Here is a 71,799-nt window from a genome sequence, read left to right as displayed (position 1 = left end):
GATGCTCTGGGCACCCAGCCCTGCCCCTGTTTCAGGGGAATGTTTCCATTTGCCAAATCCTAGTCCCATGATCTGTCCCCAAAGGGGAACAAAGGGACTTCTGACAGCTCAGATTAGCCCCAGTTCCTACACACCTCCAGGGAAAAGGGCGTCTGGTCTCACTGGTACTGTGAAAATGCCCGGCCAGGGCCTGGGTGTGGGAACATCAGAAGATCAGGAGCTGGATGTTCACCTGCAGGTGCCAAAGAGAACAGGCCCGCTGGGACAAGGGGCTGCCCGACTCTGATCTGAGGGTCGGGATCCCGGGATTCCGCCACTGCCCCAGCGCTCTCTTGCTGGTTGCCGGCAAGGGGGCATGGAGCCTCTCTACCCCTTCTGTTGCCAAATAGCAAAGGGCCGGGCATAGAGGAAGATGACCCTGATCCAAGCCTGCCCGCCCGGGCCTCTGGCGTGTGTGTCTGTGTACCCGTGTGTGCATGGCGGTCTGCGCGTGCGTGTCTGTGTCCTGGGGCTGTGTGTCCTTGCGCTCCTGCTCCTCAGCTCTCCACCCTGGGTTGCCTCTTTCCTGTGGGCCTCTGTCTTCTGGGAGTTAGGCAGGCTTTCTGATCCCAAGGGATGTAGAGGGGTCCCCAGGTTGCACAGGCACAGGATGGGGTTTGGTAGCCAGAGAGGGGTGGCCCTGGGGAGAGGAGTCCTTTTTGTGCCAAATCCCTAAGTGCCATTTGGGGGCCACGTGTGCAGCACGACCATCTCCCAGCCTGGGGCAGGGATCCAGGCATCTGCTTGAGCCCCAGTGCACCTTGCACTTGAACTATCTGGGGTTTGGTGGGCAGAGGCTCAAGAGTTTCCTGAGTTCCCTAGCTGGTGTCCTGCGACATGGTCTGCCTCAGGGCGGGGGTAGCATGGGGTCCCTCTGAGGACCCAGATTCTGGTACTAGGGGGTGGGGAGGGGAACCTGGACCTCGGCCTTCCCCAGCCTTCGGCCTGAGCCCGGCATGCTCCAGGCTCCCCGGTCCCCATGAAGCCTGCAGGGGCTGCAGGAGGGTTAGGAGGGCTGGACCCTAGACTCCCTTCCTATCCCTGCCTGCCTTTTCCCCTCTTCCTTGCAAGCTCCTTGCCTCTGGTCTGAATTAGTTGGTGCCTTGGTTTCTTCTCTGTACCTGTTTAAGCCAGGGGCATTAGCTAGAATTTTGCTTGAAGATCACTTTGTTGTGAGGTGTTAGGCAGAGGAGAAGAGGGTCTCAGAGCTGCTGGGTTTGGGGAGCAGAAGGGCCAGGTGGCTCTCCTGCCCTTCCTTATGCCCTTTTGGACTCTAGCTCTTTGCAGAGGCCTGGTTTCTGGCTTGTACTGACTGCTCTGGGGGATCTTCAAACATCAACCAAATGGGCCATCGGTCACTTCATTAGCTAAGGCAGGAGAAGGGGGAAAGACCAGTTGGTCCAGATGGAAAGTCAGCTCCCCTCCCTTCAGCCGTATCCCTAGACAGGAAGGGATGCATGGGCTCCTGGCGTGGTGGTGGTGGGGAGATGAGGCTGTAAGGAGACCAGAGTGGGAGGACAGCAGTCTTAGGTGACTTGGGTGACTTGTCTCTGCTTCTTGCCAGGTGGGAGGGGCCTGTCCACACCTGCTCCCCGTACCGCAGTGCCAGCCATGCGCTCCCCCTGGGCTGCCGTTGCCCCCTCCCTCGCCATCCGGTGAGGGAGTCAGTGGATGGGAGGCCCATGGACTTTGGTTTTATAATGTAACCACTGTGGGAGGGGGGGAGGGGGGTGTACCATGTATTTCAGTGAAATATTTAATATATTTAAGTATCAATAAAAATCAAAGTCTTTGTAAAATCCTCTGTTCTCTGCAGCTATTCTGGGCCCTGGGTTGGGTCAGAGGCGGCAGAGCCTGGTGTAGGAGGCAGGCCCCTGCCGGGGGCTCTGCGGAGCCCGCTCACCTGCGGTCAGAGGGCTTCCTTGGGTTTTCTCCCTGCCAAGGTGAAGCCGCAGCATCTTCAGAGAGCACGACTGCTCTAAGGCCCTTCCGCATCACGAGGACCAGTGTGCCTTCCGAGATGTGTTACTCTGACCCCTGCCGCCGTGCATGAGGTCAGGACCCCCCCACCCCACCCCCCCGGCCCCCCGTGGTGGTCTTTCCAGTACCTTGGCCCCTCCCAAACCAAACACCAAGTTCTGGCTCCTTCGGGAATCTCGGTCCAGCTCTCACAGTAATGTGGGTATCGGAATAATTTCCCTCCCCGTCACTTCCAGCGCACACAAATGACATCTCGTCCAGTCTGTTTGTTCTGTTTTCTCTATTCCCCTCCTCCTTTTAGTCCGCCGCCGCCGGAACCAGGACACCTCCCTCTCTCCCCTTCCGTGCCCTGCGCCCACAGTCTGTCTGGTCCTTCGGCGAATGCATCCTGCTCAGTACAGACTGAAGTTTCTGTCATTGAGAACAGAGTGATCCATAAACCTGGAAAAGAGAGAGAGGGTCTCAGATGCAGCCAGGTTAGGCTGGACTGGGGTGTGGAGGGCTTAAACCTAGTTCCCGAGACTGCCTCAGGGCTGAAGAGCAGGGGTGCTGATGCAGGGGGGCTACTGCCAAGGTGCGGTGGTTAGAAGGGTTGGGGACGGCAGTGAAGGGAGCAGAGACAGCCCGGCCTCCCACGGGAATGCTGCAGATACCTGTGTCTGTTCAGAAGTCATACCCATAAGGCAAAACACAAAGACTCAGACAAGGAGTTCTCTTGTGGTGCTGTGGGTTAAGGACCTGGTGGTGTCACTGCAGTGGCTTGGGCCACGGCTGTGGCACGATTTGATCCCTGGCCTGGGAACTCCCACAGGCCGAAGGTGCAGCAGAACAAAACAAAACGAAACAAACAAAAAAACAGGAGTTCCTGTTGTGGCGCAGCAGAAACGAAACCAACTAGGAACTGTGAGGTTGCGGGTTTGATCCCTGGCCTTGCTCGGTGGGTTAAGGATCCAGTGTTGTCGTGAGCTGTGATGTAGGCTGGCAGCTGTAGCTCTGATTTGTCTCCTAGCCTGGGAACCTCCATATGCTGTGGGTGTGGCCCTCAAAACCAAAAAAAAAAAAACAAGGAGGAAAGAAAAACAAACCAAAAGAACCCCAAACCAGACAAATCTTTAGCTCCGTTGAATGCTATCAGTGCCCAGATGCCAGGGCCAGTTTCCCCGGCAGTACTAAAACCTCCTGTTCCATCCTCTGACTCTGACGAGGAAGGCAAGGGTCTCCAAGGATTTCAGCGAGGGGAGGGGAAGGAGTCGTACTTTCCTTGACCTCCCACTCCACCCGTCCAGCCTAACCTGGTCATTGGACTTTTAATGAGGCAGTGGCGGGGGCTCCGGATCCACGGCGTGGTTTCCTCTGGGCGTGCTCCCGGACTGTGGGACCGCCAGAAGCTGAAGTTCTGAGCATCAGTCAGGGGGACTCTGAAGACCTGATTGGGGACTGAGTGGTTGGAGGAAGGGCAGGTTATCGAATTACTTAGAGGTCTCTGCTCCTTTTTGTGCCTCAGGGCATCACAAGCCCAGCCTAGCAACTGGGCCTGACCAGGTGCTGAGAAGTCCTGGACCTGTGGTCACCACACCCAGTTCCTCTTCCGGATTCCAGCATCTCACAGCCTTCATGGTCAGTGGAATCAGTCTCGGTTCTTTCTGCTTCTACTCTAAGCCCGTCTCCAAGAGTTTTCTCAGGGGCCAAGGTGGTAGAAAAACAAGTGCCCCCCCCCACTTGCAAAATGTGCGAAGATGGGTCTGCTGGTTCTTATTTTCCCCCTTTTGCTCATTCCAAGTAATTCTCTGAAATTTAGCAATGATGCTACTTCATGTTTAGATATTGCTAATAGATATCATTTATTAAGCACCTGTTATGCTCTAAACGTTGTATTAAGTATTTTTAAAATTTTGAAATAAGGGAGTTCTTGTCGTGGCTCAGTGGTTAATGAATCTGAGTAGGAACCATGAGGCTGCAGGTTCGATCCCTGGCTTTGCTCAGTGGGTTAAGGATCCGGCGTTGCTGTGAGCTGTGGTGTAGGCCGCAGACGCAGCTCAGATCCCTCGTTGCTCTGGCTCTGGTGTAGGCCGGTGGCTACAGCTCCGATTCGACCCCTAGTCTGGGAACCTCCATATGCCATGGGAGCGGCCCTAGAAAAGGCAAAAAGACAAAATAAAATAAAATAAAATTTTGAAGTAATATCAGCCTTACCTAGATTTTTCTTTGTTTAGAGTTTCACCCTTTATTTGGACTAATCTAATTATACCAACATAGAAAATTTGTAATTTTCTTTTTTTTGTCTTTTTAGGGTGCACCCTTATGGGGGCTTATGGAGGTTCCCAGGCTAGGGGTTGAATTGGAACCATAGCTACTGGCCTACGCCACACAGCCACAGCAATACCAGATCCAAGCTGCATCCACCACAGCTTGGGGCAACGTCAGATCCTTTAACCCACTAAGGGATCAAACCCACATCCTCCTGGATACTAGCTGGGTTCCTAACCCACTGAGCCACCACAGGAACTCCTAAAATCTGTATCTTTCTTTCTTTTCTTTCTTTTTTTTTTTTTTTTTTTTTTTTTTTTGCTTTTTAGGACTGTACCTATGCCATATGGAAGTTCTCAGGCTAGGGGTCGAATTGGAGCCGTATCCGCTGGGCCTACACCACAGCCACAGCAATGCCAGATGCAAGCTGCGTCTGCAACCTACACCACAGCTCATGGCAACACTGGATCCCTGACCCGGAGCGAGGCCAGGGATCAATCCCACATCATCATGGATACTAGTCGGATTTGTTTCTGCTGCGCCACAACAGGAACTCTCTTGTATGTATTTTAAACTTAGAATTAAAGCCTAATCTTCTGGCTATCTTTATAATAGTTATTTTTAAAAATCCCTGATATATTGAGTAGACGATATATTTTTGACTTAGTTGTTTTCCTGTTGATTGATAATAAGCTTTTTAAAAGTTTTGCTATTAGAGGAGTTACTTTGTGGTGCAGTGGGTTAAGGATCTGGCATTGTCACTGCAGCGGCTCAGGTCTCTGCTGTGGTTCGGGTTTGATCCCTGGCCTGGGAACTTCCACATGCCACAGGCGTGACCCCCCAAAAGTTTTTCTATCAGAAATAACAGATACTCATTTGTATCTTTTAAAATTTCTGAAAGGATTTTAGTTTTTTAAACTTTAATTTTGAGATGGTTGTAGATTCACATACCGTTGTAAGAAATGATACAGAGATCCTGTGTACCCTTTATGTACCCTTTACCCATGTCCCCCGAGCCTACACCAAGGTAACATCTTGCAAAATGACAACTCTGGGGAGTTGTCTTTTTATACCTACATCCTCCTCTCTCCACCCCTTAGTAATCAATAAATATTATTCATTTCTATAATTTTGCCGTTTTAAAAAGTGTTATGTAAATGGCATCATACAACATGTGACCTTTTGGGGACTGGCATTTTTTCTTTTTTTTTGCCATTTCTAGGGCCGCTCCCGCGGTATATGGGGGTTCCCAGGCTAGGGGTCAAATTGGAGCCGTAGCCACCAGCCTACGCCAGAGCCACAGCAACGCGGGATCCAAGCCGCGTCTGCAGCCTACATCACAGCCCATGGCAACGCCGGATCCTTAACCCACTGAGCAAGGCCAGGGATCCAGCCTGCAGCCTCATGGTTCCACGACGGGAACTCCGGGACTGGCTTTCTTTACATAGCATAACTCCCTGGAGATTCCTATACCTATTTGCATGTATCAGTAGGTTGTCCTAGATGCTTTTTGAAAATGTATTTTCTCTAACTTTCACAACAATGTTAGAGTATTATCCCAATTTTCAGACGGTCCAGAGAGGTTAAGTGGTTAAAGGAATTTGCTGAAGGTCACAGATTGTTTGGAGTTTAAACTCAGTTCAAATTCCAAAGGTTTGATCCTCACAACAATTCTGAAAGATCAGTAGAAAGGCATTTTCTGGGTTTTTTTTGCCTTTTAGGGCCACACCTGCGGCATATGGAGGTTCCCAGGCTAGGGGTTCAGTTGGAGCTATAGCCAGTGGCCCATACCACAGCCAGAGCAACCCCAGATCCAAGCCACATCTGCAGTGTACGCCACAGCTCATGGCAACGCCGGATCCTTAACCCACTGAGCGCAACCTCATGGTTCCTAGTTGGATTCATTTCTGCTGTGCCACAACGGGAACTCCATGTTTTGTTTTGTTTTTTAATGAACGAGGAAGCAGATTAACAAAGGGTAAGTGAGTACCCAGGTGAGACACTTAAAAGCAGCAGAACTAAGGAGTTCCTGCTCAGCGATAACGAATCTGATTAGTATCCCTGCCCCGCTCAGTGGGTTAGGGATCCGGTGTTGCTGTGAGCTGTGGTGTAGGTCTCAGACTCAGTTCAGATCCTGCATTGGTACCATAGGCTGGCAGCTACAGCTCCAATTCCACTGACCCCTAGCCTGGGAACTTCATATGCCGAGGGTGCGGTCCTAAAAAGCAGAAAAAAAAAAAAAAAAAAAAAAGGCAAAACTAGAACTCACAGCTGGATCTTCGTCTTCCAAGTCTGATTCAATTTTTATTCTATCGTGCTTACCCCACCATTCACGTCTACTTTCTCCCTCTTCTTCTCCGTCTCTTCTTGGCTCTCCCCCACCCGCCCTGCCCTGTAACGATGCCCCCCCCACGTCCTAGGCATGCTTGAGGAACTCAGACACATCTTTTCTGCCCCGAGCATGGTGCCTACTCCAAGATACGTACATGTCTTTAACAACACCTTCCGCACGGCTTCGTGGTACCTTGTGTGGCTGTTCTGGTGTACGCGGTAATTCCCATCTTCTGCGATAATCGGAGGAAGCCTAGTGGGTACTGGTTCCTTCTGGTCTGAAACGAGAGCAGACGTGCTCTAAGTACTTAGCAAATGGGGTCATTTGATTTTCCGAGTCTCTGGTCTCCATGCCAACCAGGTGCAGGACAGGGATCTCTCCAAGCCACTGGCATTGATTCTCAGGATCTCAGGAGTCAAGTCAAAATGGCTGTGACAGAGGGGACGGAGGGAAAACCCAGCGATCAGAAGATTCCTCTCGCCACTTGCTCTTCCCTGACCCCTCGGTTTTGAGTGGCCTCCTGCTGGAAGCAGGATATTGACCAATACTTAGGGTTAGTGCAGGTGGAAAAGGCCACTTATCTGGACGGATATTCCTTTCCTGGGATTGGCGTATTTCAGAGTTTCAATTGATCTAACCAGGGAAATTATTTTTAAGCTAAATGTTGGAGGATCAGAAGGAATTTGTGGGACATAGTATCAGAACACTTCAGGTGGCAGGATATCAAGTGTGTTAGAACCGTTAGAGAGGTCGCTGCGTGCTATCGATTTAGAGCTGGTCTGGTGCTGGTGCAGTGGAGAGGGCTGCGTCTGAGTAGGTAGTGTAGAGCAAGGTCGTGTAGACTTAGCATTCTCATGGGGGTTTGGGAGTTTCCTCTGAGGCAAAATCTGTATCTCATTCTAGAGGCTGCAAAGACCAGCTCTTCCTTACCCAGTTCTATGGTCCGAATGTTTGCATCCACCCCCAAATTCACATGTTGAAAACCTAATGCTGGAGTTCCCATCGTGGCTCAGTGGAAATGAATTCGACGAGTAACCATGAGGATGTGGATTCGATCCCTGGCCTCACTCTGTGGGTTGGGGATCTGGCGTTGCCGTGAGCTGTGGTGTAGGTCTCAGATGTGGCTTGGATCCTGCGTTGCTGTGGCTGTGGCGTAGGCCAGCAGCTACAGCTCTGATTCAACCTCTAGCCTGGGAACCTCCATATGCCACCAGTGTGGTCCTAGAAAGCAAAAAAAAAAAAAAAAAAAAAAGGCAAAAACCTCATGCCCAGGGTGATGGTATTGGAAGGTGGGGCTTTGGGAGGTGATTAGGTCATGAGGGCACAGCCCTTATGAATGCGTTAATGGCCCTTTAAAAGAGGCCTTAAAGAGACCTCTCTGCCCCTCTGCCATGTGGGGACACAACAAGAATTCTGCAGCCTGGAAGAGGGCCCATACTTGGCACCCTGAGCCTGGACTTCCAGCCTCCAGGACTGTGAGAAATAAGTTTCTATTGTTTATAAGTTATCCAATCTACAGTATTTTGTTATAGCACCCTTAGCAGACTACGATACCCAGCCTGTTTCATAGCTAAGCCCTTGGCAAAGAATTTCAGCTAGGCCAAGCAATACATCTTCTTGAGGTTTTGAATCCAAGGTGAGGTTGCAAAGAAACAGGGACCATGTAAAGTCTTTTTCTATTGGAAGTTGGGGCAGTAAGGCTGTATCTTGTTTCGAGCATCAGTATCTGGACCCAGCATCCTTCGTGCCAGCAGTGCCTACCACAGCAGTTGAGTGCAGCGGTATCTGTGCCCAACTAGGTCTGCAGCCTGTTCTGAACAACGGTTTTGGTTACTCTCTGCCAAACTTGGTTCTCTGTCTCTTCTACAGTTTTTATGTGCTTCCCAATATACCTTTTTTGAAAACTACTTTATTGTGGAGTTCCATTGGGGCTTAGAGGGTTAGGGACCTGACTGGTATCCACGAGGATGTGGGTTTGATCCCTGGCCTTGCTGACTGGGTTAAGGATCCCATGTTGCTGTGGCTGTGGTGTAGGCCTCAACTGCAGCTCCGATTGACCCCTAGCCTGGGAATGTCCATAGGCTGCAGGTGCGGCCCTAAAAAGAAAAAGAAAAAACAAAAAACTACTTTATACATATGTACATACATAAACTGACATACAAAAAGTTGTGCTTATTTAACATACAACTTAATGAGTTTGGAGATCAGTATATACCTATATATCAGTATATACCATTGCCATAATCTATGCCGCAGACATACCCATTCCAAAAATCTCCTCCCTCCCTCTCGGTTTATTGTTATTATTTTGTGATAAGAGCATTTAACATGAGCTGTACCCTCCTAGGGCATTTTAAAGTATACAATACTCATACAGGTTCTATGCTGCACGGTGGATCTCTAGGAATTAGTCACCTTGCTTGCGTAACTGAAACTGTAGCCTTTGCTGCTCCCTCCCTGTTTCTTCCTCCCCCCAGCCTCTGGCAACTCCCATTCTATTCTCTGTTTCTATGAGTTTGATTATTTTTATATTCCTCATATAAGTGGTATCATGTAGTATTTGTCCTTCTGTGTCTGACTTACTTCACTCAGCATAGTGTCTTCAAGGTTCAGCCATGTTGCTGCAAATGGCAGGATTCCCCCCCCCCCCCGCTTTTGAAGGCTGAGTAATATTCCATTGTTATGTAGATGCCACCTTAAAACAATCCACTCATGCACTGATGAACATTTAGGTTACTTCTGTGTCTTAGTGATTGTGAATAATGCTGCAGTTAATTTGAGAGTGCGGATACCTCTTTGAGATCATGATTTCAATTTCTTTGGGGAGATATATATATATATATTTTTTTCCCTTTGGATATATATGTGTGTGTGGATATTGGAAGTGGGTTTGCTGGATCATATGGTAGTTCTGTTTTAATTTTTTGAGAAATTGCCGTATTGTTTTCTGTAGTGGCTATACCCATTTAAATCCCTACCAAAAGTGCACACAGGTTCCCTTTTCTCCTTACCAATGCTTGTTATCATTTTCTTTCTTTTCTTTTTTTTTTAAATAATGGCCACTTTAACAGGTGAAAGGTGATGTCTCATTGTGGTTTTTTTTTTTTTTTTAATTTGCATTTCCCTGATGGTTAGTGGCATCGAGCATCTTTTCACATACCTGTTGGCCATTTGTGTGTCTTCTTTGGAAAAATGTCTGTTCTCATCCTCTGTCCATTTTTAAATTAGATTTTTGTTTTTTTGTTATTGGGTTATAAGACTTCCTTATATATTTTGGATATCAGCCCTTTATCAGTTATATGGTTTGCAGATTTTTTTTCCCCAAACTGTAGGTCGCCTTTTCATTTTATTGATTGTTTCCTTTGCTATGCAGAAACTTTTCAGTTTTAATTTAATCCCACCAATATTCTTTTAATTAATTCATATTCTGCTTAAATAGGCTAGATTTGGCCTGTATCTCAGAATCTTGAGCTTGTTGGGAACTGGATGAAAGTTTGCCATTCTCTTTGGAAATTGTTTGTTGAGATTGAGATTGCTGACTCGCCTCTGGGGGATGGTAGGGACGCCCCCTCAGTTCTGGAGTTCTTTCCCAGCTCCTGCATTTCCCCTTCATCCTGTCTTGGCCCCACACATTCGTCAACTCTGTTCCCCCCCCCCCCCCGCCTGCTTTTGCACTCTAATGGAAATCTTCTTGAACATTCTCTGAGACCATGATACCACCAGAGTGGGATGCTGTTTGAATCGCCTCCCTTGACAGTTAAGAATTGGAGAGGGGGAAGCCTGGACTGAACCAGGGGTTGAATTCGTACTTCATCACAGGTTACATCAGTGAGGGACCAGTTTCTAGAAGCAGTGTCATTGGAGTTTGGTCGTTTGACTTTAGGCTAAGTGGGGGGTGGCAGAAGGTCCACGGTCAAGTGAATGTAGACCAAAGAGAAAGAGCAAGAGCATATTCCTAGTAGGCAGTGGGACCTGGACTGCAAGTGGTCACTGCTCTGGGTGCAGCTGATGAAGGAGCTCTTTCGCTGGTCCTGAGGCCTCAGACTGATACATCAGGGTACAGCCAGATGATGCTCTGTTATCTCAGTTTCCAAGTAGTAGCTCCCAGCGGCCCACGTGGGTTACTGTGTGCTAGGAGGTATGCTGGAGAGTTCCACCCACTTGGATGCCTTCCTCTTGAATCAAGCACCAGTTGGCTTACTCCGTGGATAAGCTTTTGGCAAGCTGGAAGATATTTTGGTAACCCATACCTTCTCCCAGCTGCCAAGTTTTAGAAGCCACCTTGGGTGAAGGGTATTAGGGGGTAGGTAAGAATCATGCCACCGCTGCTGTGAAAGGGCATGTTCTGGGTAGAGTGATACAGTGAACTCTTTGTACGCCAGCCCCACTGCGACAAGGTAGGTGAATCCGTCATTTGGTTGGTAGCTGGTATAACAGAGGTTCTTCATCCACCCAGGTAACACTATGTGCCAAATGGTTTTTGTGGTAAACAGATATGAAGGGCCCTGCCAGATTCTTCTAGAATCAGGCCGTAAATTCAGAGTTGCCATACGGCAGATTTAACGCTTTGAATGGATCACGAAGGACATACGGGTTGAGCGGAAGTACTGGTTGTCTTCTCTACGTATGCAAATTAACGCTGCAGATTTCTCCATATGCTAAGCTTCCCAGGGCCATTGGGATGGTCACACAATCTTAGTTTTCCACTGCTTTGCCCATTGCCTCTGTTAGTTGGAACTGGGGCTGACTGGCCACAGTGTTTTCAGGGTGAAGGGTTTTTAGAATGGGTCTGCCTCAGTGGCTCCCAGAATTCCAACTTTCAGATTGGAGTTATTTGCCCGTCTGTTCCAGATTCTTCGTATGTAGCAGTGGTAATATCTAACAGATGTTACTTGTAGTTGTTTTAAAGTCTGTGTCACTGCATGCAGAGTTATCCCACTCTGACCAGAAATTCACACACGATCTGTGTGAGAGGAGTTCCCGTCGTGGCGCAGTGGAAATGAATCTGACTAGGAACCATGAGGTTGCAGGTTCGATCCCTGGCTTCACTCAGTGGGTTAAGGATCCAGCGTTGCCATGAGCTGTGGTGTGGGTCACAGACGCAGCTAGGATCTGGCATTGTTGCTGTGGCTGTGGTGTAGGCCAGCAGCTGTAGCTCTGATTAGACCCCTAGCCTGGGAACCTCCATATGCTGCGGGTATGGCCCTAAAAAGAAAAAAAAAAAAAAAAAATCAGCATGAGAGAAAAGGTTGTGATATTATTTGTAAAATAAGATTCCCCAAAAGGTCACATCAGGTGTGGGGTATTAACCCCTTGAAGTTGCTTGGATTGAAATTGGGGGCTGAGGTCTATTTGGAAGGCTAGCTTGCACTTACTCTCTTTCCTGATACAAGGAAGTTGTCAGTGCTTTGGGAGGAGGTGGACAGGAGCCTGAAGCCAGGGAACCAGACCAGTCCCCAGGGCACAATTTACAGAGGAGGGCAGTTCCTTTGTCTCCATGTCCAAAAATATCTTCCTCAAAGTGGTGCCCTTCCACCATATGGAAGTTCCATATGCTGCAGGTGTGGCTATAAAAAGAAAAAAATAAATCCCAAGAGATTGGCTTTGTAGTATGCATCTTTAATGTACCAAGTGATGTTATACTACTTTTTATGTATTACAGGGGCCTCACAACAGTATACTTCCAAATCGTCCCTCTAACCTTTGTGCTACTGTTGCATATGTAACTTCTAAACCTCACAGTATATGGTTACTATTTTTGCCTAAGCAGTCAATGATCTTCTAATGTGATTTAAAGGACGAAAAAGTTTTTTTATTTGTCCATACAACGACTGTTTCTGATGTTGTTCATTCCTTTGAATACATCCAGTTTTCCATCTGGTATCATTGTCAAAAAAAAAAAAAAAAGAGAAAATCGGTGCCCTTGTTCAAGATTCTGAACACAAGGGAAGCAGATGGGGCATGAGATAACAGAGAGGCTTAGTGCGGGTTGCAGACCCCTTGGTATAAAAGGGATTACATGAATCTTCTAGAGATAACAACAGTAAAAAGAGCGAATACCCAGTGAATGTGCTCAGCACAATTATAAAAGGTAGGCACTAATATTATCTTATTTTATAAACGGAGAAACAAAGACCCAGAGATGTTCAGTAATTTGCCCGAGGTCACATGACTAACATATGGCAGAGACTTGAGTTTAACTCAAGTAGTTTGGCTTCAGAGCCCATGCTCTTAACCAGCCCATTCTACTGTCTCTTGAAATCATCTGACTCGGGCTTCCAGAAAAGATCAAGGAAAGCATGAATTGATAGAACTATCCTCTTTGGAGTTCCCATCATGGCTCAGTGGAAACGAATCCGACTAGGAGCCCTGAGGTTGCGGGTTCAATCCCTGGCCTCACTCAGTGGGTTAAGGATCCGGTGTTGCCGTGAGCTGTGGTGTAGGTTGCAGACGTGGCTCAGATCCTGCATTGCCGTGGCTGTGGTTTAGGCTGGCAGATGTAGCTCGGATTAGACCCTTAGCCTGGGAACTTCCATGTGTCGCAGATGCGGCCCTAGAAAGCAAAAACAAACAAACCCCAAAAATCTCCTGAAGAACTAGGTTCTTAATGGGCTCCCCCATGTACAGCTTAATGGGTGTCTGCTCCCCCTGGAGAAGGCGTGAGTTGGGTAAGGGATGTGATAATATTACCTTGTCCAGAGGCATATCCTTGCCTGAAATGGGGAATATCATTTCCTATGGCCAGCATCCGGGGAGCAGAAGAAGATGGGAACCTGGTGGGCTGATGGATTGTGCCAGTCCTAGCGGGGAAAACAGAGGGGAAAGACCAGGCCCTCATGGGAAAAGTGGCTTATCTACTGTAGCACAGATAAAGTCTCCCACCTGGGAGGTGCCCACTCCCTAGGCTTTGAGAGATTGTAGCTATGAGTAGCTTGAGTCCCTGCTCCCCTCAAATTTCAGGTGAATGGGGATACTGAGACATATTTCCAAAATACAGTTCTGAAACTTTGGTAGGTTTGCCCATCTAGAAAGGCAGAGGGGCTCAGAAGTTTGGCCAATTCACTCTCAGCTGAATTGTACCAGTCAGGCTCCTGTTTGCAAAGCCAGAACTACAGTGCCCTCTGCTGGAGTCAAAGAATGGCATCTCCAGCTGTCTCCTGACAGGCAGGTCACCAGAACTGGGAGATGGAGCAGAGGACCTTCCAGTCAGGGTAGGGAAACCACTTATGGTATCCCTCTGACAGGACTCAGAGATTGAGAATACAAGTGACAAATGCTCAGCTTTTACCCAAGCTTTGCGATTGGAGATGTGCTTGTTCTTGGAAGAGATTCATTTGGAAGTAAGAGCAGGCTGGAAGACGCATGAGTGCCCTCCTCTGGGAAGACAGATGATAAAGGCAGCAGTGGAGGAAGAGGAAGGGAGGTCCTTTGCATGTGCGGAGTTTGGAAGTCACCGAGTTTGTGGCTGGAGGGCAGTCGCTAGAGAGTCTGGCAGGGTGAGAGCATTTGTTTCAAGTCAAGAATAAATGCAAGCCCTCTTTACCCCCCCACCCCCAACCCTGTTGAGTTTCTTCTGAGACTCCTGTTGGTGGGCAGTGTCTTGAGGGTAAATTTGTCTTAGGATGATGACTAGCTTGCAGATGGGAAGGGTCAGAGTTGGAAAAACTGATGCAATAGAGTGTGAAGACTATGAAAGCCGTGTCCTTGACTAGGCAAAAAATAGGAGCTCTGATGTACAGGTGGAGGGGTTGGTCTTAATAGGTATGCAGACCATTCATTCATTATAAAAAGACATTTACGGGCTCAGATGAGGTTAGATGGATCGATACGGTTTGTGAGAGGTTGTAGAAACCTTCCAGTTTCTTCTGTTTTCACTGTGAAAGGCAAGTCACCATCTGAGAGTGAGGACAGGAGAGGAGGTGTTAGAGGTTTGAGGAAGGAGAAGGTGTGAAGAAGCCTCCAGGAGAGTGAGAGAGTGCGCAGAACAAGGAAATACAGCCTGACTTCTTAGCAGCCATACAAGTCCACTTGAGTTTAGTGACCACGGATTTTAAGTGAGGCCAATCAGGAGTTCCTGTCGTGGCGCGGCAGAAACGAATCCAACTAGGAACCCTGAGGTTGCAGGTTCAATCCCTGTTCTTGCACCATGGGTTAAGGATCTTGGCATTGCCATGAGCTGCGGTGTAGGTCGCAGACACGGTTCGGATCCTGCATTGCTGTGGTTGTGGTGTAGGCCGGCAGCTGTAGCTCCAATTGGATCCCTAGCCTGGGAGCCTCCATATGCCTCGAGCATGGCCCTAAAAAGCATTAAAAAAAATAAACGAAGCGAGGCCAATCAGTGTGGTTTTCTCTTGTTGATGAGTCTGATTTTTCCAGGAGTTTTGGTATAATCTCAAGGGGTTGAGAAGGGGGAGAGGTTGCTGGGGAAGGAAATGGGGACAGCAGCGTGATGTGACCTTATGGTCAAGAGAGAGTTCTTTTATTTTCCCCCAGATGGAAGAGATTACAGCACATTTGTATACTTAAATGATCTGGGAGGAAGAAAAAAACAGGGAGATGGGGATAATTTCAGGAGCAACATCTTTGCGGTGAGAAGGGGTGTGATCCCGTCCACAAATGGAGACCGTTCATTCATTCCTTGTACCAGAGGGAAGGTATAGATGCAGTGGAATGTTGGATGTGACGATGGAAAGTATTGCTTCTAGTTTCTTTTTTTTTTTTTTTTTTTTTTTGTCTTTTCTGGGGCCGCACCCACGGCATACAGAGGTTCCCAGGCTAGGGGTCTAATCAGAGCTATAGCTGCTGGCCTACACCAGAGCCACAGCAACGCCAGATTCAAGCTGCGTCTGCGACCTACACCACAGCTCACGGCAACACCGGATCTTTAACCCACTGAGCGAGGCCTGGGATCGAACCCACAATCTCATGGTTCCTAGTCGGATTCGTTTCCACTGCACTGCAAGGGGAACTCCTCCTTTTTTAAAAAATTCATTTTTTTTTGGGCCACCCTGCAGCATATGGTGTTCCCGGACCAGGGATCAGACCCGAGCTACAGTTGCAGCCTATGCTACATGTGCAATGACAGATCCTTAACCACTGAGCCATGACAGGAACTCCTGCTTCCATTTTCTTAAAAAAGGAGCAAAGAAGTTATCCGCTCAGAGTGAGAATGAGAGGGGATTTGAAAGATTTGAGGAAAGAGGGCATGTGAAATGATTGCCTTAATAGGATTGTCAGAAAGTCCCAAGTGCACCCTTGAGACGTGTGATTATGGTACTAATCATTCTAGAAAGACAAAAGCCCTAGGAGGAGAGCCAAATACACGGAACTTTGTCTTGATAGGTTTCTCTGGGGCTTAACACTCCAACTCCCTGAAGTTTCATACCCTTTTTTTTTGATCCTCACCAGAAGTGATGCTGAGCTTCTTGAGTCAGCCTGTGTGCCCCAGAGCTTGGCCATGTGGGCCCAGACTTCAGCTCTGGGGCAGCTCAAGTGGCTTCAAGGGAAGACCAGCAATAGAATCTAAGTACTAGTGGGTGGGATTTTCAGGTGGAAGTCAGAAGGGCATACTGTAGCCAGACTTGGCAGAGGGTAGCCAAGTCCCCCGAACATCTTCGCAGAAAAGGTGGTAGTACCAGAAATAGAGTTGACATAGTTGGTTTCACTTGGGTGATATTTCACCACAAGGAATTCTAAGCATCTAAATTGTGTCTGGAAGGGGATCTCACATTTATTCCTCCCCTGCATCCTAACCCACAAATTGAATTTGGCAAACAGTCAGGAATCTCCAACTTGGTCCAGGACAAGGTCATCTAAGTTTTTATTGGTAATTCTGTAGGATGTCCTAGTTTCTTGTTATATTTTAGAATATTAAATGTGAATAGCTCCACATTATCTAGAGTAGAAGCTCTTTTTTCTTTTTCTTTTCTTTTCTTTTTTTTTTTTTTTTTTTTTTTTTTTGCTTTTCAGGGCTGTACCTGAGGCATATGGAGGTTCCCCAGGCTAGGGGTTGAATTGGAGCTACAGTTGCTGACCTATGCCAGAACCACAGCAATGCCAGATCAAAGCCGTGTCTGCAACCTATACCACAGCTTACGGCAATGCCCAATCCTTAACCCCCTGAGGCAGGCCAGGATCGAACCCACAACCTCATGGTTCCTAGTTGGATTCGTTTCCACTGTGCCACAATGGGAACTCCTAGAAGAAGCTTGCTAGCTTAATGTTCTCTGTGTCCTCTGAAAAACATATTAAAAGATGCCTGCAACACTCCAGCTGCACCCAAGAGCTGCTCTCTAGCATACCTGGATACTTCTGCTCCACAAGTTAAATCGTATGCATGCTATAAGTCAACTGTGGTTTTTTTTTTTTTTTTTTTTTTTTTTTTTTTTTTTTTTTTTTTTTTTTTTTTTTTTTTTTCTCCCCCCAATAATTTTTATGCCAGTTTTACTTTGTGATTGAGGTATTTTAGTTTAATGAAATATTATTGAAACTAATGGAATTTTTATTTTATGGTTTGTGTGTGTGTGTCTTTTTAGGGCCGCACCCACAGCATATTGTCGTTCCAAGGCTAGGGGTCAAATTGGAGCTGCATCTGCTGGCCTATGCCACAGCCACAGCAACATCAGATCCTTCACCCACTGAGCAAGGCCAGGGATTGAACCCGCATCCTCAAGGATACTAGTCGGGTTTGTTACCGCTGAGCCACAATGGGACTTCCTTTAAAAAAGAGCAATGGTTTGTGTAAAAACTAAGTTGAAAGATTCAGACCAGCTCAATAAAACTTTAAAAATTACACTTTGAGTTAAAATCAATATGAGTTTCTTACCGTTTTGTGGAGTTTCCTTGTGGCTCAGTGGGTTAAGGAGTCAGTGTTGTCACTGCAGTGGCTTGAGTTGCTGTGGCACCGGTTCGACTCCTGACCCAGGAACTTCCACATGCTGTGGGTGTCACCGAAAAAAAAAAAATTAGGTCTCAGAACAGAAAGGTGGTCACAACTCATGTTTTGTCTACAACATATGTTGCACAACCAGGCAAACCACCATGCCCCGATGAGGCTTGCTTCTGTCCAGCAAGCCCACTCATGGCTATATATCTAAAGGAAATGAAAACAGGATCTTGAAGGGACATCTTCACTCTTGTGTTTGCTGCAGCATTATTGACAATAGCCAAGGTATGGAAACCTATTTGCATTATCTGCCAATGGATGAATGGAGAGAGAAGATGTGGTGTATACACACACAATGGAGTGTTATTCACTCATGAGAACGAAGGAAATCCTGCCCTGTGCTTCAACTTTGGATGAAATTGAGGCCATTATGCGAATGAAATAAGTCAGAAAAAGACAAATCGAGGGCATCATGTGGAGTAAAATAAGTCAGACAGAAAAAGACAAATAGGGAGTTCCTGTCATGTCTCAGCAGTAATGGACCCGACTAGTATACATGAGGATGCAGGTTCAATCCCTGGCCTCGCTCAGTGGGTTAAGGATCCAGCGTTGCCGTGAGCTGTGGTGTAGGCTGCAGATGTGGCTCAGATCTGGTGTGGCTGTGGTGGTGGCGTAAGCCAGAAGTCGCAGCTCGATTGGAGCCCTAGCCTGGGAACGTCCATTGTACCACAAGTACAGCCCTGAGAGAAAGAAAGAGAAGAAGGAAGACAGAGACCAATGCTATATGATCTTCCTTATATGTAACATCTAAAGAAGTGAAACCCAGGAACGGAGTAGAATGGTAGTCTCCAGGAGCTGGGGGGTAGGAGGGGGTGAGATTTTGGCCAAAGGATTCAAACTGCCAGATGTCAGATGAATAAGTTCTGGGAATCCGCTGCACAGCGTGGTGATTATAGCTAATTATGTTGTATTACATTCCTGAAAGGTACTGAAAGCAGATCTTAAATGTTCTTACCACAAGAAAGAAACAGCAATTATGTGATGTGATGGAGGTGTTGGAGATAATGCTATGGTGGTTATCATTTTGCAGTGTCTAAGTGTATCAAATCAACATATCATATGTCTTAATATTATATGTCGATTATATCGCAATAAAACTGGGGGGGGGGTAGATTTCTTCAGACCAACTGAATCTAGGAGGCACTGCACTCGCGGACAGGTTTTACTGTGGAGGATGGCATATGGTGCAGGACTGAAAATATGATTAAGTGAAAATCGAGATTCTCGAAAGTAAGACTCTCAATACTCCCATCTCCTGTCTTGGTCCTAGGATCCTAGCAGACAAGCATATAACTAATCCCCAGAGAAAGAAGCAATTACAGGGTTCCTCTCTGGAGCAAGTGTAGAGATCCAGAGGAGAGCTCCCTATAAAGCCCACAGTGGGTAACTACCCACCACCACCCCTAGGCTTCTATTCAGTCCTATAGTTCCTCACTTTTTTTTTTTTTTTTTTTTTTTTTGGTCTTCTTAGGGCCACACTCGCAGCTTATGGAAGTTCCCAGGCTAGGGATTGAATTGGAGCTACAGCTGCCAGCCTGCACCACAGTCACAGCAGTGTGGAATCTGAGCCAAGTCTTCGACCTACACCACAGCTCACAGCAACGCCGGATCCTTAACCCACTGAGCGAGGCCAGGGATCGAACCCAAAACCTCATGCATACTTACTAGTAGGGCTCGTTAATGCTGAGCCACAACGGGAACTCCCTAGTTCCTCACTCTTAAAGTAAAATAGAGCCAAGGATCACCCGTTATTTGACAGTAGTTATCAATGAGTAAAACAGAGACCAATACAAGCTCAAAGGAAAAAGGGCCCAGAGGAAACACAGCTGATACAGGGAACAGAAAAGCATTTCAAATAAAATATGAGATCCCTGAAGGGAAAAAAAAAAAAGATATGGAAAAGGAAAAGCAGAGGACCAAAAATGGCCCTTGGAAATTAAAAATATAGCAAGCAAAATAAAATATCCTGATACAAAAGTGTGGTGATTTTCCCAAGTGTCTACAGTCTTATTACCCCTCCCCTTGCGTGTGGGCTGGATTCAGCGACTCTCTTCTAACAGAGAGAATAAGGTGGAAATGATAGTTCTGAGACTAGGTCGTAAAAAGGCACCGTGGCTTCCTTCCTCCTTCCTCTCTCCCCTTCTCCCTCTCTCTCATCACCTCCTCTGCCAGGGAAAGTTAACTGCCACGTGAAGCTCTCCAGCAGCGTATGGGGAGGCCCATGTGATGAGAAACTGTGGTGTCTTGTCAACAGCCAGAGAGAAACCGAAGCCTGCAGCCATGAGATGACTGCAGCCCTGCTGACATCCTGTCTGCAACCACATGAAGAACCCTGGGCCAGAACCACCTAGCTAAAACTGCGTCTGGAGTCCCGATTCACAGAAACAGTAAGGTAATGAGTGTTTGTTGTTTTAAATCTCTGTCGTTTAGGGTACACAGCAAAAGATAATTAACACAGAAGGTTGCAAGGTAAAATTGAGGAAACCTCCCAAAGAGGTTTAAAAATTTTTAATTTATTTTTATTTTTTTAGTTCTTTAGGCCCACACCTGCGCCATATGGAGGCTCCCAGGCTAGGGGTCGAGTCAGAGCCACAGCTGCTGGCTTACACCACAGCCACAGGTGCAGCAACTGGGGATTGGAGTCACGTCTGCAACCTACACCACAGCTCATGGCAATGCCGGATCCATAACCCACTGAGCAGGCCAGGGATGGAACCTGCATCCTCTCGGACACTAGTCGGGATCATTTCCACTGAGCCACAATGGGAACTCCCCAAAAGAGTAAATTTTTTTTAAAAAATCCAAAGGAAATACAGAGGGTGAGTTCAGGAGGTTTTAGAGCTGACAACTCGAAGTTCCAAAAAGAAGAGCGGAAATAGAGAACAAATTCATAAAGAAATAATAAAGGAAAAGTTGTCAGAAATGAAGGGCACGCGTTTCCAGATTGTCAAGGAATGTCTATCACAGTGAATGAAAAAAGACCTACAGCAGCTTCCAACATTATGAAATTTCAGAACACTGGGGAACCAAAAGAAAATGAAAAGCTTCAGAAGAGAAATATAGCATCCGGAGTTCTTATTGTGGTGCAGCAGAAACGAATCCGACTAGGAGCCATGAGGTTGCGGGTTCCATCCCTGGCCTCGCTCAGTGGGTTAAGGATCCAGTGTTGCCGCGAGCTGTGGTGTAGGCCACAGACGCGGCTCGGATCTGGTATGGCTGTGGCTATGGTGGAGGCCAGTAGCTGTAGCTTGGATTCGACCCCTAGCCTGGGAACCTCCATATGCCGCAGTGCCCTAAAAAGACAAAAGACAACAACAATAACAACAAAAAGAAAGAAATATAGCATGCATGAGTCCAACTGGAAGTTAGAGGGTAACAAACGTGTACCTTCAAAGTTCTCTGAAATGATTTTCAACCTAGAATTCCTTATCTGCAAGAGCAAGTGTGAGGGTAGAATAGAACTATTCTGCACTCAGAAATATACCTCCTACACATTCCTAGAAAGCTACTCAAGATATACTCCAGGAAAGGGAGAGAGTAAACTGAGAAAGAAAATGTGGGATCCAGAGGTCCTGTTGTGCTTCAGTCCTGAGTTGCTGTGGCTGTGGCGCAGGCCAGCAGGTGCAGCTCCGATCTGACCCCTAGCCTGGGAACTTACACATGACATGGGCCCGGTTAAAAATAAATACATAAATATATACATACATACATAAATAAATGAAAATGTGGGATTCAGGAAAGAGAGAATAAAACCTTGGCGAGAGGCAAAAGCAAGTTTTAGAACAAGAGCGATGCACCTGGAGTAGAAGGTAAGAGTAGGAATAGGGCATTCCCGTTGTGGCTCAGTGGTTAATGAATCTGACTAGGAACCATGAGGTTGCAGGTTCAATCCCTGGCCTCGCTCAGTGGGTTAAGGATCCGGCATTGCGGTGAGCTGTGGTGTAGGTTGGGGACGCCGCTCGGATCCCACATTGCTGTGGTTCTGGCGCAGGCCAGCGGCTACAGCTCTGATTAGACCCCTAGCCTGGGAACCTCATATGCTGTGGGAGTGGCCCTAGAAAAGGCAAAAAGACAAAAAAAAAAAAAAAAAAAAAAAAAAAAGAGAGGAAGTTTGGGAGAAGAGGAATTGATTGTTGTGTTTTGAATGCTTGGAAAAAATACATTGGGCCTTTGACAGGGTTGAAATAATTTGGGGAAAAAAGTAGCAGTAGTTACATGGAGAACCAGACAAATGAAAAAATGGGGGGAAGGCATTCCCTTTGTGGTGTAGTGGAAATGAATCTGACTAGTAACCATGAGGTTTCATGTTCGATCCCTGGCCTGCTCAGTGGGCTGGGGCTCTGATGTGCCATGAGCTGTGGTGTAGGCTGGTAGATGTAGCTCTGATTCCACCCCTAGCCTGGGAACCGCCATATGATGCAAGCGCGGCCCTAAAATGCAAAAAACAAAACAAAACAACCAACCCACCAAAAAACCCCCCAAAACGGTGGCAATTCTTACCTCCAGGGATAAACAAAAAGTTGAACAAAAAAGGTAATTATAGTGACATTATTTGGCTTAGCAGTGGCCAATTTTTAGATATTTGCAAGACTACAAGACTACGGATTTAACCTTTATGAGGGTTCTATTGCTGTATCCCAAATGGCTTGAAATGATATCTACTTATTATCTCACAGTTTTATAAGTCAGAAGTCTGGCAATCTCTGCTTAGTCTCACAAGGTTGAAATCAAGGCGTTGGCTGGGCTGGAGTCTTATCTGGAGGCTTTAGAGAGGAATCTATTTCCAGGCTCATTCAGGTTATTCACAGAATTTCAGTTTTTCTGCGGTTACAGGACTGAGGGTCAGCTGGGACACTCTGAGCCCCTAAATGCCACCACATTCCTTGGCATGCTGCCCGCCCCCTCCATCTCCAAAACCAGCAGTGATGTGTCAGATCCTGCTCGTGCTTCCAGTCCTCTTGGACTCCTCTTTTGCTGCTGGCTGGAAAATACACTCTGCTTTTAGGGCTTATGTGATAAGATTAGGCTCACTCACATAATCTCCTTTTTTCTATATAAAGTAACCATCACCAGAGCGTTATCCATCACATTCAGAGACATAACTACACTGAAAAAGCCAGGATGGGGAAGGGGAAGCACAAGGGGTAGTCTCAGAGGGTTACATTGTCAACTGTCCTAACAGGAGGGCAATCTATATTTTTTTATTTTTATTTTTTTAATCTTTTTAGGGCCACACCCACGGCAGATAGAGCTTCCTAGGCTAGGGGTCGAATCAGAGCTATAGCCGCAAGCCTATACCACAGCCACAGCCATGCAGGATCCGAGCTACATCTTCGACCTACACCACAGCTCACGGCAACACAGGATCCTTAAGCCATGGAGAGAGATCAGGGATCAAACCTGCGTCCTCATGGATGCCAGGCAGATTCGTTTCCGCTGAGCCACAATGGGAACTCCACGGAGGGCAATATGTAATAACCCAAAATGGAACAAGGGACATTTGTGGGTTGGACTAAGTGTGTTTCTCTGGGAGAGGGTGAGGAACTCAGCATCCACATGGTAATGCCAGGACTGGTGGGGCAGGTGCAGGCAAGGGAGGGCCGGGGTAGGGCTATTAAGGGATTTCTAGGCTTCATTAATGGAATTCTTGGTACAAATCTTAGCTCAAAGCTGAATATGTGAAACAGAGCTTCTCTGATGAAATTAGAAAGAGAACAAGAGCCCTCAGGAGAGGCCTGTGCAAGATCAGTCCTTCTCAGTCTTAACTTTGTGCTTTATCCTTTCCCAGTTATCCCCTCCCTCTACCCCAAAGGCAACTTTTGCTTCAGTACCTGCCCGCCCTAATTCCCTTCACAGGCTTCTCCATTCTGCCTGGAATACCCTTTCCTTTCCTGTGTGCATGCAAGCAGGTCATCTCTTAAGACCTTAATCTTGGAGTTTCCATCATAGTGCAGTGGAAATGGATCTGACTAGGAACCATGAGGTTGAGGATTTGATCCCTGGCCTTGCTCAGTGGGTTAAGGATCTGGCGTTGCCATGAGCTGTGGTGTAGGTTGCAGACGCGGCTCGGATCCCGCGTTGCTGTGGCTCTGGCGTAGGCTGGCGGCTACAGCTCCGATTCAACCCCTAGCCTGGGAACCTCCATATGCCGCAGGAGCGGCCCAAGAAATGGCAAAAAAACAAAAAAAAAAAAAAAAAAAAGAATACATTTATTCAGTTGGATAAACTGAGTGTCTTAATAAGGCTATCAAATAATAAGAGAGGGAAGGTGAATGGATACCTTCCCTACTCCATAATTTTAACTAGTGTAATTGTTGATCTTGGGGGGATAAAACTCTAACCCATGGTGGGAAAAGAAATGTCTAAGAAGCGGCCCTTCTTACCCTCTATTCTGTATTCCCCTTACTTGTTTTTTCAGTTGTGTCCCTTTTCTTGTTCCGAAAGGGATTTTGATATCCCAACTGATACAAGTTGAAGAAGGCCATCTCCGGTCTTCCCCATCCTCTTCTGGAATGTTCGGGCTGGTGCACTGGACTCTGTTTGGTAACCATGGCAATGTCCTGAAGAACTACTATGACTGACACTCCCTTTGTCTAAGGAGGCATAGAATCTATGGGTTCACAGTGGAGCTGGATTTATGGGAATGGGCTAAATAACTTCCGAAAAATGAAGGAAACTATTGCCAGTTACCCGTTTTCTTTTTTTTTTTTTCAGGGCCGCAGCCACGGCACATGGAGGTTCCCAGGCTAGGGGTCAAATCAGAACTGTAGCTGCTGGCCTACGCCACAGCCACAGCAACACCAGATCCAAGCTCCGTCTGCGACCTACACCACAGCTCATGGCAGCTCCCTACTTAACCCACTGAGCAAGGCTAGGGATTGAACCTGCGTCCTCATAGATACTAGTCAGATTTGCTTCTGCTGAGCCGTGTCTGGAACTCCCAGTTACCCTTTTTCTTGCTCCAGTCTTATACTGTAAGCTTCAGAAAGCGGTGAGCAGAAAGAGCGATGACCTGGGCTCAAATGTTGGTTTTGCCTTATTCTACGTGTCTGACTTTGAATTGATTAAGCTTCGGGTTTGTTATTTTTTTTTCTTTTTTGGCTGCATCCATAGCATATGGAAGTTCTTGGGCCAGTGATCAAATCCGAGTTAAAAGTGGCAACCTATACCACAGTTGCGGCAACTCGGGATTCCTAACCTGCTGCTCCAGTGGAAACTCTCAAGCTTCAGGGGTTTTTTTTGGTTTTTGTTTGGTTTGGTTTTGGTTTTGGTGGCACCCAGGGCTCGCATAAGTTTCTGAGCAAGGGATTGAACCCACGCCACAGCATTGACAATGCTGGGTCCTTAGTCTGCTGCACCACAAGGAACGCCTAAGCTTCTGTTTTTTTAATTTTAAAAAAAGGCCATAAGAGTTCCCTGGTGGCCTAATGGTTAAGGATCCAGTGTTGTTATTGCCGTAGCTCAGGTTTGATCCTGGTCTGGGGAACTTGTGCATGTGGCAGACACAAGCCAAAAAGAAAAAAAAAAAGGCCATGATATCTATTTCATAATATTATGCGAATTAAATGGATAATGTATGCAAATTTCCTCAGCATAGTGTTCTGCATATAAAGGAACCTTAGCAAACACAATTTTTTTTATTTTTTTCTTTTTAGGGCTGCACCCACAGCTTAAGGAGATTCCCAGGCTAGGGGTCTAACTGGAGCTACAGCTGCTGGCCTACACTACAGCCACAGCAGTGTGGGATCTGAGCGGTGTCTGTGACCTACACCACAGCTCACGGCAACGCCAGATCCTTAACCCACTGAGCGAGGCCAGGGATCGAACCTGCAACCTCATGGATGCTAACTGGGTTTGTTAACCACTGAGCCACAATGGGAACTCCGAGAAATTATTTTTAAAGTAGTAAATGGGGAGTTCCCGTCATGGCTCAGCAGTTAGCGAACCCAACTAGCATCCATGAGGACACTGGTTCCATCCCTGGCCTCGCTCAGTGGGTTAAGGGTCTGGCGTTGCCTTGAGCTGTGGTGTAGGTCTGGGATGCAGCTCGGATCCCATGTTGCTGTGGCTGTAGCGTAGGCTGGCAGCTGCAGCTCCGATTAGATCCCTAGCCTGGGAACCTCCATATGCTGTAGGTGTGGCCCTAAAAGACCAAAAAATGAAAAGTACTAAATGGTAATAATGTGCGACACAACTGAAATGTCATATTCATAAGCGCAACACAAAATAAGATCAAACCATGAACTATAGTATAATCTTGTACCTAGAAAGAGTAGTCTGGTAAGTCTGGCTATAAGAGGAAAGAGAGTCCTATATTGTTGCAGAAACTGCAGAAACCATGGCAGTGGAAGGAGACAAACGGCACTGGGAGATGTGGTAAGCAAGGTTTATTCAGCACCGGTTCGGGTTCAGAGGAGTCACTTCCAGAGTCTGAGTGCCAGGTCTTTGTTCTCAGCAGCTTTCATACCATACAGGGTCTTGTTTTTCCCATGTAAGCAGCCCGAGACCTCCCCCTTCCCAGAGCAGACAGTGTTCCTGCCTAAGAAACCGGGCAAGCAAGGTCACAGAAGCGAAACTGATAAGCAATGCTTGGCGCACCATCAGCAGGGCTGCTGGCTGGGACATAGGGCATGTAGTTGCTACATAATTACAAGAAGGATTCTAAGAGGCCAGCAGAGCTGAAAATGCAGGCAGCTGCTTTTGCAGACAAGGGGGGTTATGTCTCTGAGTTAAATCTCCCACTTCAATATAAATTTAAAAAAAAGAGAGGAGGAGTTCCCGTCGTGGCTCAGTGGTTAACGAATCCGACTAGGAACCATGAGGTTGCGGGTTCGGTCCCTGCCCTTGCTCGGTGGGTTAAGGATCCGGCGTTGCCGTGAGCTGTGGTGTAGGTTGCAGACGCGGCTTGGATCCTGCGTTGCTGTGGCTCTGGCGTAGGCCGGTGGCTACAGCTTCGATTCGACCCCTAGCCTGGGAACCTCCATATGCCGCAGGAGCGGCCCAAGAAATAACAACAAAAAGACAAAAGACCAAAAAAAAAAAAAAAAAAAAAAAAAAAGAGAGGAAAATTCCTGTGTTCTTTAAGGGCAGTGTATTTGAAGGCTATCATTATTTTCACATTATTTTGTATTGAAGACCTACCAGGTGCCATATAGTGTTCTGTTCAGGATGACATTTACCATCACACAGCTAGTAGTTCTCTTGTGGCGCAGGGGGTTAAGGATCTGGCCTTGTCACTGAAGCAGCTTGGCCTGGGAACTTCCATATGCCTCAGGTGCCGCCAAAACGCTCGCACGCACGTGCGGGCGCAGAGAATCACACAATTAGTTAAAAGAATAACTGGGAATTTTTAGGACATTACACTAAGAGAAATAATACAGTCACAGAAAGACAAATACTGTATGATTCCGCATATATTAAATGTCTATAAAGTAGTCAAACTCCAAGAAATAAAAAGTAGAATGGGAGAATGGGAGGTGTCAGGCTGGGGGAAATGGGGAGTTGTTCAATGGGTATAGAGTTTCAGTTTTGCAAAAAAAATAAAAAGCTGTAGATACCTGTTGCATAACACTGTGAATATAGTTGACACTACTGAACTGTACTGAACTGTACACGCGAAAATGGTTAAGATAGTTTAAAAAAAAAGAATAGTGGGGATTTGAAACAAGGCATGGTCAAAAATTCATGTTTGGCAATTATGTTATCCCTGCTACCTACTTTCAAATCATTTTAAGTCAAAGAATATTTCTTTTCTCTGATTTACACAGGTGCCCCTCTTCTGTACTGGAGGGTAGCAAGCCATTGGCTAGCAGTTGCATTGCGTGAAGCCTGATAGTTTCTAGGTCTTTTTCTCAGAAGACTGGTACACAGTCACGACAGCATCAAAATGGAGTCATCAATCTAAGAAATTTAGTGGAGAACCAAACACAGGTCAGAAAAATAGGTGAGGGGAATCTGGGAGAAATAATTTTGGCTATTAAGAAGACAACATAGGAGGAGTTCCCATCGTGGCTCAGTGGTTAACGAATCTGACTAGGAACCATGAGATTTTGGGTTTGGTCCCTGGTCTTGCTCAGTGGGTTAAGGATCTGGCATTGCTGTGAGCTGTGGTGTAGACTGCAGAGGTGGCTCGGATCCCGTGTTGCTGTGGCTCTGGTGAAGGCTGGCAGCTACAGCTCCGATTAGACCCCTAGCCTGGGAACCTCCATCTGCCGCGGGAGCAGCCCCAGAAAAGGCAAAAAGACAAAAAATGAAATAAAAGATGACATAACTAAAAAAGTGCTTATTCAATTAAAAAAAAAGCATGCAACGGAACAAGTTTGAAATCATAATTTTTGAAAATATTGTAACTTCAAGTATTTTTTTCCTCAATTTTTCCAGAATAAAATGGAGCAAATGCTAATTGTAGGCAGTGTATGGCAGAGGAGGGCCTAGAATGGAAGAAAATACTTCTGAGAATGAATTAGAATCAAATTGAGTGGGAGCAGCCTTGTCTAGAAATGACAGAACTCAAAATATTTATTATAAAAGACAAAAGATTTTAATATTACCCAAATTTAATCAAGGTGAGTGTTCCCGAAAAGCAGGAGTACACTCGGCTAGAATGGAGAGAACAATGGAATTAGACTTGATTTTAAAATCTACACTTATAAATGGTGTAGTGTAGGACAAACCACTTAATCTCTCCAAGCTTCAGAGAGATTTATTTTTTATTTTTTATTTTTTTATTGTTAGTTGTTTTGAGCATTTGTTTGACAAACATTTATTGACCACTGGGGCCAGAACTGTACTAGGGAGGTGATAGATGGATACAAAAATGAAAATGGGTTGTTGTTTTTTTTAAAAGGCTGGTATGGTCCTTGCCCTCAGTTTCAATATGCTATAATAAATATTATAAAATCTACTGAATTTTTTTATGTGCCAGGTACTGCTCCAGGTACTTTTAACTCAAATCTTCATTTAATCCTTTTCAGAATCTAAAACGTATATACAGTTGCCATTTACATTTATACAAGGGGCACAGACAAGTATCTTGTCTACGAAGGAACAACCCTCAAGCGTTGGAGCCGGATACATCTTGATAGAGGGCAGAAATTTACAAATTTGTGCATGCGCAGAGTGGTAGTGGAAGCTTTCCAGAAGGAAGGAGCAGTTTAAATTCACCCGATCGCAAAACATAGATTAAAATATTTGGCGCTGTGCCGGTTAAACTAAACAGTATATTTGAGTCATTCACTACTGTGGTTAGTACTAAATTATTACTACTAATTCCATCTTATTCCCTTAAATTGGCTCACCGCGTCGAAGCTTTAGGAGTTTCAAGGCATTAGTTACATATTGTAAAGCGGCTTCTCCAATGGGTAATTTACATTGTTATCAACAATGCAATAGCTTTCCCGTTGCTTTATGGTACGATAGACGATAGGGCTACTCTCTGATTATTTTTTTCAGCTTTTGACAGTCTCACTTATTTCATCTGTCAAGTTGCGGATGTGCCCCATCTTAAGCGGTCACCTTCGCCACGAGCGAAGTTCACCGCGGAACCGCCGAGCGGCGCGTGGGCGGGCACCTCACCCAGCCAAAGCCGTTGCCCCGCCCCCTCGCTCAGGGCGCGAAGGCTCAACCCAGTTCTCGCGGGAGGAGACGTGTTTTTTTTTTTTTTTGAACGAGAACTCCTAACCCCACCTCGTGCCTCAAGGGTCACGTGATTGGCGCCTGCGTCCTAGGCCCAAGGTTTTTCCGGTCTCCTGCTGGCTGTTAACTCGGCTACAGGCCGACTCGAGGCGCTTTCCGGAAGTGGATCCTTTAACTAGCACCCACCCACCCGACGGAAGCGTGTCACAACCTAGCCGTCCGCCCTAGCGGAAGTTCGTCACGTCGCAGTAGCCCCCGCACAGCGGATGTGTGTCGCCGAGAAGGTGACGCTGGGAAGTGCTTGCAGCCTCCGCCGCTGCCTTCTGGTTGAAGCACTATGGAGGGAGAGAGAAAGAACAACAATAAACGGTGGTATTTTACTCGAGAACAGCTGGAAAATAGCCCATCCCGTCGTTTTGGCCTGGACCCAGATGAAGAACTTTCTTGTCGCCAGCAGGCGGCCAATCTGCTCCAGGACATGGGCCAGCGTCTTAACGTGTATCCTTGCGGCCTAGGCCTTCGGCCTTGGTGTAAGTCCCGCCCTGCCCCGGCGTCCAGGCCTCAGGGTCTGTCAGACCGAAGGGAAGCGGGTGGGCCGGGAGAGACTGAAATTAAGAGTTCCGCGGGAGGGAAGCGAGGCGAAGTTAATTTCCCGCTTGTTCACCCGAGCCACCAACTTTGCTGGGAATTGCGTATCCTTCCCGCTTTGTGTTTCAACGAGCTCTTACTAGTCGTTAGTCTCTTGTCGGTGTGTTCTAATCGCCTACTCTGCTTTTCTGCTATGCCCTAGGGATCTCGTGGAAGTTTCACGCTTGATGATGCTTCCTGAACTTAGTGTGTCATAAGAGTTTTGAGAAAGTTCACTCTCTGAAGGTCTTTTAAAATGGTTGGTCTAGAATGAATGCTCCAGATTTGGCTCCACATCCGTTCCTCCCACTTACTAGTTGTTTAAGAAACCTGTCAAATTCTTGGTTTTCTTGTCTGTGAAGTAGGGTGATACCTGTTGAATTTGATTTCCATGCCTAACTAACACAGTGCTTACTGCTCAGATGTTCAAAAAGTAGCTAGTGCTAGAGTCTTACAGCCTTTCAGAGGAAGGGAGGATTTCAGTTTAGATTTGTAGGGATGAAGACCTACAGACGTAATGTTTTAAACCGTTTATGGGATACTGGGCTTTTAAAGTTACTCAGGATACTAATGTATATTCATTTTTGCCCTAATTCAAAGATTTAGTGATTTTTTTCCCCCTTCAAGTGTTTTTGTCAGAAAACCACATATGGTAGTGGAGAATGCTAATATAGTTTTAAAATTTATTTCCATTCTGGAAGTGACAAGTTATTCTTAGATGCAGCTTCCATTTAAATGTGTGCCAGCTGTGTGTTTGTTTCTTAAGATTGCTCTCACTTCAGAAGAGGTGTCCTCGTTAGTGCTGGTATCTAATTTGTTTCCTAATAAGCCAGTCGGTATTGAGTGAAACCTTTTTTCAAAAAATTCTATTAAAGTGCATCCTAGCACTTTCCTTTTTACACGTATGTTATTAAGGTTGTTGCCATCGTGGTATTGTCTCACATTGTGTTCCAAAGTCTTTAGAAGGCATTAAAATTTTTTCTTTTCAAGGGAACTCTTGAATACTATTGGTGGGAGTATAAATTGGTGCAGCCGCTGTGGAAAGCGGTATGGAGGTTACTCAAAAAGCTAAAAAGAGAATTACCGTATGTCCCAGCATTCCAGTCCTAGATGTGTCCAGAAAACAAAACAAAACAGAAACACTAATTTGGAAAGGTATTTTATTTACAATAGCCAAGACATGGAAGCGTCCTAAATGTCCATTTCCAGATGAATGGATAAAGAAGAGGTGTATATATACAACGGACTGTTACTCAGCCATAAGATAGAATGAAATAATGCTCTTTGAGGCAACATCAATGGACCTGGAGATTACCATGTTAAATGAAGTAAGTCAGAGAAAGGCAAATGATAAATAATATCACCTATATGTGGAATCTTAAAAAATACAACAAACTAGTGAATGAAATAAAAAAGCAGGAGTTCCTGCTGTGGCACAATGGGCCTGGTGCTGCCTCTGCAGCACCAGGATGCAGGTTTGATCCCAGGCCCTGCATAGTGGGTTAAAAGATCTGGCATTGCCACAGCTGCTGCATGGGTTCTGCAGCTGTGGCTTAGATCTGATTAATGGCCCAGGAACTCCATATGCTGCACGGTGTGGCCAAAAATGAAGGAAAAAAAACAAAAACAAAAAAAGCAAACTCAAGTATAGAGAACAAACTGGTGGTTACCAGTGGGGAGGGGAGAGAGGGGTGCTATGAGTGGGGGAGTGGGAGGTACAGACTACTGGATGTAAGTAAGGTAGGCTATCTTTGTACAGTACAAGAATATAGCAGGCACTTTGTAAATGGAATGTAATCTTTAAACATTGTTTAAAAATAAAACATTCCCATCATGGCTTAGTGGTTAACAAACCTGACTAGCATCCACAGGGACGTGGGTTCAATCCCTGGCCTTGGTCAGTGGATTACAGATCTGGCCTTGCTGTGACCTGTGGTGTAGGCCGCAGACGCAGCTCAGATCCTGAGCTGCTCTGGCTCTGGCGCAAGCTGGCAGCTACAGCTCCAGTTTGACCCCTAGCTTGGGAAAAAATCGGGAAAAAGAGTTTTTATTTTCAGTGACTATCAAATCACTGGATGAATATCAAGTCCTGGTGTTTCTGGCCCTAGGGATCACTTTATGAGAAGGTTTGGTTGCCAGAGAGGTAGAATTGCAAAGTTAATTGCCAGGGGCTTAGATGGTGAGATCAGCGGGGACACACCTAGGGGGCAGATCAGGGAGGGTGTTTAGGGAGGTGAAGAGATAGCCTGTACTAGTGGGTTACCTTGGTAAGATTTTCAGTAGGCAAGTGACGGGTTTAGATTACAGTTTTGTTTATATTCCTTTTTTTTGGGGGGGGGATCTTTTTAGGGCCACATGTGCGGCACATGGAGGTTCCCAGGCTATGGGTTAATGGGAGCTGTAGCCGCCGGCCTTCGCCACAGCCACGGCAACGTGGGATCCCAGCCACGTCTGCGACCTACGCCACAGCTCACGGCAAGGATCCTTAACACAGGGAGCAGCGAGGCCAGGGATCAAACCGGCAGCCTCATGGTTCCTAGTCAGGTTTGTTTCCGCTGTGCCACAAGGGGAACTCCTTATAGTCCTCCTTGATCCACACATATTGAGAAGTTGCTTGTTTATTAATTCAGCAACTTTACGGTGAACACCTGTTATGTATTGTGCTAAGTGTCCGTTGGAGGTTAGTGATTTGATGAAAGAACAAATTTGCCTTTTAATTCTGAGAGGTAAGTATGATTTTCTTTTTTCTTTTAAATGGAACTATAGTTGGTTTACAGTGTTGTCTTAGTTTCTGGTGTATAGCAGAGTGGCCTAGTTGTAGATACGCCTTTCCATTATGTTTTTTTATTATAGGATACTGAATATACGTCCCTGTGCTATACAATAGGACCTTGTTTATTTTATATAGTAGTTTGTATCTCCTAATCCCAAACTCCTACTTTATCCCTCCCCACCACCTTTCCCCTTTGGTAACCATAAGTCTGTTTTCTATGTCTTTGAGTCTGTTTCTTTTTCATAGATACGTTCATTTGTATTTGTGTCTTATTTTATTTTTATTTTTTAATGTATTTATTTATTTATTTATTTTGGCCTCGCCTGTAGCATGTGGAATTCCCAGGCCAAGTATTGAATCTGAGCCACAGCAGTGACCCAAGCCACTGCATTGTGAATGCTGCATCCTTAACCTGCTGTGCCACAGAGGAATTCCTATGTCATATTTAGATTCCACATATGAGGAATATTGTATAGTACTTGTCTTTCTCTTTCTTTCTTTTTTTTTTTTTTTGTCTTTTCTAGGGCCGCTCCTGTGGCATATGGAGGTTCCCGGGCTAGGGACTGAATCGGAGCTGTAGCCACCAGCCTATGCCAGAGCCACAGCAACGCAGGATCTGAGCCTTGTCTGCAACCTACACCACAGCTCACGGCAATGCCGGAACCTTAACCCACTGAGCAAGGCCAGGGATCGAACTTGCAACCTCATGGTTCCTAGTTGGATTCGTTAACCACTGAGCCACGACGGGAACTCCTTGTCTTTCTCTTTCTGACTTACTTCGCTTAGTGTGATAATCTCTAGGTCCATCTGTGTTGCTGCAAATAATATTTCATCCTTTTTTATGGCTGAGTAATATTCCATTGTGTGTGTCGTTTTTACTCATTCATCTCTTGATGGACTTTTAGATTGTTTCCATGTCTTGGCTATTGTAAATATTGCTGCCATGAACATTGGGATGTGTGTATCTTTTTGGATTATAGTTTTGCGCAGGAGTTGGGTTGCTGGATCTCTTTTTAGTTTTTTGAGGAACCTCCATCCTGTAACTAACTGCTTACATTCCCACCAAGTATAGGAGAGTTCTTTTTTTTTCTCTACACCTCTGAGAGGTAAGTATGATTTTCATTTAGGAGCATCTGTTGTGCTTGGCTGCATGGTCCTTTGGGGAGGATATAGAAGTTATATTTTTGGGAATTGTACTACCTGTTTTGTGGCCTTAACATGAACATTTTAGCTCACAATTGACTATCAACACTGCTATAGTATACATGCATCGATTCTACATGATTCAGTCTTTTACACAGTTCCATCAAAATGTAAGTATAACTTTTTTATGTGGTATAATCCTTTTGTGATTAATTCCGACTTCGTATTTCTTTTCTGTTTGATACTTGCTGCGAACTGGGATTTGAAGTTTAGAATTTAAGATTGATCACTTTCATTAGGTGTCAAACTGCTGTTCTGAATCCAGCCGTCCAGATTTCCTGTGAAGTGTCTAACTAGTTCTTTGGTAGGTTTAGTGCATCCTTAGAGTAGCTGGATTCTCTATTAAAATAGATTATTGAATACTTAATCTTAACATTTTTTTGGTTGGGAGAGTAGCATTAAAGGGCAAACTATGCTTAATTTAAGCGTTATTTTGGAATTAGCTAATAACAGTATGGGTATAGGAAAACAAGTGAATGTATGTTATTTAGATTTTCTAAAAATCTTTGATAAAATTCCAGTCAATGACCAGTTGGAAGGGGTGGATACATTATGTAACGACTGGGGTGTGACTTTTAAGACACGAAAAAGAAAATAATAGTAATAAAGGGATTTTTTTTTCTGGACAGAATTGTAAATAATACTATTTTCAGTTTTGCTACCTGAAATGGTCCTATTTATCATTATTGTAAATGACTTGGAAGCAAGTGCATAGTGATATCCCAGTTGCAGGTAAGACTATGTTTGTTTAATAAAATCCCAAGGTAGTAGGATTAACTTGATGAACACTTCATATGAATTTGTGAGTCAAATTTTTTTTTTTTTTTTTTTTTTTTTTTTTTTTTCCCCTCCCAGCTGACCTGCAGCATATGGAAGTTTCCAGGCCAGGGACTGAACCCGTGCCAAGCTGCTGCAGTGGCAATGCTGGATCCCTCCCTGCTTTTTTTTTTTTTTTTTTAAGAAAAAGTTATGTTTTGAGGAAAGATGTTTCAGACTTATCCTTAGGATGATAGGTTTTGCAGTCCTTTTTTTTTTTTATGTCATAGGAATAAAAACTGTAAAGCTAGATACTGCTCTTGTAAGATATTGATAGACTCAGTTTGGAGAGTAAATGGACAGGAAACCCTTTAGATTTGTGGATAGAGTATTCCCAGTTTTTTCTGACTTTCCAGTCTACTTGGCTATCTCTTACTCTTAACCTCCCTACCTCTAGCCATGCCCTACTCCAATTTCGAGGAACTGACTTTTTCTTTTTTTGGCTGCACCCTGGGCATATGGACATTGCTGGGCCAGGGATTGAACCTGAGCCATAGCAGCAACCTGAGCTGCTGCAGTGACAGCACCAGATCCTTAACCTGCCATACCACATGGGGACTCCAGAACACTCTTATTAAGGAAGAGAGACGCATTTCATGAGGCTGTCTGATAGCTCTGGAATAGAAAGTAGTGAATAAAGAACAGAATTTGAAGAGGAAGTCCATAGCTGTCTTGCCGATTCTAAAGTTTTCTACATTTTTTTTATTATGGTAAAGCTTTGAAATCCAGGGTGAACTACATCACAGATTAGTTTCTCCACTCTGCATGTGTATATGTGTGTCTATATATTTCTTATATACCATATATATTACTTTTATCTTTATGTTATTTTCTGCATGTTAATCTTTGCAAGGACAGAGAGTCACTTTTCTGTGTATCCTCTAAAGCACCTTCAGTAAACTTGATGAATAAATGAATGATCTGGTAATTAATCCAATATTTAGAGATTCTTTTGGATTTTATGACTTTTTCCAAAATCCAGTGAGTCTTTTAATTTAATTTGGGGGTATTTAACCTCTTTAGCAAAATTGATTTAAGGCACATTCTGGAATTAACAGATGAAAAGTGTCACTCCTTTAGTAGGTTAATTCTAAGAATTTAGCTGTAATGAATCCAAATTCATGTTGGAGGGGACTTAATACATTGTTGTGATATGTATTATGTCCTGTGAAGCACTCATACATTTTCCTTGTTATTTTTTTCTTACTGCAAGGGTAATAAATGCTCATAGTAAAAATTAATATGGAAGTGTATAATGTTGCCTTTTCTTGAGCCTCTCCCGTGGCATACGGAGGTTCCCAGGCTAGGGGTCAAATCGCAGCTGTAGCCGCCGGCCTACGCCAGAGCCACAGCGACGCAGGATCCGAGCTGCGTCTGCAGCCTACACCACAGCTCATGGCAACACTGAGCAAGGCCAGGGATCGAACCCACAATCTCATGGTTCCTAGTCAGATTCGTTAACCACTGCGCCATGTTGGGAACTCCTAGAAATAATTTTTAATGAACACTTTAGCTTATAATATCTCAGACTTTTTTTTTTTTTGTCTTTTTAGGGGTGTACCTGCATCATATGAAAGTTCCCAAGCTAGGGGTCGAATTGGAGCTGCAGCTGCCAGCCTATGCCATAGCCACAGCAACGTCAGATCTGAGCTACATCTGCAAGCTATACCACAACTCACGGCAATGCTGGATCTTAACCCATTGAGTGGGGTCAGACATTTTTCTTTGCATATAGTACCAGCATTTATGTTTTTCTATAAAAATCACTTCTTACTATACTGCTCTCACACAGTTGCCTTCATCACTTAACAATATGTATTTATTGGATATTTTTTTAATTGGTTTCTCATTATTTTAAATGGCCACATAGTATTTATTTGAGTAGTTACCATAATTTATTTTACTAGATCCCTCTTGGGTTGTTTCTAGTTTATTATATTATAAACAATGTTATAGAAAATAGTCATGCACTAACATGACTGTTTTATAAATTCCTCTAGGTGGCATTGCTCTGTCCAAGGATATGCATTTAAAAGATTTTTGTTGTGTCAGTTTGCTCTACTGAAATATTATATCAACATACATTGTTTCCAGCACTGTAGGAGAGGGTTCTTTTCTTTGCTCCTCACTAACAACAAATATTCTTTTTTTTTTTTTTTTTTTTTTTTTTGTCTTTTCTAGGTCTGCACCCACGGCATGTGGAGGTTCCCAGGCTAGGGGTCCAATCGGAGATGTAGCCGCCAGCCTACGCCACAGCCACAGCAACACGGGATCCGCGCCGTGTTTGCGACTTACACCACAGCTCATGGCAGTGCTGGATCCTTAACCCACTGGTTGAGGCCAGGAATCGAACCTGAAACCTCATGGTTCCTAGTTGGATTTGTTAACCACTGAGCCACTATGGGAACTCCAGCAACAAGTATTCTTTACTTCAGGAAATACTAAGTTCTGCTTGTCAAGCACTTAGGGAGAGTGTGGTGAACAAGATGGAGTCCTAAATAATTTTCTTAATTTAAAGTTATTCAGTTAGTGAAGTTGAACTTCCTGTGTCTTTTGGTCATTGTTTTTGTGAAATTGAGGAATTGACTTAAAAATTGACTTTGATTCTCTTTGTCCCTATTTTATTGTTTTGGTTGTCTTATTTATTTATTTATGTATTTGGGCCACACTCATAGCCTGTTCCCAGGCTAGGGGTTGAATCAGAGCCACGGCTGCCAGCCTACGCCACAGCCACAGCAACAGGGGATTGGAGCCACGTCTGTGACCTACACCACAGCTCATGCAATGCTGGATCCTTAACCCATTGAGAGAGGCCAGGGATCAAACCTGCATCCTAGTGGTTACTAGTCAGATTTGTTTACGATGAGCCATGATGGGAACTCCTGTTTTATTTTATTTTATGTTTTTTCTTTCTAGGGCCGCATCTGTGGCATATGAAGTTACTGGGCTAGGGGTCGAATTGGAGCTGCATCTGCTGGCCTATACCACAACTGGACCCAAGTCTCATCTATGACCTGTGCTGCAGCTTGAGGCAATGCCAGATCCCTAAACCAGTGAGTAAGACCAGGGATCGAACCTGCATCCTCTCAGAGATTGTGTCGGGTTCTTAACCTGCTGAGCCACAGTGGGAATTCCATGTTATTCTCTTAAAATGCAGAAAATCTTGTATTCTTACCTAGTGTAAGAATTCCTCTTAGAGACTGCCTTTAATGGGAAAATAATTTGATAAGCTAGCTTGGTATATGATTCCATGAGGAACAATGAATATTTTTATGATTGATTGCACAAAGATTAGATTTAAACTTTATTTCTTGCAGTCTTTCACTTAACTGAGATGCTATTTTGCTTTGTTAACTATTATTTGCATGTCATATTTTAGTTAGATTATCTCCAGTATAGTTTTAGCTCCTTGAAGGCAAAATCGTAGGCTTAAAATCTTACTGTTTTTGAGTTGTCCTTTTCCTTTTCCCCTTTTGTCTAATCAGTTATAAAGTCCAGGGTTTTTTTTTTGTTTGTTGTCCTCCAGCCTTTTTCTAGGGCCGCACCCACAGCATATGGAGGTTCCCAGGCTAGGGGTCCAATCGGAGCTGTAGCCACTGGCCTACGCCAGAGCCACAGCAACGCGGGATCCGAGCTGCATCTGCAACCTACACCACAGCTCACGGCAACGCCAGATCGTTAACCCACTGAGCAAGGGCAGGGACCGAACCCGCAACCTCATGGTTCCTAGTCGGATTTGTTAACCACTGCGCCACGACAGAAACTCCCTAAAGTCCAGTTTTTAAGGTGGTACTGTTTTTTCTCTCCCTATGAATGTATATTATGAAATTAAATGAAGGCGGGTGTTTTGTGGTTGCTCAGTGGGTTAAGGATCCACTGTCACTGCTGTGGCTTGGGTCACTTGTGGTACAGGTTCAGTCCCTGGCCTGAGAACTTCTGCAGGCCATAGGCGTGGCCAAAAAAAAAAATAATAAAAAATAAAAAAAAATAAAGGAGAAAAATGATTTCCTTGTAAGCTGGTGTTCAGTGATATTACTCTTAACATTTTGGCATATATTCCATTATAATTTTCTTCTTTGCATGCAAATACACATGTGTGTGGGTGTTTGTGTATATATATAAAATTCTTTTTCCATGGTGAAAACTGAATTTCTTTTTCCCTTTATTGCTAGTGCCTACTCTAAACTTTATTTCCTAATGCCTGTATGAAAATTTTCCATTTAAGAAAATTAACTTTTGGAGTTCCTGCTGTGGCACAATGGGATCAGCAGTGTCTTTGGAGCGCTGGGACGCAGATTCAGTACCCGGCCCAGCGTAGTGGGTTACGGATCCTGCAGCAGCATGGGTCATGGCTGCAGCTGGGATTTGGTCCCTGGCCTGGAAACTCCATATGCTATGGAGCAGCCAAATAAGAAAAAAGAAATGAACTTTTAATGTATCTTATCTTTTTCTCTTACTCCATCTACCACTGGATTAATCTTTCTAAATACTACATTTTCACCCAAAATCTTTAGTGTCACTCTCTCAATCTTTTGTGTCTCACATCCCTTTATTTATGTCCTTTAACTGCTTAGTTTAGTGTTCACAATGTGCTTCATGCCCTGATTCCCACACCCTTGTTCATGCCCATTCACCTTTGGTTTTTCTTTGCTTATCCTAAGGTCTAGTAGAATATGTGTAGGAAGTTCTATATACAGTTGCCACAGATACGAAGGAAGAGACTTGTTGATTATGAATTGAATATGTGGAGAAAAATCTGTTCTAGCAAAGTGGAACATAACTGCAGGGATACAAATAAATATTAAAATGCTTGTTAGTTCTACTCAGTAATTGAAACAACTGTTTCACTTTTATAAAATTATTTATTGCATTTCTTTGATTCTAGTTCATGCCATTGCCATTTTTAATTGACTGAAATATTCTTGTTAAGATTCTAGGAGTTCCCGTCGTGGCGCAGTGGTTAACGAATCCGACTAGGAACCATGAGGTCGCGGGTTCGGTCCCTGCCCTTGCTCAGTGGGTTAACGATCCGGCGTTGCCGTGAGCTGTGGTGTAGGTTGCAGACGCGGCTCGGATCCCGCGTTGCTGTGGCTCTGGCGTAGGCTGGTGGCTACAGCTCCGATTCAACCCCTAGCCTGGGAACCTCCATATGCCGCGGGAGCGGCCCAAGAGATAGCAACAACAACAATAACAAAAGACCAAAAAAAAAAAAAAAATTAAAAAAAAAAAAAGAAAGATTCTAGAGAGGGAGTTCCTATTGTGGTTCAGCGGGTTAAGAACCCAGCTATTAATCCATGAGGTTGCAAGTTCACTCCCTGGCCACGCTCGGTGGATTGAGGATCTGGTGTTCCTGTAAACTTTGGCTTGGATCTGGCATTACTGTGGCTGTGGTGTAAGCCAGCAGCTGTAGCTCCAATTAGACCCCTAGCTTGGGAACTTCCATGTGCCGCAGGTGCAGCCCTGAGAAAAGAAAAAAAAAATATTCTAGAGAAGTTGTACTTCCTGAGGTTTCCCAGATCATCCATCTACATTTATGTCCTATCACTCTAATTTCTTGCTGAGTGTCTTGAGTTTTCTGTCTCCTTGTACATATTGGCTTGACTTTTTCTTCCCTCTAAATACCTTCTATGTATAACCTGTTGAATATAGCACTACACTTTGAATTCTTTTTTAAGAATTTTTACTCCTCCCCATATATAAGCATTGAATACAGTAAAATTCCTTTTCTAGTGTACAGTTCGCTGGTTCGTAGTATATTAAGAGCTGGGCAACCTTCACCATGATCTAATTTCAGGACATTTACATCACCCCAGAAAGAAACCAGTCATGCTTTAGCAATCATTCCCATTCGTCTCTTGTCTCAGCTCCTTGCCACCACTGGTCTACTTTTGTCTCCGGATTTGCTGCTTCTAGACATTTTGATTTACTCCTTTAAAAAAAAAAAAAAAAGTATATAGAGTGATTTTACAAAAAGCTTAATAATCTCATTTTAAGTAGAAAGCTGTCTGTTTACATCAAGTGGCTTCTCCATAGTGTTTTTTGTTTTTGCTTTTTAGGGCCGCACTTATGACATATGGAGGTTCCCAGGCTAAAGGTCCAATTGGAGCTGTAGCTGCCAGTCCACACTACAGCCACATCAACACCAGATCCGAGCCGTGTCTGTGACCTACACCACAGCTCATGGCAATGCCTGATCCTTAACCCACTGAGTGAGGCCAGGGATTGAACCCACAATCTCATGGTTTTACTAGTTAGGTTCATTACTGCTGTGCCACAGTGAGAACTCCTGCTAGTTAAATTTTTTTTTTTTTTTTTTTTTTTTTTTTGTCTTTTTGCCTTTTCTAGGGCCGCTTCCCGCGGCATATGGAGGTGTTCCCAGGCTAGGGGTCCAATCGGAGCTGTAGCCACTGGCCTACGTCAGAGCCACAGCAACACTGGATCCGAGCCGCGTCTGCGACCTACACCACAGCTCAGGGCAATGCCGGATCCTTAACCCACTGAGCAAGGCCAGGGATCAAACTTGCAACCTCATGGTTCCTAGTCAAATTCGTTAACCACTGCGCCATGACGGCAACTCCATGCGTAGGTAGTTTTTAGTGAGAGTTTGTTGAGGGATTGTTGAAGGTTTTAGGAAATGGACGTGGATTAACGGAGAGAAGATATTTTAAGTAGAGGAGAAAACAAATAAGGTAACAAAGTTGAGGTAAGCAAAGAAGTTGCTTTAATACTTAGTTCTTATTTAGATCTACCTTGCTGTAGAAATAAACAAATAATAAATGTGATTTATTTTTCTCTTCATCCAGTCCGTGGCTCCAGCAGCTTTATTTTTAGCAGCCAAAGTAGAAGAGCAGCCCAAAAAATTGGAACATGTCATCAAGGTAGCACATGCTTGTCTCCATCCGCAGGAATCACTTCCTGATACTAGGAGTGAGGTAGGGGGTTAATTAATTACATCTTTTTTCTTAATTTATTCTGATTATATCTTAGTTTTATAGCTTTGATTTACTCAAGTCTGAATGGGGGCTATTAAAGGAACTTTTTTTTTGCTTTTTAGGGCTGCACCTGCAGCATATGGAGGTTCCCAGGCTAGGGGTCAAATCAGAGCTGTAGCTGCTGGCCTACACCACAGCCATAGCAGCCTGGATCTGAGCCGTGTCTGTGACCTACACCACAGCTTAGGGCAACATCATGTCCTTAACTAACCCACTGAGCAAGACCAGGGATTGAACCTGTGTCCTCATGGATGCTAGTCAGATTTATTAACTGCTGAGCCATGACAGGAACTCCAAAGAAACTTTTAGTGTTTGTTTTTTCCTTAACAAAAACAGAAATTTTATGGAAAATTTGATTGTATTCACTCTGGTAAAATTGGAAAATACAGAAAAAAATATTAATATATATCATATATATATTGATATACCTAGATGTAATTTGGACCACAGATATGTAAGTGAACCATTATTCCAGCCCCCCCACTTTGGCCATGGACATAGTGTATGGAATTTCCTGGGGCAGGGATTGAATCCGCATTACAGCAGCAGGCTGAGCCTCTACAGTGACAACACCAGATCCTTAACCCTCTGTGTCACCAGGGAACTGCAGGTTCTTTTCTATGAGTAGCTATTAGTGTATATATTTCCTATGTGTTTTTTCACTCAGTATATGGCTAATGTTTTCCCCTCAATTCTCCACCGAGATAGGAGAGTTCCTTGGTGGCTCAATGAGTTAAGCATCTGACATTGTCACTGCTGTGGTGTGGGTTTGATCCTTGCCTGGGAATTTTTGTATGTCATGGGCACAACCCCCCCCCCCCAAAAAAAAATTGAGATGGTATTTCATTATATACATATATATATTATTATTATATTTTATCCATTTTCTGTTAAGATAATTTCCAGTTTCTCACCACTATAATATCACTATGAAGACCATTCTTTTAGATAAATTTTTGTTAATGGATTTTTAAAAAATATCCTGCTATGTGTATGTGTGTATTTAACTTTGAAAGAAATTACAAGTTATATATGCTTATTATAAAATAACTCAAATGGTTAAAAACCATTTAAAGTAAAAGTTAAGAGGTCATCTCCCCCCCTTCCCCTAAGAAGATGCCAATTACAGATATATGCTTCTACATCTTTATCCCATGTGTCTATGTATAGCTTTTTATCCCCCTTCCGTCCTTCTTTGATGTTCTTTAAGGGAAATTCTCCTGGCTTTAGAGGTCAGTGACTGGGGAGTGATAAGTTCGGAGAAAAATTATGGATTTCTGCTACTAGATATTTGTCTCTTACAATGAATGCAGGAGTCATCCTATATTGAATAAGTGGAAATATGTGTTCTTCTGATCATATTAGAAAAGTTGGGAGGGATTTTTGTTTTGTTTTGATAATGGCTGCTAATTACATGAATTACATACGTGTTTGCATAGCAGTGTCTTGACTTCTTTCATTTTCTCTTTGGGCTGCACCAGTAGTTTTTGTTGAAGGGTTGAGGTCTGGACTGTTATTATTTATGTTTGAGACTACTAAATGCCATTGGATAGAATTGACCAAATAACAAAATTTTATTTATTTAGTTTTTTTTAAATTTTTTTATTGTAGTTGATTTACTGTGAACAAAATTTTTAGTGGTTTTTTTTTTTTTTTTCCCCTCTCCATGTAAACCTAGCAGTTTAATTTTTTTTTTTTTTTTGTCTTTTTTTGTTGTTGTTGTTGTTGTTGTTGCTATTTCTTGGGCCGCTCCCGCGGCATATGGAGGTTCCCAGGCTAGGGGTCCAATCGGAGCTGTAGCCTCCAGCCTACGCCAGAGCCACAGCAACGCGGGATCCGAGCCGCGCCTGCAACCTACGCCACAGCTCAGGGCAACGCCGGATCGTTAACCCACTAAGCAAGGGCAGGGACTGAACCCGCAACCTCATGGTTCCTAGTCGGATTCATTAACCACTGCGCCACGACGGGAACTCCTGTGAACAAAATTTTAACAAAATAAACCAAAAAATAAAATGCCCACTCTTTTCCCTTCTTTCAAGTATATTTACATGAACTTCTCACCCTCTTAGGAGGTGAGTAGGAGAAGATACTTTATATGGAAAGGAGAGCTAGCATAGTTTTAAGTCCTTATTGGACTTATTCCTTTTTCTTTTTTCTTTTTTTAATGATTTTTATTTTTTCCATTATAGCTTTTCCATTTGGTTTACAGTGTTGTCAGTTTCTACTGTACAGCAAAGTGACCCAGTCACACGTGTATATATATATACATTCTTTTTCTCACATTATCCTCCATCATGTTCCATAGCAAGTGATTAGATATAGTTCCCTGTGCTGTACAGCAGGATCTCATTGCTTATCCACTCCAAAGGCAATAGTTTGCATCTACTAACCCCGGACTCCCTCCCTCTCCCCCTTGGCAACCACGGGTCTGCCAGGACTTATTTCAAGATCATGAAGTTCAGTGGAAAGTGAAAAGCAACATAAGTTCTCTTAACTCCTGGCTCAAGTCCATTCTCCTAGAGTTCTAGACCAGTGCTGTCCAACAGAAATATAAGAGAAGTCATAGATGTAATTAAAAAAATTTAAACTTTCATTAAGCTTTATTTAAAATCTTTATTTAAAAAATTGAAATTAGTGTTCTGTTATATTTAACATAATAATAGTGTGTTTAACCCCAAAATAGTGTCATTTCAGCATATGATCAATTTTAACATTAATGAAGTGGTTTACATTATTTTTTGAACTAACTCTTCAAAATTCACTCAGCACATTTCAGTTGCTTGATAGCCATGTGTTAATAGCTATAGCAATGGCCGGTACAAATCTGAAATCTGAAATGGTTTTTTTTTTTTTTGGTTCCTTTTTCCTTTGAACTCTTCTGTGAGTTTTAAAAATCTAGCATTACTCTAGAAGGAAGGTTTAACAGGAGTCAAATATTTGAGATTGCCTGCAGTACTGTAGGAGGGCTCTGCATTGTATTTTAATGATACTGAATAAAAGATATATTTTAAATTTTCTTATGTCTACATCGTATGAACTTTAAAACCTAAAATGTCAGTCTGAAAATTAACCAAATCTCTGGTGCTTTTACTGTAGCTGGTTTTTTTTTTTTTTTTTTTTTTTTAAGGAGGATCTGTACTGATAGGGATAAGGATTCATTTCAGTTCCTACTCTCCCTTATAACTCTACTTTTGCCTTTTGTAGCTTTGGTTTCCCTTGGAGGTTGTTAAAATTGTTTACTTTATAATATATTCTCTCTTTTGGGGGAATAATTTATGTATCTTCTCACCTGCAGGCTTACCTGCAACAAGTTCAAGATCTGGTGATATTAGAAAGCATAATTCTGCAGACCTTAGGTAAGTTTCTTTTCCTTTAAGACATTAAAGAAGTATATGTGTAATATAACAGTTTCTAAATTTGCAAAATAAGAAACAGGAAGAGGGAGTTCCCGATATGGCGCAGTGGTTAACGAATCCGACTAGGGATCATGAGGTTGTGGGTTCGATCCCTGGCCTTCCTCAGCAGGTTAAGGATCTGGCATTGCTGTGAGCTGTGGTGCAGGTTACAGACTCGGCTTGGATCCAGCGTTGCTGTGGCTATGGTGTAGGCCGTTGGCTATAGCTCCAATTAGGTCCCTAGCCTGGGAACCTCCATATGCCGCAGAAGCAGCCCTAGAAATGGCAAAATGACAAAAATAAAATAAAATGAAGAAATAAAAAAGTTTCTAAAAAAAAAAAAAAGAAACAGGAAGAGAATCTCTTGGGAAGGTTTTTGCACCTTTTAGAGGTTGTGAGCTCAGAGTTTAACTTTGACCTATACCGCAGAGAAATACAGACATAGCTGACATTTGAAATGCATTTAGCAGGGTTTTTTGTTTGTTTGTTTTTTTGTTCTAGGACTCATGATTTGCTTTTTAAGATGTGGCAGTGTTTAACTTTCTGATAAATAATGGTAGAAACTATCATTATTTTCATCAGAGACTGCCTTTGGAGTTCCCGTTGTGGCTCAGCAGGTTAAGAACCTGACATCTCCGTGAGGATGCAGGTTCGATCCCTGGTCTTGCTCAGTGGGTTAAGCATTGCTGCAAGCTTCAGTGTGGGTCACAGATGGGGCTAAAATCCAGCATGGCTGTGATGTAGTAGGCCAGCAGCTTAGCTCTGATTGGACCCCTAGCCCAGGAACTTCTATATATGTTGCAGGTGTGGCTGTAAAAAAAAAAAAAAAAGATTTTCTTGTTCTTGGGTCTATATTTTTCTCTTTAGGTAGGGGATGATTTCATGAGTTGCATTGCAAAGTTACTGGTAGGGCTATATTTTTTTACATATGCACACATAGACACAATGAATTTTCTAAATTAGTTTCTGCTAATTTATTTTAATTATCTGAAAAGTAACTGTATTTTAGGGGACTGTGATATTTTTCTTATGGAATACTTTTTTTTTTTTAATAGCCACACCTGCAGCATATGAAAGTTTCCCGAATATGGGTCAAATTGGAGCTGCAGCTGCTGGCCTATACCACAGCAACACCAGATCCAGGCCATATCTGTGACCCATGCTGCAGCTTGCAGCAACCTCGAATCCTTAACCCAGTGAGCAAGGCCAGGGATTGAACCTGCATCTTCATGGACACTGTGTTGGGTTCTTAACCCACTGAGCCACAATATTATTAATACTTTAATGTGGAAACCTGTGAGAGCTAATTAGTAAGAATCAATTATATTTTAGAATAATTTACATCATGTACATTTCACAGTAGAATTTCTTTACTTTTTTTTTTCCTTACGGCTGCACAGGCGACATATGGAGGTTCCCAGGCTAGGGGTCAGATCAGAGCTACAGCTGCGGGCCTACACCACAGCTCACGGCAATGCCAGATCCTCAACCCCCTGAGCGAGGCTAGGATTGAACCCGAATTCTCATGGATACTAGTTACATTTGTTAACCAATGAGCCACAATGGGAACTCCATAGAATTTCTTTGCTTGTATCTAGAAAATTTTATTTACTTACGCAAACAAACCTCACTGAAAATTCTTATGGATATACTGATCTTCCTTAAGTAACTTTGGTGAAGATCATTTGGAGTTGGATAAAATGATCAGTATTATAATTATGATGATGAAAAGGAATAAAACTCAGGTAAGAGAGGACTAGGTTGTAAAATGTTTTCTCAAGATTAAGCTTTTGAAGCTAATCATCACTTGAGTGACTGCTTCTTCCAACCATATACTACATTTCTGTTGTTCCCCAAAAATGTTTTTTGTTTAGAGGTTATGAGTAGCTCAGGGATCTTGAGACTTCGTTTTTTTGTCTGAGTGGTGCCTCCTAGCTCAGTATATGAGCACCTTAGGAGATAATGTATCTTACAGAAGCGCATGCCTCATACTTTGTGCGCCTCTCTTAGCCTCTGAGCAGGCAGTTTTGGGACGGGAAGGTGAGGGGAGGCCTTGAGTGGTAACTCAGATGAAAGAAGTATAAAGTATTTTGGGTATCTTTAGCTTTTTAACCAGTTACTTTTTTGTAGGCTTCGAACTAACAATTGATCATCCACACACACATGTGGTAAAGTGCACTCAACTTGTTCGAGGTAAGGACTCCTAACTTGAGACACCGTCTTAAATTGTTTTAAATTTTAGAAGCTAAGGTTTGCTGTGGACAAATACATCACGCAGGTGCTTTGGCCAAAATTTAAATTAAAAAACTTACCTGGTTTAAATCAAAATGAGTGGGTGGCATTCTTCTGTTAGGTTCTTGTACTATTTTGAGGTGATCTCCAGATAAAGAGAGCTTCTTGAGGATATTTTTCAAAGCTGGGGGCAGATTTTGAAAATTCACTAAAACATAAGAATCTAACAGCAATTTTAAGGATGTCTTGGGAGTAGGTGATCTTGATTTGGGGGTTGATTGTCCTAGGCACTCTTAAAGGCTACCCAGGGGTCATCTAGAAGTTATTTGAACTTGCTTTCATTGTTGGTAAGCTCTTGGCAGGACTTGCTTATTATTCTGATTTAACTTTGGTAGCTGTAATTGCACGAAACCTGGTTCCTCTTATTTATTTAAATAGTAGTATCACTGTGTAGACACCATTGTGCATTTTAGTTTTGTAGACTTAATTGATAGCACTTATTGGTAGCCTTTATTGTGTGTTTTATCTGAAAACTCCTCAGAGTTTTCCCTGAGTTCTTTACATTTTAAAAGCATTAAAAAGTTTATGTTGAGCAAGGATAGGGTTAAACAGAGATGGATAAATGCTAATATTTAGGGAAGATTAAAAATTGTTTTGTCCCCTGGATCAGGTTTTTGGGGGTTTTTTAATTGTAATATATTTAAATAATTTTTGTTACTTGCTGGTTTTTCTAAAATCTATCAAGGTCTCTGGATTCTAATCTTGCCTCCAAATTAGTTCTTCACCTACCTCAGAATTTCTCAGTGAATTCTTATTTCAGGATCTCTGGGTTACTTGTTAAAAATGCTAATTACATCCAAACCTTTTGAGCTAAACTCTAGGGAGGAAATGCATTTTAAACATGTACCCCTGATTCCCTGGTGTGCAGAAAAAAAAATTTAAATCTGGAGTAGCGTAATTATTATAATTGGACATTGCTTAATCTGTCTCCTTTGATAGTAGAATGTAAACATCAGGTGGTCAGGGACCATATCTCCCTCATTCACCACTATGCTCTCTGCCTTGGAAATAGTAAATGCTTGTTGAATAATTGTTGAACATGAATGGAACTAATAACTTTCTCCCCCCCCCCTTTTGTTTTTTGTTTCAGCAAGCAAGGACCTGGCACAGACTTCTTACTTCATGGCGACCAACAGGTTTATATTTTAACATTTTCCTCTTCTATTTTTGGTATAAGCCTTTTACTTGCGTTAGAATCGTTGCTTTTTGTTGGGTCTGTGGAAACACGACAGGTCTGGCACTTAGTAAACGAGAAGCCAAAGACCTAGGCAAAGATCTTTGATATGATGTGTCATAGACAATTCTCTGGTAGATGTTGATTTTTCTGTAGTTTTCATGCTATACCTTAAAATTTCCATGCTGCTTTTTTTTTTTTTTTAATTTGTAAGGTGGTAGAATTATTTATTGCTGATTGCTTGATAGCTTACTTAATTCTGTATTTTGTTACTTTGCTTTAAAATACCAAGAGTATAGTTCTAAAAGTTTGTTTAAACTTGGGGTTCATTGACAGTGACTAAAAATCTAATTTGGGGAGTTCCCATCATGGCTCAGTGGTTAACGAACCCAACTAGGAACTATGAGGTTGTGGGTTCGATCCCTGGCCTTGCTCAGTGGGTTAACGATCCGGCGTTGCCATGAGCTGTGGTGTAGGTTGCAGACGCGGCTCAGATCCCGCGTTACTGTGGCTCTGGTGTAGGCCGGTGGCTACAGCTCCAGTTGGACCCCTAACCTGGGAACCTCCATATGCCGCGGGAGTGGCTCAAGAAAAGGCAAAAAGATGACAAAAAAAAACCCAAAAAACTAATTTGGGGGATCCTGCTATAATTATGATATTTTAAATGACTCTTCTTCACCTGCTCGTAGATAAATGGGCATGTATATGTGTAAAGAGTTGTGAGACTTTTTCTTTCTCCTCTTTTTATTTATTTATTTATTTATTTTTTAATTTTAATTTTTTTTGTCTTTTTTTTTTTTGCCATTTTCTTTGGGCCGCTCCTGCGGCATATGGAGGTTCCCAGGCTAGGGGTCGAATCAGAGCTGTAGCTACTGGCCTACACCAGAGCCACAGCAACATGAGATCCGAGCCGCGTCTGCAACCTACACTACAGCTCACGGCAACGCCGGATCCTTAACCCACCGAGCAAGGGCAGGGACCGAAACCGCAACCTCATGGTTCCTAGTCGGATTTGTTAACCACTGCACCACGACGGGAACTCCCGTCTCCTCTTTTTAAAGAAAATATATAACTTGGGTTACAAAACGACTTGTTCATTCTCATCTCCAGTTTATTGGTTGTTCATGGAAAAAGATGCTCCTAATGACTGTCAGGGCTAAGAAGTTCATTTTTTTAGCCTGATGGGAGAAATTTTTAAACTGTCAACTCCATACTTGAGAAAGTGATTGTCTCTTTATTATCTTAAATAGATCAAACTGATGGTTGGCAAGAGACAAGATAATTTTTAGGGTATTTCTAAAGACTTAAGGAAAATTTATAAAATTTTTGATATACATAATTGGTAAGTTTTGAGCTTATTCTCAGGATAATTGATCCTTCACTTTAAAAAACTGAGTACCTATTCATTTATTTTTGTTTTGATTTTTTTTATTTTTTTGGTCCTTCATCAGTTTGTAGATTAAATGATGTGTGGTTAAACCAACAAACAGAAAAGTTGTTACCTGAGCAGGTGAGTTAATGGAGAAATCTGTTGAGTGCTGGATTAGAGCACTGGATATTTTTTTGCCTTTCTTGCTCTCCAGTGGTTTTTTTTTTTAATTTTTAAATTTTTTTTTAGTTTTCTCTCTTTTTTTAAATAATGGAGAGTTTTAACTTTGGGTTGAGAATTGAGAGCTCATGACACTCTCTTGTTTCCTTCCCTCTGATGTCAGCCTGCATTTGACCACATTTAGCCTGCAGTACACACCTCCTGTGGTAGCCTGTGTCTGCATTCATCTGGCTTGCAAGTGGTCCAACTGGGAGATCCCAGTCTCAACTGATGGGAAGCACTGGTGGGAGTATGTTGACGCCACTGTGACCTTGGAACTTTTAGATGGTAAGTTTTAGAGTAAGGGACCTTGAAAAGCACTTGCTCTCGATCTGTCACATATCTGCCCAAAGGTGACTTCATTTCAGATGAAAATAGTTAGTTGAGGTTGTTCTCATTTCATTATTCCTGCCTCTGAATTTTTCTTAAATGTTCTAATTTCATTTGTAGAACTGACACATGAATTTCTACAGATTCTGGAGAAAACTCCCAGCAGGCTCAAAGGAATTCGGAATTGGAGGGTAAGAATTACTGCTTTCAGCTTGTGGAATAAACCGTTTTTTCCTTTTTTTCCTCCCTTTTCTTCTTTTGACTGCACCAGTGAATATACCAGAAGTGGATATGTACCCTGGATTAGGAATTCCCCTTTTTGTAGTTACGCAATAGTCATTATTTCAGCTTAACAGCTTGGGTCCTGGCCCAGACGTCAGTTGCTGTAGGTGACAGCGGGATTTATTTTGTGTTTTGCAATTCTTGTGATACAGTCATTTGGTCACATTGGTTGAGTACTTTTTGTGTGGAGACTCTTCACGGGAAAAATTTGGCTTTTCTGAGTCACAGAATATTTGGCCTCTGGTAGAGAAAAGACAGAGTTAGGAGGTTAGAGCTGGTATCATAATTTTGTCTTTGACATTGTTTTTAAATGGATTTTAGAATTTTTAGTATAGATTGCAGTCTAAAGTTATTTTTCAGAGTCTTATGAATAGTGGAATTATCCACCCCCCCCTTTTTTTTCCAGTGTTGGGGAGTTTAAAAATATTCCTTGTATTTCTCAGAAATCTGGACTGATAGGATTAATCTCATTCTCCTGAGTTGAATAAGTATATAATACTACATTTGACCTTGGCCAAGAAGTGATTACATGTACAATATTGTTTTTTAACTCTAGATACTGTTGACTAAAAAAAAAAAAATACAACCTCAAAGTTGAGAGTTAAAGTTTTATTTGGGGTGAAATCAGGACTTGAGCCTCAGGCTGTGGGGAGGTAGTGCTAGGATATTTGAGTTTTGCAACAAAGGGAAAGTAGTAGGAACGAAAGATTTACAGATAACCAGATTTACAGAAAACCAGTTTATGGGAAGATAAAGGTCTAGGCTTACTGGAATCACTCCTTTGATATGCACCTCAGCTGTGGGCCAGTCTAAGTTCCCTCAGGGCTCCCTGGCCTACCCTTGGGAGTGGCTGTTCTCCATATGTCTGTGACATCATTTGTTTTGTCCACTAACTACAGCCGTGGAGGCAGTATTTCAGAGCTGAGATTCTGCCCCGAAGAGGGAAGGAGGATGAGCAAGATGTAAGTCCTAAAGGTGAAGGGGGAGGTGCGTGCAGCCAGGCACACAGTTTACAGAAGTTTGCTGCTGGTCCCCTGAAGGTTGCTGCTAGTCACAGATATCAGTTATCACTGATGGATGTGCTTTTCTAGATATGAGGAGATGCTGCAAGAGTTGGACTCATGAGATCTTCTCCTAAAAATAACTAACTTTCTGAAGACCTGTTTTTCCAGTTTGCCCAGAGCACAGAGTGCCTCACTTCTGGTCTCCACCCTGAGCTCCGCTCAGTGGGTGCTGGGAGTTGGCAGCTGCAGCGGCTCATGTTTTACTCCATGTAGAGGCTGCTGGCACGTGCCAAACTCCAGTTCACAATACTGTGCTGTACGGAAGATCTCTGGGACATAGTCATCTGCGTAACTGAAACTTCGTACCCTTTGACTAATGTCCTTGTTCCCCCTTCCCTCAGTCTTTGATTACCACTGTTCCACTCTCTGCCTCGATGAGTGACTATTTTAGATTCCTCATGTAAGTAAGATCATGCAGTAATTTGTCTTTCTGTGTCTAGCTTCTTTTACTTAGTAAAAAGTCCTCCAGGTTCATCTTTGTTGTTGCAAATGACAGGATTTCCCACCTTTTTTTTTTTTTTTAAGTTGCAGGAAAATAATTTACTATCTTAGCCATTTTTAAGTGTACAGTTCAGTGGTATTACATACATTTATACTGTTGTGCAACCATTATTACCATCTATACCCATAATTTTTCATCTTAGAAAACTGAAACTTTGTAACTATTAAACGATAACTGTCTATTCCTCCTGACTCCAGCCGCTAGCAACACTATTATACTTTCTGTCTTCATGACTTAGACTACTCTGTTAGTACCTACATACCTCATGTAGTGGAATCACACATTGTCTTTTTGTGGCTAACCTATTTCAATTAGTATAATTTCCTCAAGGTTCACCCATGTTGTAGCATACTGTAAAATTTCATTCCTTTTAAAGGCTGAATAATAATATTATGTGTATATACCACAGTTTATATATTCTTCCATTGCTAAATATTTGGTTTGTGCCTGTGTTTTAGCTATCGCGAATAGTGCTGCTATGAACATTGGTATACAATATCTCTGAGACCCTGTTTTCTGTTCTTCTGGATGTATACCCAGAAGTGAAATTGCTGAGTCATATGTGAGTTCTATTTTTAATTTGTTGAGGAACCACTATACTGTTTTCCATAGTGGCTGTGCTGTTTTTCATTCCCACCAAACAGTACACAAGAGTTCTATTTTCTGAGGTCCCTCACCAACACTTGCTTTTTTTTTTTTTTTTTAAAGCTTTTTAGGCTGCACCTGTGTCATATGGACCCTCCCAGGGTAGGGGTTGAATCAGAACTGCAGCTGCCAGCCTATGCCAGAGCCATAGCAATGCCAGATCTGAGCCACATATTCGACCTGTGCTGAAGCTTGCAGCAATGCTGGATCCTTAACCCGCTGAGACACAACGGGAACTCCAACACTTGCTATTATTTTTTTGTTTGTTTTTTGGCCGCACCCTTGGCATATGGAAGTTCCTGGGCCAGGGACCAAATCAAGCTGCATCTGCAAGCGATGCCAGATCCATAACCATTGCACTGGGCTGGGGGTCAAACCAGCAGTACCACAGAGACAAGCCAGATCATTAACCCTCTGTGCTACAGTGGGAACTCTGCCGGCGGTAGCTATCCTAAGGGGTGTGAAGTGGTCTTTCACTGTAGTTTTGATTTGCATTTTCCTAGGGATTAACTCATGATGTTAAGCATATTTTGTATTCTTATTGGCCATTTGTGTATCTTCGGAGAAATGTCTGTTCAAGTCCTGTGCCCCCTTTTTTTTTTTTTCCACTTTTTGTCTTTTGGGGGGTTTTTTCTTTTTTTTTTCCTTTTTATTTATTTTAATTTTTTATTGTTGTGTGTGCCCATTTTCGAATTGGGTTCTTTCTCCATTGAGTTTTAGGAGTTCTGCATATTAATCCCTTACCAGATACATAATTTAAAAATATTTTCTCCCACTATATGGGTTTCCTTTTACTCTGGGTAGTGTCTTTTTTTTTTACCCCAAGCTTTTTAGGGCTGTACCCATGGCATATAAAAGCCAGGGATTGAACCCACGTCCTCATGGATACTAGTTGGGTCCTTTACCACTGAGCCACAATGGAAACTCCTGGGTAGTGTCTTTTGATGCACACAATTTTAAATTTTTCATGAAGTCTTTTTTGGTTACCTGTGCCTTTGGTGTCATGTCTAAGAAATGATTACTAAATACATTGTCATAAAGCTTTTGTCTGTTTTCTTCTAAGAGTTTTATTGCTTTGGATCTCAGATTTAGGTGCTTTATTCACGTTGAGTTAATTTTTGTGTATGGTGTTAGGTTGCAGCCTCATTATTTTGCATGTGGATGTGCAATATTCTCAGCATCATTTGTTGGAAAGACTGTCTTTTTCCCATTGAAATGGTCTTGACACCCTTGTCAAAAATGATTTGACCATATGTGGGAGAGTTTATTTCTGGACTTTTCTATTCTGTCCCATTCATCAGTATGTCTGTCTTTATATCAGTACCACATTGTTTTGATTACTGTGGTTTTTTAGTAAGTTTTGGAATCAGCAAGTGTGAGTCTTCCTGTTCTTCGTTTTCAAGATTGTTTTACTTTTTATTTTTTTTTTAGGGCCACAGGTGTGGTGTATAGAAGCTCCCAGGTGAGGGGTTGAATCAGAAAGACAGCTGCTGGCCCATGCCATAGCTGTAGCAAGGCCAGATCCGAGCCACGTCTGCGACATTCACAAGCTTGTGCCAATGATAGATCCTTAACCTACTGAGCGGGGCCAGGGATTGAACCTGCATCCTCATTCCTCACAGATACCATTTTCCTTTCCGCTGAGCCATAACAGGAACTCCAAATCAATTAAGTAATTTCTTTTTAGGGCGTTTTCAAGATTGTTTTGACAATTCAGGGTCCTTTGAGATTCCATATGGTTGTTTTTTTGTTTTTTGTTTTTGTTTTTTGGGGGCCACACTGAGGCAATATGGACGTTCCCAGGCCGCACCTGAGGCATATGAAAGTTCCTAGGGATTGAGCTAGGCCACAACTGTGAGGTGATCCATAGCAGTGATAATGCCAGATCCTTAACCCCCTACACCACCACAGATGAATTTTTTATTTCTGCAAAAAAATTTCATTGGGATTTTGGTAGGGATTGCATTGAATCTATAGACGTCTTTGGGTATTCACATTTTAATATTCATGTTTGAATTAATGTTCAGGTCCAGAAATGGGATGAATTTCCAGTTATATTTTATTTCTTTCAGCAGTGTTTTGCAGTTTTCATTGTATAAGTGTTTCACTTTCTTGGTTAATGCCTATTTTATTCTTTTTGATACTGTTGTAAATTAATTATTTTCACAATTTCCTTTGAAGATTGTTTATTGTTTGTGTAGAAAGATGCAACTGAATTTTATTTGTTGAATTTGTATCCTGCTACTTTGCCAAACTCATTTATATTAATTCTAATAAAATTAGGATTTTTTTTTTTTTTTTGGTAGAATCTTAGAGTTTTTCTCACATATAAGCTCGTGTTATCTACAAACAGATAACCTTACTTCTTATCCAGTTTGGATGCTTTTTATTTCTTTTTCTTGCCTGATTGCTGTGCCTAGGACTTCCTGTGCTATGTTGATTAGAAGTGGTGAAAGTGGGCATCCTTTCCTTATTTCTGATCTTAAAGAAAGCTTTCAGTCTTTTACCGTTAAATATGATGTTCAACTGTGAGTTTTTTTTATATAGCTTATTATGTTGAGGTAGTTACCTTATATTCCTAGTTTGTTGAGTGTTTTTATCCTCAAAGTGTGTCGAATTTTGTCAGATGCTTTTTCTGCATGACTTGAGATGATCATTTAATTTTTTTTCATTCATTCTATCCATGTGGCATTCCATGTGTTGAACCATCCTTATACTCCAGGAATAAATCCTACTTGGTTGTGATACATAATTTTTTAATGTGTTGCTGAATTCATTTTGCTAGTATTTTGTGAGGAGGTTTTTTAATCAGTGGTTATAAGGGTATTGGTCTGTAGTTTTCCTTTCTTATGGTGTTTTTGTCTGGCTTTGGTATCAGGGTAATGTTGGCCTCAGAGAATAAGTTGAGAAAAGTGTTCCCCTCTCTTCAAATTTTTGAATTTTTCTTTCTTTCTTTCTTTCTTTTTTTTTTTTTTTTGGTGCCACACTCACAACATGTGTGTGGAAGTTCCCAGGCCAGGGATCAAGCTGGTGCCACAACAGAGACCTGAACCACTGAATGACAACACCAGATCCTTAATCCACTGAGCCGCAAGAGAGCTCCTCCACTTTTATTTCTGATTTTAGTAGTTTCAGTCTTCACCTTTTCTTTTCTTTTGGCCACATCCATGGCATGGGGAAGGTCTGGGGCCAGTGATCAAACCCATGCCATAGCAGTGACAACACCGATTCTGTGCCGCAAGAGAACTCCTTTTGCTCTTTTATTCTCAGATTTGTCGATTTCGTTGACCATCTCAAAAAACCAATTTTTGTTCGATTTTTAAATTTTTTCTATTTTATCTCTGCTTTAATCTTGATTATATCTTTTCTTCTGTTAGCATTGGGTTTAGTTCTTTATCTAGTCCTTAAGTTAGTTTATTATTTTGAGGTATTTCTTTTTTTTTTTTTTGGCACCCTTTGGCATAGGAAGTTCCCAGACCAGGGATGAGATCCGAGCCACAATTGCGACCTGCACCACAGCTAGGCAACACCGGATCCTTTAACTCTCTCTGCTGGGATCAAACCTGCATCATGGTGCTATGAGACGCCACCAATCCACTTGCACTACAGTAGGAATGCCTTATTTTTTAATGTAGTGTTTTGTAGCTATAAATTTCTCCCTTGGCACCGCTTTTGCTGCATCCCTTAAGTTTTTATTTTCTTTTTTAAGAAATTTTTTTAAGTAAAAAAATCTTTTGTTAAAATATAGTTGATTTACAGTATTGTGCCAATTTCTGCTGTACAGCAAAGTGACCCAGTCATACATTCGTATACATTGTTTTTTTTAATGCTATTTTCCCTCATGGTATATCCCAGGAAATTGGATATAGTTCTGTGTTCTCTACAGTAGGACCTTGTTTATCCATTCTAAATGTTGTAGTTTGCATCAAACTCCTAGTCTAGTCCATCTCTCCCTTCTCCCCCTTGGCAACCACAAGTCTGTTCTCTATATGAGTCTGTTTCTATTTTGTAGATAGGTTCATTTGGGCTCTATTTTAGAGTCCACATGTTAGAGATATCATCGGGTATTTGTCTTTCTCTTTCCGACTTTACTTAGTATGAGAATGTCTAGTTGCGTTCGCTTTGCTGCAAATGGCATTATTTATTTTTCATGGCTGAATAGTATTGCATTGTATTTATGTACCACATCTTCTTCATCCATTCTTCTGTCCATGGACATTTAAGTTGTTTCCCTGTCTTGGCTATTTTGAGTAGTGCTGCTATGAACATTTGGGTGCATGTGTATTTTTGAAATATAGTTTTGTCTGTCCGGATGTATGCCCAGGGGTGGGATTCCTGCATCCCTTGGTTTGCAGCCTAACATATGGTCTATCCTGGAAAATGTCCCATATGTGCTTGAGAAGAATGTGTGCACTGCTGTTTTGGGGCAAAACGTTATTAAGTCCTATTTCCTTATCTTCTGTCTGGTCTATTTTTGTGAGTGCGTTATTGGAAGTCTCCAACTATTAGTGTAAAACTGTTTTCTTTTTTGCTTTTTAGGGCTGTACCTGCACATATGGAGGTTCCCAGGCTAGGATTGAATCAGGGCGACAGCTGCCGGCCTGCACCATGGCCACAGCAACTCAGGATCCAAGCCACATCTGCGACCTACACGACAGCAAGGCCAGATCCCCAACCGAGCAAGGCCAGGGATCAAACCTGAGTCCTCATGAATACTAGTCCGATTTGTTTCCACTTCACCACAATGGGAACTCCCTGTCTATTTCTTTTTAATTCTCTTAGTTTTTGACTTTGTAAATTTTGATGATCTGTCATTAGGTATGTAAGTGTTTATAATTGTTATGTCTTATTTCTGTAGCTAGCCTTTTAAAATGTATACTGTCCTCTTTGTTGAAACATTTTTTGATTTAGAATCTATTTTGTCTGCTATTAGTATAGTTATGTCTGCTCTCTTTTGGTTATGGTTTACATGGTATATCTTTTTACATTTTTTCATTTTCAGTATGTTTGGGTCTTTGGATCTGTTGCTTGTCGATAGCATATAGTTGGAGCATATGTTTTTATTCATTCTATAAGTATGTCTTTTCCTTAAGAGTAAGTAATTACAAATAAGAAAGGCAGTTCCCGTCGTAGCTCAGTGGACATGAATCTGACTAGTATCCATGAAGACATAGGTTTGATCCCTGGCCTCACTCAGTGGGTTAAGGATCTGGTGTTGCCATGAGCTGTGGTGTCGGTTGCAGGTGTGGCTCAGATCTGGTGTTGCTGTGGCTGGCAGCTGTAGTTCCAGTTTGACCCCTAGCCTGGGAACCTCACATTTTGGTAATTCTCGCAATATTTTAAAGTTTTTCTGTTGTTGTATTTGTTATGGTTATCTGTGATCAGGAGTTTTTAATATTACTGCTAGGACTCTCTGAAAGCTCAAATGATGGTTAGCATTTTTTAGCAGTAAGACATTTTTAATTAAGGTATGTCTTTTTTTTACATAATGCTGTTGCGCATTTAATAGACTATTAGTGTAAACAATCCATGGTTTTTTATGTATTGGAAAATGGAGAATATTGTGTCTCACTTTATTGTGGTATTTGCTTTAATATAAATTACATGGGTCTGGAATGAACTCACGTATCTCCAAGGTATGCCTGTATGCCATATAGCTTTTTCGTTCCTCATTTTCTGCATTACTGTTGTCTTTTCTCCTTCCTTTTTTGTATTCTAGGCTATTTTCTTTGTATTTACCATGGGGCTTATATTTAACATCCTGAAGTTAAAATACTCTAATTTGAAATTTACACTAGTTTAACTCCCGCTGACATGCAAAACTTCTTTATAACTGAATCCTCACCTCTTTTGGTTGTTGATGTTATAAAATTAAATATTTATACATTGTGTGCCCCCAAAACAAACTAATAATTCCTCTAGATGCATAAGGTTCTTACTCTATATGAAAAATAGTGTTTGGAATTATAAACCAAAGTTACAGTAATATTAGCTTTTACACTATTTTTTCTTTCCTTAGAATGCATTAGTCTCCTAAATCATGTAGAAAGAAAAAAAAATTAAAAACCGTTGTTACAATACTAGCTTTTATAGTTGCCCATACTTTTACTGAGATCTTTATTTCTCTGTATGGCTAGTTACTGTCTTGGAGGACTCCCTTGGGCCTTTCTTGTATGCCTGGTCTAGTAATCACAAGCTCCCTCAGCTTTTGTTTATCTGAAGATATCGTAATTTCTCCCTCACTTTTTGTAAGGAAATTCTTTCTGGATAAAGGATTCTTGGCTGATGGTTTTTTCTTTTAGCATTTGGAATGTATCAGCTCACTCTGTTCTGGCTTCCAAAGTTTCTGGTGAGAAATCTCACAATCTCGAGGATCCCTTGTGACAATTTGCTTCTCACTGCTTTCAAAATTCTCTGGCTTTGGCTTTTGAAAGTTGGAGTATGCTATGTCTTGGTGTGAGTTCTTCGAGTTCATCTGATTAGAGTTCATTGAGCTTCTTTTAGGTCTCTGTTCATGCTTTTCATCAAATTTGGAAAGTTTTTAGCCACTGTTTCTTCAAATATTCTCCCTGCCCTTTTTCTTTTCTTTCTTTGGAATTCCCACAATATATATGCTGCATATGCTGGTCTACTTGATGGTGTCCCATAGGTCCCTTGGGCTCTGTTTGCTTGCTTCAGTCTTATCTTTCTAGTCCTTAGACTTGATAATTTTCATAGTCTTGTCTTCAGGTTTGCCCATTCTTTTCTGCCTGTGGAGATCTGGCGAATCCCTCCAGTGTATTTTTCAGCTCCAGGATTTCTTTTTGGTTTCTTTTTAAGTTTTCTATTTATTTACTGATATTGTCATTTTTCTTTCTTTTTTTTTTTTTTTTTTTTTGTCTGTTTTAGGGCTGAACCTGTGGCATATGGAGGTTCCCAGGCTAGGGGTGGAATTGGAGCTGCAGCCAATGGCCTACGGCACAGCCACACCAGATCCAAGCCACCACTGCAACATTAACGTACTGAGCGAGGCCAGGGATCAAACCCGCATCCTCATGGATCCCAGTCAGACTCATTTCTGCTGCACCACAACGGGAACGCCTCATTTTTCTTTCACATGTTGTTTTTTTGACTTTGACATCTTCCTATTTATTTGAGGTGTTTTTCTTTTGTTTCTTTGGCTGGGCCTGTGGCATGCAGAAGTTCCTTGCCCAGGGATGGAACTCTAGCCACTACAGTGACAACACTGAATCTTTAACCAGGCCCCAGGGAACTCCTTTTAATATCTTTAAGGGGGTTATTTCAATGTCTTTGTCTAGTAGATCTGCCCTGGGGTCTCTTTCAGGGATAATTGGTTTTTTGTTTTTTTTTCCTTTGGGCAGTACTTTCCCTTTCTTTATATGTTTTGTGATTGTTGTTGAAGACTAGACATTTGAATCTAATAACTGGTAACTCTGGAATCTGATTCTCTTCCCCTTCCCCTGAGTTTGCTGGTTTTTTTTTTTTTTTTAATTGTTTTTGTATAGTTGGGGTGGGTTTGGGTTGGGGGGTTGATTTTGAAAGTCTCTGCTGAGAATCAACCTGATGTGTAAACTTCAGGTCTTCGCAATCCTTGTCTGAGTATTTCCCTGTACATTCCTGTATATGTGGTTGGTTTTGAATGTCCTACTCTAATATCTATTTCCCAAAGCGGGGGAGAAACCAAAAAATGAAGTTAAGAGGAAGGGTATTAGCCTTTTATATCTGGGAAGTTCTGTCAACCACAGGGGGAGGGGATTGCTCAGTAGTGGAGGTAACAAAAAACAGTGGCTCTCTGCCTCTTTGTACCTCTGGTCAAAAGCAGCAATGAGCAGTCACATCATAGATCTCCAATATTTGGGAAGTAGAGCCCTTTTTGCTGAACCTAGCTTCCCCAAGCTGTATGCAAGCCATCTAAGAACATGTGCACAGTTGGCTGGGGCTGGGAGGTGAAATTGAAGGAAATTAACCCCGATTTACTGTCCAAGTCTTACTCTGGAAGTTAAAAGCCTTCAGCAGACTGCAGCGTTCCAAAATAGTTATATCTGATAGAATCTGCCTGTGCAGTTATTGTCTAGGTGGGAGACAGATTCCTGGTTGTTTCCTACTCTGCCATCTTCACATTCTTCACAGAATCTTCCTTCTCTTTTAAGGCTAAATGATAATTCATTCTATTTATAGACCACTTTGTTTGTTCATTTTGCTTTTTAGGGCTGCACCCACGGCATATGGAGGTTCCCAGGCTAGCGGTCCAATTGGAGTTACAGCTGCCAGCCTACACCAGAGCCACAGCAACATCAGATCTGAGCTGCGTCTGCAACCTACACCACAGTTCACGGCAACACCGGATCCTTAACCCACTGAGTGAAGCCAGAGATCGAACCCACAATCTCACAGTTCCTAGTTGGACTTGTTTCCACTGCACCACGACAGCAACTCCCAAGAACTCTTTTATTTATTTATTTTTTAAATGGCTGCATCCACAGCACATGGATGTTTCAGGGCCAGGAATTGAATCCAAGCTGCACCTGTGACCTTCACTGTAGCTGCAGCAATGCAGGATCCGTAACCAACCACTCCAGGCCTGGGATCGAATCCGAGCCTCCATAGCAACCCAAGTTGCTGCAGTTGGATTCTCAACCCACTGTGCCACAGCGGGCGCTCCTAGACCACATTTTAAAAATCCATTCATTCATTGATGCACGCTTGGGTTGCTTTCATATTTGGGTATCATGAGTAGTTCTACAGTGAACATGGGAGTTCAGGTACCTCTTTGGGATCTTATGACCCTTGATTGTAGGTTTAAAAAAGCTGGTGGTCATCTCATCGTGTTAGAGCCACCTCCTGGTTATGGGTCATCTCAGACTTGCAGTGTCACAGCAAACAGTGTACTCATTTCAGTGTTTTTTTCCATTTAATAAATTACCTGAGGTGAAAAGATGTCATTTGCTTCCTTCTAGGCGTGCCAGGCTGCCAGGAAGACGAAACCAGATGACCGAGGGCCAGATGGGAACACCTCAGAGCAGACCATCCTCAACATGATTTCCCAGAGCTCTTCAGATACGACTATCGCAGGCTTAATGAGCATGTCGGCTGCTTCTACCGCAAGCGCAGTGCCTTCCCTTCCAGCAACTGAAGCATCTACCAGCAACTTAAGCAGTGTGAAGATGTTGCCAGGCGAGCGTTGGCTGTCCTCCCACCCTCCTTTTAAAGTAGAACCTGCTCACGGCCACCGGACTAGTGAGAATGCAGCACTTATGGGAGTCGATCATTCCTTGCAACAGGATGGTTCAAATGCATTTATTTCTCAGAGGCAGACCAGCAAGAGTGTGCCGTCAGCTAAAGTGTCACTGAAAGAATACCGTGCAAAGCATGCAGAAGAGTTGGCTGCCCAGAAGAGGCAGCTGGAGAACATGGAAGCCAATGTGAAGTCCCAGTACGCATATGCTGCCCAGAATCTCCTGTCGCACCATGACAGCCATTCTTCGGTCATTCTGAAAAAGCCCCTAGAGGGCTCCGAAAACCCTGAGCGGCCTTTTCTGGAAAAGACTGACAAAACCGCTCTCAAAATGAGAATCCCAATGACAAGCGGAGATAAAACTGCCTCCTCCAAACCAGAGGAGATCAAAATGCGCATCAAAGTTCACGCTGCGGCTGACAAGCACAATTCTGTAGACGACAGTGTCGCAAAGAGCCGAGAGCACAAAGAAAAGCACAAGACTCACCCCTCTAATCATCATCATCATCATCATAATCACCACTCACACAAGCACTCTCATCCACAGCTTCCGCCTGGTCCTGGGAACAAGCGCCCAGGTGACCCCAAACATGGTAGCCAGACCAGCAGCTCGGCACACAAGCCCTATAGCTTGTCTGGCTCCTCGTCCTCTTCCAGTTCTTCTCGTAAAAGGCCCCTCCCCGAAGAGATGGCGGGCGCAGGATATGATCATGCAGCCAAGACTGCCAAGAGTACAAAATCCTCTTCCATCAATTTCTCCTTCCCTCCTCTCCCTCCGGTGGCCCAGTTGCCTGGGCATAGCTCAGACGCAAGTGGCCTTCCCTTTTCTCAGCCGAGCTGTAAAAGTCGAGTTCCTCACATGAAATCGGATAAAGGCTCCTCTGGAGCCAACGGTCACAATGCAACCCAGACCATAGACTATCAAGATACTGTGAATATGCTTCACTCCCTTCTCAGTGCCCAGGGTGTTCAGCCCACTCAGCCCCTGCATTTGAGTTTGTTCATTCTTACGGAGAGTATCTGAATCCACGAGCTGGTGGAATGTCCTCCAGACCTGGCAATGCAGACAAACCCCGGCTCCCACCTCTACCATCAGAACCTCCTCCACCACTACCACCCCTTCCCAAGTAAAAAGGAAGAAGGAGGAAAAAAACTTCTTTAAAAACATATTTTTTTTATTATTATTTTTAAACTACTGATTCTGGACTAAGAAAGTTACTTCCCTTATGAAATATATCACCCATCCTGGACTAGGGGATAAATTAATATGGAGACATAGGCGGGAGGGTGGTCGAGGACCTTGCTTCTCTCTCCTGCCTCAGAAATTTAACTATGTTATTATAGTTTTTACAGGTATTAGAGAGGTGAGAATGTGTTAAAGCTGTGAAGGATTCAGAATACTTTCTCTGTTCTTGGCCTCTCCACCTCCTAATTAGGTTGATTAGAATTGGTATCTTCCCTCTTCTTGCCAGGACTGAAATATGGAGGGTTTGTTTTATCAAACAGTTGTGGATCCTTTTGGTGTTTAATATATCAGAAGAGAGGAAGTATTTAAATGTCAAAATCTTTTAAGAGACTTTTAAAAAATAATTTAAAGAAAGTAAGTTATCTGTTTAGTTTTTTATATAATTGGGGAGGGGTTAGGGGCTTGGCTGTGTGTAAGAGATACATGGCAGTGAGTCCCGGGGTGGGGGTGGAGGGTGTGGGGGTGTGTGTGTGTAGAGGGATGGGAGGATAGGATTTGGGCCGTGAGGTCAGAAATAGGCTCCGACCCCTTGAAGTGTTGCGACCTTTAAGTATGTATGTTAGTGTGGGTATGTGTGTTTTTAAGCGTGTGTGTTTAAAAATCATGTTTTATCTTCCCCTCCCTGTCCTTCACCCTTTCCACTTCCCAACAGTCTACTAGAGAGAACACAGTGTGGCCTTTAGAACATAAAGGAGGGAAGAGGCATGTATTCGACATGGTATTTTGCCCTTTCTTTGTGTTGTAATTGAGGGTAGCCTTCTAAATTTGGTTTGGCAGGTGCAGCCAGTGGTCCGACTCTGGACTCCATTATAGAAACTTCCTTTTCACCCCGTCTTCTTTCTGATGTAGAACAAAGGTGGGTTGAGGAAGAAAGTTGGAGAGCTAGGCTGGCTTCCGTCCTGCAGAATTGGGTGTGTCTTTTTTCACGTTGGACTTTGGGAAGGTGCTCAAGTGAGAGCAGTCTCAGGGTCTCTGAAGGGAAGGGTCATGTGCTGTCCTTCCTGTGAAAGCCCAGAGCATTTGTGAGAATGGTTCTGGGAGAAGCCATGGAGCTAGAGGATACTGAAAACAATGAAATTGTGATTGGGGATTTTTAGGACATTATATTTTAAATTATATTATGAATGTAACACTTGCTTTTTTATCTGTATATCTGAAGGAAACAGCTGCATCCGCAATTTCTGCAGCCTATATGACTTCAGAGATTGGAGCTTATGGATTTAACAGTACTGGTGCCATGAGGGTGAGCAGGCGAGCCTGCAGATACTGTTATGTTTAGATTGGCCCTCTTTGGTGGCTTTAGCTTCTCGGCAGAAGTTCTTTGGGAGATCTCCAAGCTTGCTTTAGAAAAATGGATCAGGAGCCCTGTTCTTATGAGTGCTGGATTATCCCAAACTATAGGAGTGAACATTTTTGTTGAGAAAGGAAATCTTTCTAAGCCAAGTTGTCCAGCTGAAAAATGCCAAATAGCTACGGATCATTTAATGTGATGTTCTTTGGTCTTTATGGCATTTTTTTTTGCCACGGAAAAGGTGATGCAATTTGAATTTGTTTTCTTGTTTTTAATGCAGCTTCCTTCACACTAAATAGTCTTTATGGATAAATTAAAGTTGTGTCATTGGAAGTCACAGGGAGGGAGGAGTTGTGCCTGTGCGCTGCTGCTTGCCAGGACCAGGTTGGGGGAAAAACTGAGGCAGTTGGAACTGACGATGCACTTGCCTAATATGGGAAGGAATTTGTACAATTCAACGTTAACTGAAGGTGAATTAGTGTCCTGCATCTCCGCGTATTTGAAGTGTTTAGAGTGCCTGCCATTGCTGTGTGAAAGGAGCTCTCTGATCTGTATGTACAGTAGTAATACTTTTCTTGAAATGTCGCTTTTATGGATGACATTTTCCTCTTTCTCCTTGATGTTTTTCTGTGTCGTGCTAGGTAATTGGTAGATGTATGGTGTGTTTACTAAATTTAGGCTTCCTCTTTGTTTTGATTTTGTTCGGTGGAGTCGGCTTTCCTTCCTGACCTTCCACAAAAGTTATTTAGTTTGCATCTATATCTTTGTGGATTTGATGATCCCTGATTTGATTATGAAAGTGTCATTTGCAGCTTTCAGGTTTTCTCATCAAAGGTCACATATTTTCTAATCGCATTTACTCCCCCACCAGAGAGATACACACATCCACTCGGCCTCAGCAGTTTTCTGTGGCAGTCTGTAGTTAGTTCCTTAGAACTTTGTCAGGAGTGACTTTGAACAAAGTGCTTACTAGAGCCTAAAAGCTGCTTTATGCTGCATAGTCTGGCCTTTGCACTAGCAGATCATTGCTGGTCTAGGTCAGTTTAGAGACTTTTTCTATATTAATGCCTCCTGATAATGTTGTAAGATACTTACAGTGTCTACTTTTAAGATCTGTGCATCTGTCATGAACCTCCTTCTGGGCTTTGCATGAAGTTGCTTGGTACCTTGTCTTTGGGTTAGCAGATGTGCCTGTCAGCTAGCGTGCATGTTATCCAAACTCCATAGACTTAGGCTTCAGAATGTTGTGTGGTTTCTAAACTCTGTGTCTTCTCTACCCTTAACCACTTCAAAGGGTGAGAAACGGGACTTACACACCCAAAGTTAGTCTAGTGAACATTTCCTCCCTCCTTTTAACCTAGACTATCCAGGATGAGTGGTGGTAAGCAGGCCTGGAGCCTCAAGTTCTGTAAATCTCATTCCTCAAACTGCTTGAATTTCATGTTGGCAAAAACAATTACCTGTGAATTGTCCTTACGGCTTTTAATCAGATACCTGTGTTGCTGTTAGCTGAACTAGTGAAGCATTAATCTAAAGCTACATTGGTCTGAAATATCAGTTATGCTTTTTGGACTTAGAAAATACATGGGAATTAGTCTAGTCTTTTCACTCATGAATCAGTGTGTTTCCATATCTGAGACCCTCAACTTCCTTTTTTTTTTTATATTTTAGTGTTTTGATTTAATGGATCCTTTTACTTAGTCCTCTGTTGTTGGCTTCACCAGTATTAATAGAAAAATTTAAATCTCCAGTTGGAAACAGCAATGGATTAGGATATAGAAATAAAATCATGGTAACATCAGTGCTGGATTTCCTTAAGCCTCTGCTATGTAATTCTCCGTATTGAAAATCCGTACCCCTTAAACCCTGTGTCTTGACAAAGGCAATGAAAGGGGTCTTAATTCCAGTAGGGTTGGATTTTATACATATCTGTGTTTCCCACAGAAACCTAGGACTGTGGGAACTTGGGAACTGATTAAATTTTAAAGGTTTGTTTTGTTCATTGTTTTGATACTAATGCTAGGAAAAGGGATCTAGAACATCTTGAAGTCAGAATACAAATATTATTCCCTTGGGTTTGGGAGAATTTAAGCAGTCTCTGCAATCCTTCACATGGTGAGAATATAAGCCTTCTGTAGTCCCACTAAACTTTCAGTGACTTTGCTGCCTCCCCCAATTTCTCATGTTGCTGCTTGTTAACACCCAGCTTGTAACTGAGTGTTTGTTCCTGGTGGTTTAAAAAGGGTTCATGTTGTATCAAACTGTCAATTTCTATCTTCTTATCCCTCTGCGGATGTGAACTTAAAACAAGCATGGTACTGTAACCCTGCCTGTTGGAGTGGTCTGGAAGGAGAATCCTTTTTTAAGTGGGAGACCTTTCCATTTTATTGTGTCTAAAGTTTTTAGTATGAACTTGGCGTTGGAAAAGGGACGGGAGCAGGGCGAAAAGAATGTTTCCTAAAAGCCAGTGTCTACTCTTCCCCTTTATGAGTGTGTATTCATAGTGGATGAAAAGAAGAGAGAGACTTGGGTTTGTTGCCATGTTCAGCATGAAGAGGGATGCTTGACAGCATGGTAGCTGGAGCCAGAGCACACATGTCTCCATCAGGAACACGGCTGTTGAAAGCTGAGGGCTTAACTGATGAGTGGGTGATCACAATTGGAATTGGTTACAAGGTGGAAGTGCTGGCTGGGTTAAGTACCCCAAGAAAAGAATGCAGCAGACTAACAGTGTTAACCTACATTCTGGTTTTGAACTGATCTCCTCACCCTGCTCCATACACCTAAAATTGTCTGTTTTCTTATCTGACCAAAGAGCAAAGAAGGAAAAAAGTAAAACACTTTACCAATCTATGTCACTCAGGTACAATTTTGTGGTAATATTGTTATCTGTTTTTTCTTTGTATTGCCCTTAAGAGTCCTTTCTCGGCGTATTATCCTGCTCTTGCCTCTGTCCCCCTTGGGGCACCTCGGTTCTGGATGCTACCCCTGGGATCTCTACTGCTGTTATGTGAATGATAAGATGTAAGTGACCATTATAGTAAGGGCTCTTTGTAAAAAATTAAAATTTTTTTTAAAAATTTTAAAAAAGGATGTTGTATACATTTTATAGTCTGGCTGTCAGTTTGATATCTTGCTGTCAAGTATGTTTCTCGATCTGTATTTATCCATCCCATCAATAAATGTTAATGATAAAACACTCATCTCGTTTCTGTATACTGAGTCTTCAAGTGAGTCTTGATGAATTTATTGATACGATTATAGTTTTTTAGTTTTGGTAATATAGTATGTATTTTCTTACTGAACAAGGTCCTGTGGGAATTTTTAGGTTAATTGAGAAGCCCCAAGATATGATCATCGCTGTGAACCTGATAGATAAAGTGTGATAGAGGCAGAGGGGAAAAGCAACGCTCATTCTGCATTGTTGCACAGATACCTGGAAGGGTAACTTGTATGCATGAAAATATAGCTCACAGGTGACAGCACATGGACTGCTTATCTAGCAAGGGTAGGGACAGCCAGCAGTGGGTGACTGTAGAAGGAAATCAACCTTTCCCTCTCTTGAGAAACTGTTTTAGGCAGGAAGAAGCATTTGAGAAGCAGTGCGAAGCAGAATACAGATATCCCTAACGTCCAATGCCCAGGAGCTGTTGAACAAGGTGCACATTTAACCAGAAAAGTCTTTGGGGAGGAGTCGAGCTACCCTACCCGTTAGATGGGGGCATGAGAACCGTTTGGGTTACACAGGCGTGCACCCCCCATCCTAGTGCTTTTGTAAGATCACTCTCAATAGAGGAATGTGATCTTTCGCCAACCTGGAACTGTATACGAGGACTTCCTGTATTTTCCACTCAGTGGAGATTCAGTGCATTTCTCTGGCAGAGTGTAGAGTCTAGACCCTAAACTGGAGAGAACCCTCTGGATTAAAGCCTCTGCTACATACAGGGCAGGGAGCTTTTGCTTTCTCTCTGATCTCCACTCTCACCTGTCTCCCTCTTTCTCTCGCTCTGTCTCTCTCAATCTCAATAGCAGTCAGATTGTCTGTGCCCTTGTTTTCCCTCGACGAGATTCCCTAACTGGGCTGATACATGAGCACCCCTGTGCTGGAGCCGATGCTCCCCAGGTGTTCCCCACAGACAGTCATTCACGTAGCTTGTTGGGTCTGCCGTGTAAACCCGAGATTCTCCTTTTATGTGAACCAGAGAGTCTCTGAGTTTGCATGGTTGTGCGTATCTATCAGAGCCTATTTTCAGCACAGGCTGAGGCTGTAGAAATTCTTTGCAGCAGCAGAGTCATTTCAGAAGTGTTCTGCTTATGGTAGTTGATTGAATTGGTGGGTTGTTTTTCTCCCTGAGATATGTAACTGGCAGCTATCTGATCATAACTTTGTGGGCAGTTTATTATTAGAATGTTTCTGTAACAGTTCTTCTGTTATTTATGTAATAATAGTCTGAGGAGGCAGGGAAGAGGAATCAGTTATTTATCCTTTTACCAGCGTACTAGGGGAGCTACCATAATTCTTTGGGGTCCAATTACTTAGGTTATCTCCTTATCCTCAATTAGATAATCGCATTCTCTTCTTTTGATGTAGCTGACTATGGTCCAGCCTTAAGCTACATTTCTAAATGGTTTGGTACTATGGAAGTTCTGCCAATGGGGGGCAGTCAGTGAAGCGAGAGGGGTGTTGGCGAGTGATGGAGGCAGCGAGGTCAGGGACCCCCTGGAAGCCAGCGGGGCCGAGGATGGGCTACATGTGAGGGAGGAAGGAGGAGGGAGACGTCAGAAATGGACCCAAGCTGTTCAAGCCTGGGGACTAAAGGAGATGCTGCTTCCGCTGCAGGGAAGGCGGGAGGATGCAGGTGATCCACGTTGTCTTGGCTGTAGCACGTTTGCCGTGCTGTTGTTGACTGCAGGTGTGGAAACACCTCTGCTCAGACAGTTCTCAGGGATGCCACAGCATCGGGAGGTGCACTCGTTCCAGCTCCCCAGAACTGCTGGTGCGTGAATGGTTTGCAGAGGCGACCCGTGTGAATTATTCAGTTCTGCCATGAGCCACTGGGCAGACATGGCTCAGTATAGACATGGCTTAAATGAGAGCAGCTAAATGTCAATGGCTACCTTATGTCTACTTCTGTGCCTGCTTTTGTGTGTGAATTTTTATCTGCTGACAGCATAGCTACTCCACAGGGACAACCTGTCAACAGAGAGATTTTCTGTAAGTGCGTCCACGTTCCTTAAGGGAATTTTATTTGGGACAGCATGGATTGGACCTAGCAGATATTTGGCTCGGTGGAATACGTGGTCCCACAGAGCAAGACAGAGACTGTGTGTTACCCCTTCTATTCAGAATCTGAAAGATGAAACAAACGAATGGCTGTAACAAGACAGAAACAGACCCACAGAAACAGAGAAGAAACTGGCGGTTGCCAAGGGGTGCGGGTGGGGGTTGTGGGTGAAAGAGATGAAGGGGATGAGGAGGTACAAGCTACCAACTCTAAGATAAGTAAGAAACGGGGACGTAAAGTACAGCACGAGGAATAGAAGTCAATAATAACTTTGGTGCCTAACCTATGAAAATACTGAGTCCTATGTTATAAGTTTCTAAGTGGTCTTAATTTTAGGTGTATATTTCTAGGACACATTAACCTGAATTTTTCCTCCATTATTGGAGAAATGACTTATGAATTGATATCTCTGATTATCTAAAGCAATGTTTATTTTTCAATAAGCTAAACTAAAGAGCTGTTTTTCTGCTTATTTTGGCCAAATCGTGACTATGCCAGAGTTGTAGATCATTGGTCAGAGGAGGGACATAGCAAGCTGTCAATAGTACTGGGAATTTTGTTTATTTTTCTGTAGTTATGTTTATACAGTTCTCAGAGGCATGTTTTTCCTTTATAACCCAAATAAAAAGGAAACCGTTCCTGCGTACTTTTATTATTTCCCATAAGAGCCATAATCGTTTCTATTTCTAATCACTTATTGCTGAAAGAGGAGTGATTTGTCAATCTTTAGTACCTTGTAGAAATTCATGTACATAATTTTGGTTTTGGTGTGTGTGTTTAAGTTATCACGACTCAGTCTGAACAAAGAGATACAATTTAAAATGTAATTTAGGAATTCGCTTAGTTGTGGATAGTTCCAGTATGTTACATAAACTCTGTAGAGTGCATAGAGAAAACAGTGATGAAAAGGCATTCTTAGACTTTTTTTCAAATGTAACAATATATGTGATCTTCCTTTTGAAAGAGGTAAATATTTCCTATATATTAGAATTTGGAATGTGTGAGGAAACTCATAACAATAAATATATGCCTCTAAACAATTTTGAAAACACGCCAGGCAGTACAGCTCAATCTTTTTAACATCTGAGACTGATTAGATCGCAAAGAAACATCTGTCTATAGGAACCATGGTGTTCTAAGTACCTACTCAGTATTGGTGAACCGATGTAGGATCTTGCAGCTGGCTTGCTTTTATCATGCACTGGGAAGGAACATTTGTCTGTAGAATGTATGCTGTGTCATGTTAGATGCGTTCTCCGTAGCTGTTCATTCGGCTCTGTATTTCTTTTCAAAAGGGAACGCCTGTGTTTGGGAGGGTGGGGGAGGGCCAGGGCGGAGAAAGTGTGTTGGGTTGAACAGTGACTGTGCAGAGATGGGTTCGCATCCTAATCCCTGAAGGGTGTGAATGTTCTCTTGTTTGGCAAAGGGGTCTTTGCAGATAGAACGCAGAGAAGGGTTTTGAGGTGAGGAAAAGGTCCTTGCTTATCTGGGTAGGCCCTAAACCCAATGCTCAGTGTCCTTACAAGAGACAGATGCGGAAAAGACGGATACCAAGAGGAGGTGTGTGAGCACAGAGAGCCCGAGCCTGCCAAGGGCGGCTGGGTGTCCGCAGATGCTGAGAGAGGCTGGGCTAGATGCTTCCCCAGAGCCTCGGTAGGGAGTGTGGACCTACTGACACCTTGATTTTGTACGTCTGGGCTCCAGAAGCCTGAGAGCACACATTTCTGGAGTTTTAAGCCACTTGGCTTGTGATGATTTGGTACAGCAGTCCTACGAAGCTAATAGAGTAGGTCCACACTCCCTACGTCTAAGACGATTAGATCGCAAAGAAACATCTGTCTATAGGAACCGAGATGTTATAAATATCTGCTTACTATCTTTG

General features: G+C 43.0%; 2 protein-coding genes and 1 long non-coding RNA gene across 3 annotated transcripts in view; 2 read left to right on the top strand and 1 right to left on the bottom strand.

Moving 5' to 3' along the window:
- Positions 1–1,838, top strand: part of ADCY6 (adenylate cyclase 6) — a 20,890-nt gene extending 19,052 nt beyond the window's left edge. The window contains 1 exon segment of the mRNA XM_021091586.1: positions 1–1,838. This exon segment is cut by the window's left edge and continues 666 nt beyond it. The gene's annotated coding sequence lies outside the window, so the exon portion shown is untranslated.
- CCNT1 (cyclin T1) lies at positions 27,834–67,835 on the top strand. The gene is given in 10 exon segments (XM_003481561.4): positions 27,834–29,675; positions 33,809–33,890; positions 41,400–41,528; positions 44,884–44,944; positions 47,114–47,176; positions 48,366–48,411; positions 50,162–50,325; positions 50,488–50,558; positions 61,818–63,075; positions 63,078–67,835. Coding segments are annotated over 10 exon segments (2,184 nt in total). The 5' UTR covers positions 27,834–29,514; the 3' UTR covers positions 63,227–67,835.
- On the bottom strand, positions 48,639–49,580 carry LOC110260655. The gene is made up of 2 exons (XR_002343931.1): positions 49,442–49,580; positions 48,639–48,821 (listed from the first exon to the last, which is right to left on the bottom strand). It is a non-coding gene; the product is annotated as an uncharacterized LOC110260655 (long non-coding RNA).

The sequence above is a fragment of the Sus scrofa genome, chromosome 5 (genome assembly GCF_000003025.6).
Source record: "Sus scrofa isolate TJ Tabasco breed Duroc chromosome 5, Sscrofa11.1, whole genome shotgun sequence".
Classification (NCBI taxonomy): Eukaryota; Metazoa; Chordata; class Mammalia; order Artiodactyla; family Suidae; genus Sus; species Sus scrofa.
The sequence above is the reverse complement of the archived record's forward strand: the minus strand, read 5'-3'. Positions and strand labels throughout refer to the sequence as shown.